General features: G+C 40.3%; 1 protein-coding gene across 1 annotated transcript; it reads right to left on the bottom strand.

Annotated features, from left to right (window-relative positions):
* Positions 1–33,836: 33,836 nt before the first annotated feature.
* Positions 33,837–70,183, bottom strand: bmf1 (BCL2 modifying factor 1). Its single transcript, XM_063008055.1, has 4 exons — positions 70,096–70,183; positions 52,395–52,588; positions 48,522–48,688; positions 33,837–33,947 (listed from the first exon to the last, which is right to left on the bottom strand). The coding sequence occupies exons 2-4, from the start codon at positions 52,561–52,563 to the stop codon at positions 33,837–33,839; spliced, it is 447 nt and encodes a 148-aa protein (XP_062864125.1). The 5' UTR covers positions 52,564–52,588; positions 70,096–70,183.
* Positions 70,184–72,089: the final 1,906 nt, after the last annotated feature.

Here is a 72,089-nt window from a genome sequence, read left to right as displayed (position 1 = left end):
AGTTAGGTAATGGTGAAACAAGTAGACACTAAATAACACTCTTGTGCCTATTACAATTTGCCTCAAATCCTTCTTCATCATGAGACATATAAAGCTGGGATTTATAGGTAATTTAATATCTCAGTTTGCCCATTCATTAACTCTTGGCACTTAAGGAACTGGATTATGTGTGTGAGAAATAATCTTTCTTATTAAAATGCCTTTGCTTAGGACAGATGCTAAACAAGTGGCTGGAGGGCCAGTCAGAGCGAGGTTTATTATTGTTGTTCACCACATGCTGGGTGAACCTGGTGAGCACCTGACTTTCACTCTCAACACAACAATTAAATAAGGAAAATAATTCAAAAGGGAATAAAGAAACATGAGAGCAGTGGGACTGTTCATTGTTCAAGTCAGAGATTGAAATCCCTCACTATACATCATACTGACACTTAAAAGATAGATAGATAGATTAGGTGGTGGATCATTCTCAGCACTGCAGTGACACTGACATGGTGGTGGTGTGTTAGTGTGTGTTGTGCTGGTATGAGTGGATAAGACACAGCAGCGCTACTGGAGTTTTTAAATACCGTGTCCACTCACTGTCCACTCTATTAGAAACTCCTACCTAGTTGGTCCACCTTGTAGATGTAAAGTCAGAGACGATCGCTCATCTATTGCTGCTGTTTGGTCATCTTCTAGACCTTCATCAGTGGTCACAGGACACTGCTCACGGGGAGCTGTTGGCTGGATGTTTTTGGTTGGTGGACTATTCTCAGTCCAGCATGGACTGTGAGGTGTTTAAAAACTCCATCAGCGCTGCTGTGTCTCATATCTGCACAACACACACTGACACACCACCACCATGTCAGTGTCACTGCAGTGCTGAGAATGATCCACCACCCAAATAATATGTTCTCTGTAGTGGTCCTGGGAGAGTCCTGACCATTAAAGAACAGCATAAAAGGGGGCTAACAAAGCATGCAGAGAAACAGATGGACTACAGTCAGTAATTGTAGAACTATAAAGTGCTCCTCTATGGTAAGTGGAGCTGATAAAATGGACAGTGTGTGTAGAAACAAGGAGGTGGTTTTAATGTTATGGCTGATCGGTGTATATTACTACACCAAAGATTTTATGATGATGTACACTAAAGTGCCAGTCTAGTGCTTGGTAGGTCCCCCACAGGAGTGTAGGACTGCGGAAATATGATGTAGCATGGACTCAATGAGCTTGCGGAAATGTACTGTAAGCAACAAACACCACATTTCCTGCAGAACAGTCCTTCTTCTGTTTTATTCCAAGGTGTAGAAGTCCTGTAATCTGCATTGCCTTGCATGGCATCCCAGACGTGTTTGCTACCATTGTGATCTGGTGACTTGGTTGGGAATAGCAAAACACCAAACTCAGATGAGTGTTCCCCTCACCATAATTTGGTATCTGTAGATGTGTGTGGTGGCACATTGTTCATTTGGAAGAGAATTAACCCATCAGAATGAATCCAGGACATGAACGGGTGTAACTTGTCAGAAAGGAGGAACATACAGCGTTCACCTGTCGGAGACATTTGTAGACGTACCGGGGGCCCATGGAATAATAGCTAAACAAATGCATAGGTAGAGTTACTATGCATTTTGCATAGGCTCGACTGTACCAGTTTTCTGGCACTTAATTTTGTGGTGTGCTACCAAGGGTCACAACGTGACTTACTGCAATCAACTACACAACAATTTGGCAAATTCAGTAAAATCAGCAGCATAATTTACCAGTGGTTGTGTAATGGGGTATTTAAAATAGACGAATTCCACTCTCGGTCAAACAATTCTTGTGAAACAAAGGGTCTGTATAGTGTAAGGTCAAGTGTGCCTAAGCTGCATCTGAAGCTTGAGTTATGAGTTATAAAGTAGGACAATGATTCAAAATACAAAAGCACATCCATATCTAAATGGCTAAAAACATTTGGACTGGCCCAGTCAAAGTTCTGACCTAAACTTAAGTCAGTGTGTGTCCTATATCTTTATGTGTTTGCTACGACTACTCTGGTTTCCTCCCACCTTCCAAAAACAGGCATAGTCAACTGCCTGCTCATAATTATTTTTAAATGAGTAACTGGGTGAGAGTGTAATGATGGACTAGCATCCTGTTTACCATACGAACATTTCAGGTTACGAACGATCTTTTGCAATTTCACGTACGAAAAAATTTCGGATTACGAACAGAAATTCGCGAAACACGTGACGTCATAAACAAGTTGACTCCAACCGTCTCTCTCTCTCTCTCTCTCTCTCTCTCTATCTATCTATCTATCTATCTATCTATCTATCTATATATATATCTATATATCTATATATATATATATATATATATATATATATATATATATATATATATATATATATATATATATATATATATATATATATATATACAGTGAGCAAACATTCAGACAGCGGAGGGTGTTTTTCCGGTGTTTTCTTTATATTTTGTAAAATTCAATAATGAAATATCCCCAAATAATGTGCAGAGGAAGCATAGTGGTGAGAAAATGAAAAAATGACTATTTGTTGTTGTATAATTACTCCTGCCAGTAGCTGTCACTGTGTATCAGACAGAGGGGACAGTGAGTGAGAGAGAAGAAGGAGATCATTGAGTAAAGTATTCTTTCTTTTGTGCAATTACACCTACAATATACAAAATTATTGAAATACAGAAGGAAATAATAGAACCATATGAGAGTTATTGTTGTTTCTGGTAGATACATTTTATAAAAAAAAGAAGGAAATGTATTATGGTGTATGGTACAGCACACGTACTGTACTGAAATGTGATGCGTGTTTTATGTACAGTACTACTGTGTATTGTTTATTATTGTTTATTACAGTAATGTATATTCTATAATTTTAAATTTAAGGGAAAATATACTTGTATTTATAACAAAAAAGACCATTTAAGGCATTAGAAAGGTTAGGTAAGGGGGTGGTTTGGGAGGTCTGGCACGGATTAATTCTATTTACATTATTTCTTATGAAAAAATAGGTTTAACGAATATTATGACTTAAGAACAGCCCTTTGGAACCAAGTAAATTCGTAAGTCAAGGGTCTACTGTATGTATATATATATATATATATATATATATATATATATATACAGTGTATCACAAAAGTGAGTACACCCCTCACATTTCTGCAAATATTTTATTATATCTTTTCATGGGACAACACTATAGACATGAAACTTGGATATAACTTAGAGTAGTCAGTGTACAGCTTGTATAGCAGTGTAGATTTACTGTCTTCTGAAAATAACTCAACACACAGCCATTAATGTCTAAATAGCTGGCAACATAAGTGAGTACACCCCACAGTGAACATGTCCAAATTGTGCCCAAATGTGTCGTTGTCCCTCCCTGGTGTCATGTGTCAAGGTCCCAGGTGTAAATGGGGAGCAGGGCTGTTAAATTTGGTGTTTTGGGTACAATTCTCTCATACTGGCCACTGGATATTCAACATGGCACCTCATGGCAAAGAACTCTCTGAGGATGTGAGAAATAGAATTGTTGCTCTCCACAAAGATGGCCTGGGCTATAAGAAGATTGCTAACACCCTGAAACTGAGCTACAGCATGGTGGCCAAGGTCATACAGCGGTTTTCCAGGACAGGTTCCACTCGGAACAGGCTTCGCCAGGGTCGACCAAAGAAGTTGAGTCCACGTGTTCGGCGTCATATCCAGAGGTTGGCTTTAAAAAATAGACACATGAGTGCTGCCAGCATTGCTGCAGAGGTTGAAGACGTGGGAGGTCAGCCTGTCAGTGCTCAGACCATACGCCGCACACTGCATCAACTCGGTCTGCATGGTCGTCATCCCAGATGGAAGCTGACGCACAAGAAAGCCCGCAAACAGTTTGCTGAAGACAAGCAGTCCAAGAACATGGATTACTGGAATGCCCTGTGGTCTGACGAGACCAAGATAAACTTGTTTGGCTCAGATGGCGTCCAGCATGTGTGGCGGCGCCCTGGTGAGAAGTACCAAGACAACTGTATCTTGCCTACAGTCAAGCATGGTGGTGGTAGCATCATGGTCTTGGGCTGCATGAGTGTTGCTGGCACTGGGGAGCTGCAGTTTATTGAGGGAAACATGAATTCCAACATGTACTGTGACATTCTGAAACAGAGCATGATCCCCTCCCTTCGAAAACTGGGCCTCATGGCAGTTTTCCAACAGGATAACGACCCCAAACACAACCTCCAAGATGACAACTGCCTTGCTGAGGAAGCTGAAGGTAAAGGTGATGGACTAAACCCAATTGAGCACCTGTGGCGCATCCTCAAGTGGAAGGTGGAGGAGTTCAAGGTGTCTAACATCCACCAGCTCCGTGATGTCATCATGGAGGAGTGGAAGAGGATTCCAGTAGCAACCTGTGCAGCTCTGGTGAATTCCATGCCCAGGAGGGTTAAGGCAGTGCTGGATAATAATGGTGGTCACACAAAATATTGACACTTTGGGCACAATTTGGACATGTTCACTGTTGGGTGTACTCACTTATGTTGCCAGCCATTTAGACATTAATGGCTATGTGTTGAGTTATTTTCAGAAGACAGTAAATCTACACTGCTATACAAGTTGTACACTGACTACTCTAACTTATATCCAAGTTTTATTTCTATAGTGTTGTCCCATGAAAAGATATAATAAAATATTTGCAGAAATGTGAGGGGTGTACTCACTTTTGTGATACACTGTATATATATATATATATATATATATATATATATATATATATATATATATATATATATATATATATATATATATATTGTTATATATATTGTTTTCTTTTTTTAGCTGACATTTGTTGGCAAATATGATCTAGATGCAGTAGAGAAGCTTAAAAATATATAATACACAAAAACTGAGGAGTGTATTTGATTTCAAGCAGTTCTGCAATAAAAGTGGACTGATTGTTTCCACAATAAATTGAGCAAATTGAGCAAATTAAGCACTTAATTAGTCTTTGTGACTGAAGCTAATGTGATGGGGGCAAGTACATTATGTTGGCTAACTTTATTATTTTGACAAATATAAACTGGCAGAGCAGGTAATATAGGTGCTGCATAGCTTTTATGGACCTGGGTATTTGGGTTTGAATGCCACCTCTGTCTGGGAGTCACTCTCTTGGAGGTTGGCCCATTCTGTATGTCTTTTAGTTACCTATGTTTCCTCTAGCCTACCAAAAGCATACCCATAGGTGGATTGCCTAATGTAAAATACCCTGGTGTGGGTACCTTCATGGTTCATTCTATTTCTGCCTTGCAATGTGTTTCCAGGTTGGTTTAACAATCCTGAGCAGGTTGACATAGTTAATAATAAAGTTATTAATAATAAACTAAACAAGTACAGTGGTACCTTGAAACTCAGCGTCAATTGGTTCTGGGAGTGGCGTTAAGTTTTAAAGGCATTTTTTCCATAAGGATGTATAGGAAACATGTTAATGTGTTCCATGGTCCCGTAGAACTGCATATATTTTAGGCTAACTTAAAATAATGGGGTTGTTTTTGACACTTATACACTAAAAATAACACAAATATAATATAAGGACATCGAAATACAATTGAAAACAGTTAAAATACAATAAAACCTGCACTTTACCTTTACTTCTTAATTGTTTCCTTATGCTTCTTAATCGTGGAGATGCTTGATTTTGGAATACCGTGTTCCATTCAGTAAAGGCGCATTCACATGAGAAGTGACACAATCACTTTTACGCTGGCTGTGCCGAGTGCTGAAACAACAAGCAAGGAATTTTATTAGTGTAAAAAACTTAGGACAGTAATAATAAAGTAAAATTTAGTGTTCCTGTGTCATTCTTTTAATACATTGTCACATTAAGCGTTTTAGACTCTCGGAAAAGCTGATTCTGACAATTTCTCAGAACCCTGAGCTATAACAAGTTTAAAAGTGAAACAGGAGAAAAATCCAGATAAACACAGATACATGTGGACACTTTCAGAGTGAATCTTGACGGTTATTCCACACAAATGGGCAAGCCGTAGCCTAGTGGTTAAGGTACCGGACTAGTAACCAGAAGGTCGCTGATTCAAGCCCCACCACTGCCAGGTTGCTGCTGTTGGGCCCTTGAGCAAGGCCCTTAACCCTCAATTGCTCAGACTGTATACTGTAACTGTAATGTAAGTCGCTTTGGATAAAGGCATCTGCTAAATGCCGAAAATGTAAGTGTAAATACAGATTCGTCTTATAGTCACACTTTGATGACGTTTTACTGCACCGCTCAAGCCAAACGCTAAACAAAGCAACAGCTGCACACAAGATGAGTTTAAATGTACAAATTTCTCGACAAAGTCATTGAGTTTCAAAGATTTGTAGTTTAGGGGATGTCGAGTTACAAGGTACCACTGAATGTTCAGCCCTAAATGTTTAATATACACATTTACTATCTTTAAAAGGTTATAAATGGTCTGCATGATGATAAAATTACCTAGTTATGTGACAGGCTATTTTAACTCTACAAATTATATAACTAATGCAATTGCTTATTAGTAACCACGATCTAAAAATAGACTAAATATCTTAGTGGTTTTAATCTTTTAACACCTGGGGCACAACATTTCCAGATAATGAGCCATATACTAGGGCAGAAAGCAGTATGCTATTTCGAACACAGCCATCCTTTCCTTGACAGTTTGTCTTTTAACAAAGAGGCTGTTTGTTGGGCTGTTGTAACTTGCAACACTGTTTAGTTTTATCAAATGAAGTGGCAAATTCAGGGTTAAAAATCTGTGGTTTGCCATACAGAGCATACAATGCACTGATTTCGCTAATTCTGTTGAACGCAGTTATGTGGGCATACACGTATACACATACAGACATTTTAAAGGTTAGATCTCTTTAGAGCAGTTTCATGCTGTGAGGAGAGAAAACAGAGTTCACTAAGTTTGTGAGGCGTGATCTGTAGTATCCAGGTCCCTCCCTTTGACCGCAGAACTCTCTCTGTGTGTGTGTGTGTGTGTGTGTGTGACAGCTGTTAGACTGGGAGTGACTTCTTTTCCTAGCCCAACAAAAGAATTGTTCCCGGTCTAAACTTGGTAAACAAACTTCTATGGTAAGATCTGCAGTAATGCAAACAATATACACTGACCCCGCATAACATTATGACCACTGACAGGTGAAGTGAATAACACTGATTATCTCTTCATCACGGCACCTGTTAGTGGGTGGGATATATTAGACAGCAAGTGAACATTTTATCCTCAAAGTTGATGTGTTAGAAGCAGGAAAAATGGACAAACGTAAGGATCTGAGTGAGTTTGACAAGGGCCAGAGCATCTCCAAAACTGCAGCTCTTGTGGGGTGTTCCCTGTCTGCAGTGGTCACTATCTATCAAAAGTGGTCCAAGGAAGGAATAGTGGTAAACCAGCAACAGGGTCATGGGCGACCAAGATTCATTGATGTACGTGGGGAGCGAAGGCTGGTCCATGTGGTCCGATCCAACAGACTAGCTACTGTAGCTCAAATTGCTAAAGAGGTTAATGCTGGTTCTGATAGAAAGGTGTCAGAATACACAGTGCATCATCGTTTGTTGCGTATGGGGCTGCACAGCCGCAGACCAGTCAGGGTGCCCATACTGACCACTGTCCACCACCGAAAGCGCCAACAATTGGCATGTGAGCATCAGAACTGGACCACGTAACAATGGAAGAAAGTGGTCTGGTCTGATGAATCACGTTTTCTTTTACATCACGTGGATGGCCAGGTGCATGTGCGTCACTTACCTGGGGAACACATGGTACCAGGATGCACTATGGGAAGAAGGCAAGTCGGCGTAGGCAGTGTGATGCTTTGGGCAATGTTCTGCTGGGAAACCTTGGGGCCTGCCATTCATGTGGATGTTACTTTGACATGTACCGCCTACCTAAGCACTGTTGCAGACCATGCACACCCTTTCATGGAAACGGTATTCCCTGATGGCTGTGGCCTCTTTTAGCAGGATAATGCACCCTGCCACAAAGCAAAAATGGTTCAGGAATGGTTTCAGAAGCACAACTACGAGTTTGAGGTAATGACTTGGCCTCCAAATTCCTCAGGACTCAATCCAATCGAGCATCTGTGGGATGTGCTGGATAAACAAGTCCGATCCATGGAGGCCCCACCTCCTAACTTACAGGAGTTAAAGGATCTGCTGCTGACATCTTGGTGCCAGATACCACAGCACACCTTCAGGGGTCTAGTAAAGTCCATGTCTCGATGGGTCAGGGCTGTTTTGACAGCAAAAGGGGGACCAACACAATACTAGGAAGGTGGTCAAAATGTTATGCCTGATTGGTGTATATATGCAATTTCCCTATCCTATCAATGGTCAGATGCACAGATCTGTCAGCTTTCTCAAATGCCTTGTGGTTCATGTTGCTTGTAACAGACTTCAGCTAATGCAATCTACGCCTCTCCACAAACCATGTCATAACACTACCTTCAAAGTTGTCATGTGTGTGTGCATGTATGTGTGATCACGTGCCAAAGGGAACGTAACTTGCTTAATGTGGTTTGGTAGCTACTTTCCTAATCATGTAAACTTGCTCTGTGGTCATCATCTTATCATGCACTCTGTCTCAAAAGCCTGAATGCATCTTTCTTCCTCTTTCTGCAGTGTAGAGGTTTCCCATCTATATGTGGCTACTGGTCAAACCAAAGCTTTCATCAATTGTAACTTGGTGATGGTACTAATGACTTATTTTTCCAGATTCTTGACTATTACCACCATGCCCATTGCCCTTCCTGGCTACACTTAATCAGCACATCCTGTATTTGATATTTACCAAACATAAGAAGGAGCCAACTTGTTATAATTTATAGTGCATTTATCAGCATGTTATATTCCTTTACAGCCTCCTTGATAAGACACCAGCTCCTGTAGTTCTTCTGGTAATGTGACCAATTATATGATAACATAAGCACACCCAAGACTGCCAATGGTCTTTCCACTAATCCTGAATCCTCTGGCAAATCCTTGTAGCACATTTCTCATCACTTGTTCTCCATTGATGTTAACCAGACATTGAGAGGCATAACATCGTTATCAGACTCCCTTTTTTATCATACTGATGTGTTATTGGCTCCTCCACACAAGAACTGATGGCAAACTTTACAATCTGTCCAGATTGAGAGCAAAGACTAAGAGGCAGGAGGTTTTAATCAGAGAAATGCTCTTTGCAGATGATGCTGCCTTGCCTAGCCCATAAGGAAGACCAACTCCAGAACCTGATGAACTGTTTCTCCAAAGCTTGTGAAGATTTAGGACTGACAATCAGTCTAGAGAAAACTAAAATCATGGCTCAGGACACATAAATCCTGCCAAACATCATCATAAACAACTATCAACTGGACAAGGTGGGAGAGTTCACATAACTTGGCTCAACGGTGACAAATAAACCCTGAAATCAGCAGGCAGAGGAATCAAAGCGTGAGAGGAATAACAACAGGTTGACTATTCAAACCAACCTGTCTACTAAGCATGTGTCCTCAGCACCCTCCTGTATGGTAGTGAGGCATGGACTCTATACTCAAGGCAAGAAAAGCAGCTTAATGCCTTTCACTTGTGACACCAGAAGCAGATCCTTGGAGTGAGATGGTGGGGCCGAATCCCAAATACAAATATCCTCAGAAGCGTCGCCACACCCAGCATCTACACCCTTCTGCGTCAACGCCGTCTTTGATGGCTAGGACATGTTCGTAGGATGCAGAATGGCAGGATGGCATTTCCAAGGACTTTTTTTATGGTGAACTGTCAACTGGCAAGGGAACTCTAGGTCGCCCCCAACTTTGTTTTAAAGATGCTTTCAAATGAGACATGAAGGCCCGAGACATGGACATCAACAGTTGGGAAGAACTTGCCCTGGATCGCTCTTGTTGGCATGAGCTAAACCACAGACTAAAAAGTGGCGAAGAGAAGCTTCCGCTGATGGCAGAAGAGAAAAGGGAGAGAAGGTCAAGGGGGAAAAACAGGCAATCCATGTCTGTAGACACTTCCTTCAGGTGTCTACTTAGAAGACTTTATGCACCTAGTCATTTTTCCACCAAACCTAAACAGCTTGGTCAACTGTACCAGGTGACTTTTGCTTAGCCAGTTCTAGCCAGTGTCTTAACACACTTGACCTCTTCCTTCAGTAGTGGTGGTTCCATTTCTTGATAAATCTAAACCGATCAGCCATAATATAAAAACCACCTCTTTGTTTCTACACTTACTGTCCATTTTATCAGCTCCACTTACCATATAGAAGCACTATGTAGTTCTACATTTACTGGCTGTAGTCTATTTATTTCTCTACATACTTTTTTAACCTGCTTTCTCCCTGTTCTTCAATGGTCAGGACCTCCACAGGACCACCACAAAGTAGGTATTATTTGGATGGTGGATCATTCTCAGCACTGCAGTGACACTGACATGGTGGTGGTGTGTTAGTGAGTGTTGTGCTGGTATGAGTGGATCAGACACAGCAGCGCTGCTGGAGTTTTTAAATACCGTGTCCACTCACTGTCCACTCTATTAGACACTGCTACCTAATTGGTCCACCTTGTAGATGGAAAGTCAGAGACGATCGCTTATCTATTGCTGCTGTTTGAGTTGGTCATCTTCTAGACCTTCATCAGTGGTCACAGGACGCTGCCCACGGGGCGCTGTTGGCTGAATATATTTTTGGTTGGTGGACTCTTCTCAGTCCAGCAGGGACAGTGAAGTGTTTAAAAACTCCATCAGCATTGCTGTGTCTGATCCACTCATACCAGCACAACACACACCAACACACCACCACCATGTCAGTGTCACTGCAGTGCTGAGAATGATCCACCACCCAAATAATACCTGCTCTGTAGTGGTCCTGGGAGAGTCCTGACCATTGAAGAACAGCATGAAAAAGGGCTAACAAAGCATGCAGAGAAACAGATGGACTACAATCAGTAATTGTAGCACTACAAAGTGCTCTAATATGGTAAGTGGAGCTGATAAAATGGACAGTGAGTGTAGAAACAAGGAGGTGGTTTTAATTTTATGGCTGATCAGCGTATACTGTAGCTCCAACAACAGAATGGACAAATAATGCAGATGTTGACTACTGTTATTCACAGGCTGACTAACCTACAACCAGATTCCCCTGTAAAGGCAAGGTACTTTTCCCCTAAATCAGAGCATTTCACCACAGAAACTGCTGTAATGTAGCTTTTATTATGTCATGGTTCACTGGTGGAGCATGTCATTTCAGTGTGTGGGAAATCACACACTCAACACAACAAAGAGAGGAGACTGTATCTTATTAGGAGTTAAAATCATTAAAACTTGTTTGACCATTTATTAGATTTGCGAGGCCGACTGGTAAGTATGTTTCCTCCCTCCGTTTAGATCACTCAAATGAAGTTAAAATAAGTTAAAATAAAATAACGTAAGCATGCTTGTTTTAGGTATCATTTACTCCGGAGCCGCTGGCAGCTTCATTGAGTGGAGCTCCACCACTATTGAGAGTCCTGACAGCACGAATCAAGCCACAACTCCAAGGCATATTATTATCTCCTAGAAGTATTTAGCAAGCACAGAGCTATCCAGCTCCCACCACACAGAACCTGAAACCTCTTATATCCTCTTATTTAAGGACACCACTACCATGGGAGAGTACATTTAGGAGGCCAGGCAGGGGTTTGTCTGACCCTCCAATACATCACAACAAACAGTGTGAATAGATGTATAGGATGGATGTATAAATTACTGTAGTCTTAATCAGATCACGCCCTTGGTGCCGACCACAATGAAACAATTGCATGGAGATCATATCTTCTAATTTAGCACACTTGATTGGTTGCTCCAATACTCTGGGATACTGAGAAGTGAATCTTAGAGGCAGGAGCAATTGACCTAGTCTCACTGAGAAGGTGTATGTCCCTCAGCTTGTTAGAGGTAGCCATGGACCATTAATGAGTAAAAAACATGCCTACTATTATCAGGACTTTATTGGTGGTCTAACATGAACTGTGATGTGAAATAAGATTGTTTTCTTTAGCTCTGTCTGTTTTTCCCAAGTCAGTTCCCCCAGGTAACTCCCTGCAGGGTTAATGGAGCCTGTACCTATTTCACAAAGACTCTGGACACACCTTTCTGTGAATTTTGTAACATACCTCACAGAATCTGAAGCTAACATTATCATACTGGTAGTAAGACTGTTTTGTGATCTCTCTCCCAGGGCTTCCTTCTGTCCACAAATGGCTGAAGCTACCTTTTCAGATGTCTTCCACCACTATGGCCTGCACAAGAACACAGTCTCTGAACACAATGGTCTTAAGTTCTCTTCCTACATGTGAAAAGCTTTCATAAGACAGTCCAATCTTAAGCCAACACCCAGAATCTAATTCAAAAGTGGAAAGACTGTAACCTACCTTTAGATTTACATTTTCAGCATTTAGCAGATGCTTTTATCCAAAGCGACTTACAATTATGACTGAACACGATTTTTAGGCAATTGAGAGTTAAGGGCCTTGCTCAGGGACCCAACAGTGGCAACTTGGTGGTGGTGGGACTTGAACCGGCAATCTTCTGATTACTAGTCCAGTAGCTTAACCACTGAGCTATCACTGCTCTACCTTTATTAAAGGGGTACTTAGACAATAAATCCTCCTTATGCTGTGACCAGCTTTCTTAATTAAACACTCCTTTCCCAAGATGTCCAATATAGTATATCACAACAATACAGTCACAATCACAACAATATTTACAAATGTAAGTTGACAGTCTGTGGTTCTGTAGAGAGTGCAATGATAAATCAGACTTACCAGAAGGAGTCCGGTATCAAAATAGTCTCAGAATTACTCATGATATGGTCCTCATCAAAACAGTTTAGTCCTTGTGTGAAAACAGAAGTTCCAGTTTCAGAATCCAACCAGCAGTCAAACACGGTTCATGAGTATCAAAAAAGAACTCATTGTCTACACAGTTAACAAGGTGTGTTAGCATGGAAGATTAGCATATTGCATTAGCATCATTGCTTAATCCATATTCTTTCCTAAATGTAATAAGGAAACATGTCACTTAAACGAGTATTTATCAGTACTTTCATCTGAGTATGAAACATAAAGGTTACTCAGAAAAGGAGTTTTAAGGTACTATAGTCAATCACCAAGCAACAGAGTAGCAAACACTTCTTAGCCTAACACAGGAAGTGCCAGGGCTACTTCCTCTTAGAAGACAAAAGTTACTCATTTTCTTTCTGGTGCCCCCTAATGGAGATAAAAAAACTGATAAACAGTAACAATATGGTGCTTCAATACAAATATACACCGATCAACCATAACATTAAAACCACCTCCTTGTTTCTACACTCACTGTCCATTTTATCAGCTCCATTTACCATGTAGAAGCACTTTGTAGTTCTACAATTACTGACTGTAGTTTATCTGTTTCTCTACATACTTTGTTAGCCCCCTTTTATGCTTTTATGCTTCTTCAATGGTCAGGACTCTCCCAGGACCACTACAGAGTAAGTATTATTTGGGTGGTGGGTCATCCTCAGCACTGCAGTGACGCTGACATGGTGGTGGTGGATAAGACACATCAATGCTGATGGAGTTTTTAAACACCTCTTTGTCACTGCTGGACTGAGAAGAGTCCACCAACCAAAAACATCCAAACAACAGTGCCCCGTGGGCAGCGTCCTGTGACCACTGCTGAAGATCTCAAAGACGACCAACTCAAACAGCAGCAATAGATAAGCGATCATCTCTAACTTTACATCTACAAGGTGGACCAACTAGGTAGAAGTGTCTAATAGAGTGGACAGTGAGTGGACACGGTATTTAAAAACTCCAGCAACGCTGCTGTGTCTGATCCACTCATACCAGCACAACACACACTAACACACCACCACTATGTCAGTGTCACTGCAGTGCTAAGAATGATCCACCACCTAAATAATACCTAATAGAACAGGGTGAAAGCAGGTTAAAAAAGTATGCAGAGAAACAGATGGACTACAGTCAGTAATTGTAGGACTACAAAGTGCTTCTATATGGTAAGTGGAGCTGATAAAATGGACAATGAGTGTAAAAACAAGGAGGTGGTTTTAATGTAATGGTTGATCGGTGTATAATGTACAACTACCGTCACACCCCTTTCCATGTCTTTTTGTAGGCCCCTAAATAATAAAAAGGCTGCATCAATGATCAATGACTGTTATTCACAAAAATATTCAGACCAATTGCTTTGGCATCACCAGTTGTGTACAGGTGCCTCCTGTTTGCTTTAACTATCCTTTAAATGTTTCTAGAACTCATATGGTATTCAAGTGTTTGCACTTTGAAGGGCTTAAAATTGACATTGCATTGTCAGGACAAAAAAGTTAGTCTAAGGAACTGTGGATATCCATGATCCATCTGGCCAAACCTGGCATCTTGGGAAGAAAGACCTTGGTCAGGGAGCAAAAAAATACAAGTCAATGGTCCCTCTAAAGTTCTGTGTTGAATTTGGAGAACCTGTTTGACCATCCATAAATCAGGCCTTTATGGCATAGTGGCATAATAAAAGCTATTGTTGAGTAAAAGATCTACAAAAATGCCCTGTGTGTGTGTTTGTACTGTGATGTCTGGGGTGTTTCCTAACTTGCACAGTAAAACGCTTTCAGATGTCCTGTGGAGTTCATGTCTCAGTGAGTCAGAGCTATCCTAGTGCTGATCCCCATTTCTAGACAATGTTGACATATAATCATTATTTTCACTCTACATTATTGTCACTCTACTTTTTAATGTAAGGCCATCTGCAGGTAAGTTGGATAATAAGAGAAAACCTCAAATGCACAGATCATACACATACAATATTATGGAGCTTTTTTAAATCATTTATGATCAATAATGATCAATAACCAAAATGATAAGTACCTCAATTAGTCATTCACTTGCCAAATATAATACAACCCCAAATCAGAAAAAGTTGGGACAGTATGGAAAATGCAAATAATAAAAAAACACAGAGTTTCTTACATTTACTTTGACTTTTATTTGATTGCAGACAGGATGAACCTGAGATATTTCATGTTTTATCTGCTCAACTTCATTTCATTTATTAATTAACATCCATTCCTGCATTTCAGGCCTGCAACACATTCCAAAAAAAGTTGGGACAGTAAAGCATTTACCACTTTGTAACGTTGTCATTCCTTTTCACTACACTTAAAAGACGTTTTGGCGCTGAGGATACCAAGTGATTTAGTGTTTCAGCTTTTATTTTGTCCCATTCTTCCTGCAAACACGTCTTAAGATGTGCAACAGTACGGGGTCGTCAATGTCGCATTTTTCATTTCAAAATTCTCCACACATTCTCTATTGGGGACTGGTCAGTGCTGCAGGCAGGCCAGTCCAGTACCTGTACCAACTTCTTCTACAGCCATGCCTTTGTAATGTGTGCAGCATGTGGTTTTGCATTGTCTTGTTGAAAAATGCATGGACGTCCCTGGAAAAGATGACGTCTTGAGGGCAGCATATGTTGCTCTAAGATCTCAATGTACTTTTCTACATTAATGCTGCCATCACAAGGGCATTGACACAGCCTCATACCATGACAGACCCTGGCTTTTGGACTTGTTGCTGATAACAGTCTGGATGGTCCTTTTCGTCTTTGGTCCGAAGCACACAATGTCCATTTTTTTCCAAGAAAGACCTGGAATGCTGATTCATCTGACCACAATACACATTTCCATTGTGTGATGGTCCATCCTAGATGCCTCCAAGTCCAGAGAAGTCGACGCCACTTCCAGATATGGTTAATATAAGGCTTCTTTTTTGCACAGTAAAGTTTTAAGTAGCATTTGTGCATGTAACTCTGTATTGTAGAGCTTGACAAAGGTTTGCCAAAGTAATTCCTTGCCCATGTGGTTATATCAGCTATTGTTGAGTGGCGGTTTTTGATGCAGTGCCATCTGAGGGATTAAAGATCACAAGCGTTCAGCTTAAGCTTGCGCCCTTGGCCGTTATGCACTGAAATTCCTCCTGATTCCTTGAATCGTTTAATGATATTATGCACTGTAGAGGGAGAACTATGCAAATCCCTTCCAATCTTTCTCTGAGGTTCATTGTTTTTAAACATTTTAATCATTTTCTCACACATTTGTTGACAAACTGGAGATCCTCTGATCATCTTTGCTCATCAAAGACTCAGCCTTTCCTGGATGCTGCTTTTGCACCAAACCATGATTACAATCACCTGTTGACATCACCTGTTTGGAATCACATCATTATTTAGTTTTTTCACCTCATTTTTAGCCTCAAATCGCCCCCGTCCCAACTTTTCTTGGAGTGTGTTGCAGGCCTGAAATGCAGGAATGGATGTTTATTAATAAATGAAATGAAGTTGAGCAGATAAAACATGAAATATCTCAGGTTCCTGTCTGCAATCAAATAAAAGTCAAAGTACATGTAAGAAACTCTGTGTTTTTATTTTATTTGCGTTTTTGTTGTAAATAAAGGCACATCCTACAATTCTACAATGGAAAGCCTTCACAGAAGAGTGGAGGCTGTTATAACTACAAAAGGGAAAGCCAGTGCAATAAAAAATGTCCATGGTTTTTGAATAGGGTGTCCAACAAGCTTATGCAAACCATACAGTGTAATTTATTATTATAGGAATATTTAAAACTATTAAGAACCTTTCCTTTCCACTACACCTTCTAATGTAATTAACTTGTTTTTCTTTCTATAGGTAAAAAAAGCATGGGTTGTAGAATAGCATTTCCTTCACACGCTACCCACTATATGACGAATAAGGGCTCATTATGCTCCTCAGAATCCAGCAGCTTCTTACTTTAGGAGTACAAAAGGACTCTGGGGTTAATGACGTGCAGTCACTTTAAAGTCATAATTAGGCAGCTACCTCACAGGCTGGGTGAAACAGCTTTAGCTGATACCGCTTTCAGCCCACTTTGAGGTTTTGTTAGCGTGGGAGGTACTGAACCACTTTTAAGTGCCAATTTGCAGTTTAGGCGGTCTTAATGATAGACTCTGAGTTTATCTACTAGCAACTTGGTGTCAAAAGCAATGATTAAACAGACCATTTCAGTCAACAGACCAGGGTACCAAAGCTGTATGCTGTATAATTGGACAAAAACATGGCAAATAGAAAACTTAAAACTGAACAACAATTCAAAATTCTTGTAATACACAATATATACAGAATTATTTATAATATAAAAGTAAGAAACTTGAGGTTTAACCCTGCTTGTTAAAATGTTAGTGCTAGCAACTCACATCAGAATATTTCTGACTAAGGACATACTGTTCACTAATGTAGTATGTGATTTAGTATACAGCACACATATTTTAGCCAGGATATTATAACACTCGGCCGCTCAGGTGGCGCAGTGGTAAAAACACACGCTGGAACCAGAGCTGGGATCTCGAATACATCGTATCGAATCTAAGCTCTGCCTGTCAGCTAAGGATGAGCGGCCACATGAACAACGATTGGCCTGTTGTTCAGATGGGCGGGACTAAGCCGATTGGGGTCTCTCTCTCTCATGACTGGTGCAATTACGACATCTGCTGGCTGATTGGTGGCGGCTGCACAGAGATGAGAAAAGAGTGCTCTCAGGGTGTGTCTCTCCGTACACAACGCTAAGCTGCACTGCACTCGTCAAAGTGTAAGTGAGAAGATGCATACGGCATGCTGCCCACGTGTCGGAGGGGGCGTGGGTTAGCTTCGTTCTCCTCAATCAGAGCAGAGATCGGCATTGGTGGAGAGGAAGCATGATGCAATCAGGCAATTGGACACGCTAAAAAGGGAGAAAAAGGGGAGGAAATGCATAAACAAATAGTTAATATGAGTCATTTAGCTGTTCAGATGTTCAAATGCATTTTCTAAATCACTCACAGTTTCTGAATGTATAAAACTAGCTCTGTAGCTCCAAAGTACAGTACACAAGAGCTGATAATGAAAAATGGACAAATTCCTATTGAAATAAACTGCATTCACTCTGCTCAAATTTTTTATTGTTGTTTGTGCATCCAAGCAAAGCAATATCTGAGTTTTCTAGGGTGTGTCTTAGGGATATTTAAAGTAACAATATTATTTAATATGAATTACAACCCCAAATCAGAAAAAGTTGGGACAGTTTTTCCTTTCAAAATTCTCCATACATTCTCTAATGGGGACAGATCAGGACTACAGGTCAGTCCAGTACCCGTACCCTCTTCTTCGACAGCCATGTCTTTGTAATGTGTGCAGCATGTGGTTTTACATTGTCTTGTTGAAAAATGCATGGACGTCCCTGGAAAAGATGACGTCTTGAAGGCAGCATATGTTGCTCTAAGATCTCAATGTACTTTTCTGCATTAATGCTGCCAGCACAGAAGTGGAAATGACCTTTACCAAGGGCACTGACACAGCCCCATACCATGACAGACCCTGGCTTTTGGACTTGTTGCTGATAACAGTCTGGATGGTCCTTTACGTCTTTGGTCCAGAGCACACGGCGTCCATTTTTTCAAAAAAAAGAAAAAGACCTGGAATGCTGATTCATCTGACCACAATACATTTTCCAGTGTGTGATGGTCCATCCTAGATGCCTCAGAGCCCAGAGAAGTCGATGCTGCTTCTGGACATGGTTAACATAAGGCTTCTTTTTTGCACAGTAAAGTTTTAAGTGGTATTTGTGCATGTAACTCTGTATTGTAGTGCTTGACAAAGGTTTGCCAAAGTAATCCCGCACCCATGTGGTTATATCAGCTATTGTTGAGTGGCGGTTCTTGATGCAGTGCCGTCTGAGGGATCGAAGATTGCACCCTTGGCCTTTACACACTGAAATTCCTCCCGATTCCTTGAATGGTTTAATGATATTATGCACTGTAGAGGGAGAAATATGCAAATCCCTTCCAATCTTTTTTTGAGGTTCATTGTTTTTAAACATTTCAATCATTTTCCTGGATGCTGCTTTTGTACCAAACCATGATTACAATCACCTGTTGACATCACCTGTTTGGAATCACATCATTACTTAGTTTTTTCACCTCATTATTAGCCCTAAATTGCCCCCGTCCCAACTTTTTTGGAAAACATGAAATATCTTGGGTTCAAACTGTCTGCAATCAAATAAAAGTCAAAGTAAATGTAAGAAACTCTGCATTTTTATTTTATTTGCATGTTCCATACTGTCCCAACTTTTTCTGATTCGGGGTTGTAGAAAGTGCTAGTGTAGTGTGGTCAGTTTCTGGACAGTCTGAGTGCAGTCATTGTAGATTTTCATTACATCTAGCAGTCCAGCAGAAATAGTATTGCCAAAATAAGTAGATTCACAGTGATCACAGTGAGGGACGTTGGGTTATTGTCGTCCTGCATCAAACCAATGTGCTTCAGTCTTGAAAAGGTTTATAGATACACGTCAGAACAACCTCAAGATAAAAAAAGAAGTTCAAATTTGACACAAACAAAGTGATTAATATGTAGAAGTAAATTGTGTAGAGTGTAGCACGGGACTTTATCATTATTAAACGTAAGACTGTCATGAAGGCTCTTGGGACATCAGCACTAACCTCAAGTGCTGTCAACAAACCTGAGCTATTGCATGTGAGAAGCAAAATGACAGCAATTTAACATCCCTATGTCTCCAGGGGGCAAACTCAGCACAGCCAGCTGGATGTCAGACAGTCAGCATTGAGATCTGTGCTTTTTATGTTAAAAGCTAAATCCTGATTAAAATGTTTCATGAACAGCGTATCTTTAAATATAAGAGCACAATTGCTGGGAAACATCTTTTCTAAAAGGATTGACATTGACCTATAATTAGCCAGCACATGTGGATCAACAATAGGTTTCTTAATTATGGGTTTAATGACGGCACATTTAAAAGAATTAGGTACTTTTTCAGGCTAGGTCAGTTGCAACTAGCTGACTAACTAGAGCCGAGACCAGGCATCAGACACACAGTCCGTGAGTCACCTTGTGATGTTAGCTACATCATTTCAGACAGAATTGCCAATGGTGTTTGTATTTGGTTTTCTCTAGGCCACCCAAAGAGGATAGGTTCATCTCAGGTTTGGGTTCTTGAAGTATTCAGAATTTTTATTGGTCCTAGTTTGTTTGTTTGTTTGTTTATTAGGATATTATCATCATGTTTTACACTTTGGCTACATTCATGACAGGAACGGTAGTTACTCATTACACAAGGTTCATCAGTACACAAGGTTATATCGAACACAGTCGTGGACAATTTAGTATCTCCAATTCACCTCACTTGCATGTCTTTGGACTGTTGGAGGAAACCGGAGCACCCGGAGGAAACCCACGCAGACACGAGGAGAACATGCAAACTCTACACAGGAAGGACCTGGACCGCCCCACCTAGGGGATCGAACCCAGGACCTTCTTGCTGTGAGGGGACAGTGCTACCCACTTAGCCACCGTGCCGCTCTTGGTCCTAGTCAAGTCAAGTCAAATTTATTTGTATAGAGCTTTTTACAATGGACATTGTCTCAAGCAACTTTACAGAATCCAGGACCAACAGACCAAAAACCACTGTTGAGCAAGCCGAGGGCGACAGTGGCAAGGAAAAACTCCCTAAATTCTGTCCATTGGATGTCTATTGTAAAAATCGCTACACAAATAAATCTGACATTTGGGATGCAGCCTATAGGATGTTTACCTGTAAATGAACTGAGGTGTCAGTTTAGTAGAAGTGACTTGTTGCAGTTTTGCTAATAAAAGCCTGTTAATCTATTTACAGCTTACATAAATGCAGTGGTCATATACAGTGTATCACAAAAGTGAGTACACCCCTCACATTTCTGCAAATATTTCATTATATCTTTTCATGGGACAACACTATAGACATGAAACTTGGATATAACTTAGAGTAGTCAGTGTACAGCTTGTGTAGCAGTGTAGATTTACTGTCTTCTGAAAATAACTCAACACACAGCCATTAATGTCTAAATAGCTGGCAACATACTGTAAGTGAGTACACCCCACAGTGAACATGTCCAAATTGTGCCCAAATGTGTCGTTGTCCCTCCCTGGTGTCATGTGTCAAGGTCCCAGGTGTAAATGGGGAACAGGGCTGTTAAATTTGGTGTTTTGGGTACAATTCTCTCATACTGGCCACTGGATATTCAACATGGCACCTCATGGCAAAGAAAACTCTGAGGATGTGAGAAATAGAATTGTTGCTCTCCACAAAGATGGCCTGGGCTATAAGAAGATTACTAACACCCTGAAACTGAGCTACAGCATGGTGGCCAAGGTCATGGCAGTTTTCCAACAGGATAACTACCCCAAGCACAACCTCCAAGATGACAACTGCCTTGCTGAGGAAGCTGAAGGTAAAGGTGATGGACTAAACCCAATTGAGCACCTGTGGCGCATCCTCAAGTGGAAGGTGGAGGAGTTCAAGGTGTCTAACATCCACCAGCTCCGTGATGTCATCATGGAGGAGTGGAAGAGGATTCCAGTAGCAACCTGTGCAGCTCTGGTGAATTCCATGCCCAGGAGGGTTGAGGCAGTGCTGGATAATAATGGTGGTCACACAAAATATTGACACTTTGGGCACAATTTGGACATGTTCACTGTGGGGTGTACTCACTTATGTTGCCAGCCATTTAGACATTAATGGCTGTGTTGAGTTATTTTCAGAAGACAGTAAATCTACACTGCTATACAAGCTGTACACTGACTACTCTAAGTTATATCCAAGTTTTATTTCTATAGTGTTGTCCCATGAAAAGATATAATAAAATATTTGCAGAAATGTGAGGGGTGTACTCACTTTTGTGATACACTGTATATATATTGTTTATCCATTTTCTCCCCTTTTTCTCCCTTTTTAGCGCGTCCAATTGCGCAATTGCGTCATGCTTCCTCTCCGCCAATGCCGATCCCCGCTCTGATTGAGGAGAATGAAGCTAACCCATGCCCCCTCCGACACATGGGCAGCAGCTGTATGCATTTTGTCACCTACACTTTGTCGAATGCAATGCGGATCAGCATTGTGTACGGAGAGACACACCCTGACAGCACTCGTTTCCCTATCTCTGTGCAGGCGCCATCAATCAGCCAGCAGAGGTCATTATTGCATTAGTTATGAGAGAGACCCTATCCGTCTTTTAATATCCCACACCTATCTGAACAACAGGCCAATTGTTGTTCATGTGGCTGCTCAGCCCAGCCGGCAGGCAGAGCTGAGACTCGATACGATGTATTCGAGATCCCAGCTCTGGTGTTCCAGCGTGTGTTTTTACCGCTGCGCCACCTGAGCGGCCCAGTGGTAATATTACAGTAAGTTCAATTTTGGGGCTGGATGTGGTTTAAATGCCCTGAATTGTATCCTGCATGTGTATGGTCAATCCTCTGCGCAGACAGAGCAAAGAACACCGATCAGCCATAACATTAAAACTAGCTCCTTGTTTCTACACTCACTGTCCATTTTATCAGCTCCATTTACCATATACGTAGAATCACTTTGTAGTTCTACAATTACTGACTGTAGTCCATCTGTTTCTCTGCATGCTTTGTTAGCCCCCTTTCATGCTGTTCTTCAATGGTCAGGACCCTCCCAGGACCACTACAGAGTAGGTAATATTTGGGTGGTGGATCATTCTCAGCATTCTCAGCAATCCAGATCATTCTCAGCAATCCAACACACACCACCACCATTGTTGTGCTGGAGTTTTTAAACACCTCACTGTCCCTGCTACACTGAGAATAGTCCACCAACCAAAAATATCCAGCCAACAGCGCCCCATGGGCAGCGCCATGTGACCACTGATGAAGGTCTAGAAGATGACCAACTCAAACAGCAGCAATAAATAAGCGATCGTCTCTGACTTTATATCTACAAGGTGGACCAACTAGGTAGGAGTGTCTAATAGAATGGACAGTGAGTGGACACGGTGTTTAAAAACTCCAGCAGTGCTGCTGTGTCCGATCCACTCATACCAGCACAACACACACTAACACACCACCACCATGTCAGTGTCACTCCAGTGCTGAGAATGATCCACCACCTGCTCTGTGGTAGTCCTGTGGGGGTCCTGACCATTGAAGAACAAGGTGAAAGCAGGCTAACAAAGCATGCAGAGTAACAGATGGACTACAGTCAGTAATTGTAGAACTACAAAGTGCTTCTATATGGTAAGTGGTGCTGATAAAATGGACAGTGAGTGTAGAAACAAGGAGGTGGTTTTAATGTTATGGTTGATCGGTGTACTTTGCTCTTTCTGCACAGAGTGGCAGGAAAGAGTTAACTACAGCAGCTGAGTGTTTTGATTGGCTTTGCAGACATAAACAAGAGCAGCACTTGCTAGTGACCCACAGTCCTGACCCTAAAGATAGACAGCAGGGCTAATGGGTGTCTCTTTCAAACAGCCAGCAGCTCAGGAACAGAGGGGCCATTGTTCAGGGCTGCCAGAACCTCGCTCCTCCGTGAAAAGTGCTGAGCCAAGCAAGGTTTAAAAGCTGGAGATTGGCCCTGAGCTCCTGCGCTCCCCCCGCCCCCTTCTCCCCCCTCGCTTCAATTCAGCTGGAGCACCACAACAGCATTGCCCCAGGGAACCAGCTGTGATCATCTGCTCCACTTTATAGCTTTACTCGGGTGGGAGTTTGCTCTCAGGTGGTGTGCTTTAGTTCCAACGCTTAAATTTATTTTTATCTTTTGTTACTCCTCTCTGCTACAAAAAAAATTAAACATGCCTGTACATGTCAAACACAAGTCTTCCACAAACGTATTTACTTAGTAGAACTCTTAATCAAAAGTACACAAAATGAACAAAAGTTTGTGGACACCTGACACTTAAAATGATTAGCTTTTATTATTGTGTTAATACAAATCAAACATATAATACTTGAAGTCAGAAGATACACCGATCAGCCATAAGATTAAAACCACCTCCTCGTTTCTACACTCACTGTATTCAATCAGCTCCACTTATACAGTATATATAGAAGCACTTTGTAGTTCTACAATTACTGACTGTAGTCAATCTATTTCTCTACATACTATTTTAGCCTGCTTTCATGCTGTCCTTCAATGGTCAGGACCCCCACAGGACTACCACAGAGCAGGTATTATTAGGATGGTGGATCATTCTCAGCACTGCAGTGAGACTGACATGGTGGTGGTGTGTTAGTATGTGTTGTGCTGGTATGAGTGGATTAGACACAGCAGCGCTGCTGGAGTTTTTAAATACTGTGTCCACTCACTGTCCACTCTATTAGACACTCCTACCTAGTTGGTCCACCTTCTAGATGTAAAATCAGAGACGATCGCTCATCTATTGCTGCTGTTTGAGTTGGTCATCTTCTAGACCTTCATCAGTGGTCACAGGACGCTGCCCACAGGGCGCTGTTGGCTGGATGTTTTTGGTTGGTGGACTATTCTCAGTGCAGCAGAGACAGTGAGGTGTTTAAAAACTCCATCAGCACTGCTGTGTCTGATCCACTCATACCAGCACAACACACACTAACACACCACCACCATGTCAGTGTCACTGCAGTGCTGAGAATCATCCACCATAACAAAGCATGCAGAGAAACAGATGAACTACAGTCAGTAATTGTAGAACTACAAAGTGCTTCTATATGGTAAGAGGAGCTGATAAAATGGACAGTGAGTGTAGATGGAGGTGGTTTTACTGTTATGGCTGACTGGTGTATATACACTATGGAAATCCATGTAAACTGTGGATTAAATAGTTATGACTAACTAGAGAGAGTGTTCACACCCTGTAATGTAGTTTTTACTAAAGCAAAAGTAGACAGTTAATTCTGTCCTATTATAAAACCCCAAAAAAGTTGGGACAGTATGGAAAATGCAAATAAAAAAAGAACAGTGTTCCTTACATTTACTTTGACTTTTATTTGATTGCAGACAGTTTGAACCCAAGATATTTCATGTTTTATCTGCTCAACATTTATTAATATACCTCCATTCCTGCATTTCAGGCCTGCAACACATTCCAAGAAAAGTTAGGACGGGGGCGATTTAGGGCTATTAATGAGGTGAAAAAACTAAATAATGATGTGATTTCAAACAGGTGATTGTAATCATGGTTTGGTACAAAAGCAGCATCCAGGAAAGGCTGAGTCTTTGATGAGCAAAGATGATCAGAGGATCTCCAGTTTATCAACAAATGTGTGAGAAAATGATTGAAATGTTTAAAAACAATGTACCTCAAAGAAAGACTGGAAGGGATTTGCATATTTCTCCCTCTACAGTGCATATTATCATTAAATGAGTCAAGGAATCGGGAGGAATTTCAGTGTGTAAAGGAATGGCAACATTACAAAGTGGTAAATGCTTTACTGTCCCAACTTATTTTGGAATGTGTTGCAGGCCTGAAGTGCAGGAATTAATACATTAAATTAAGTTGAGCAGATAAAACATGAAATATCTCAGGTTCATCCTGTCTGCAATCAAATAAAAGTCAAGTAAATGTAAGAAACTCTTAACTCTCTTAAACTGTCTTTAGTTTTTCTGATTTGGGGTTGTACATGCTTTACAGTTTTACTTTACAGTAGAAGCACAGATATTTAATAAAAACCTAATTCGAAATTACATACCAAATTACACTATATGACCAAAAGTATGTGGCCACCCTCATATGCACATGTTGTAATCACACCGCTTAATAACACGTAATTTTATTGGAGCAGTTTGGGTAAGGCTCTTTACTGTTCCAATAAGTCCCATGAAGCAAGACCTATAAAGATAAGGTGAGATGAGTTTGGTTTAAAATTCTAGTGGTCTGTATAGAGCCCACAAACACACTCCAAAATGTTGTGAACAGTTTCAGTGAGGACTGGAGTCTGTTATTGACCAACTACATATTAAGGCATATGGTTGTTAAATGGGACGTCTAATAGGCTTATGATCTAGTGTACAGTATATTGTGCAAGTTTCACAGTTTATACCCCCTTTTGGTTGCAATCTCATGCAAACCACTGAAATACATTTAAAAAGAGCACCATATTTATAAAACATTTAGGTTGCTTATTAAAACAGCATTGATAAAACATAGTATTCATTCTTCTGTACAATAATATTAGCTGGGCTGTTATGGAGGGTTGATTCCACTGTTTTAATGAACCTGTTCTGTTCTTGGCCTGCTAAAAACCAAGTGTGTAAATACATGTAAACTACACAAATACTGTTACGAATTAGAGGTTAGGTTTAAAAAGTCTGCATGAAAACAACAGACCAGACTATTATTTGGTAATATTTTGCTTAATGGTAACCAATGAACCGATGAAGTGTTACAGATTCAAAAGATATTCTAATAGAATGTCAAAATGTACAACCCCAAATCAGAAAAAAGTTGGGACCGTATGGAAAATGCAAATAAAATAAAAACACAGTGTTCCTTACATTTACTTTGACTTATTTGATTGCAGACAGTTTGAAACCAAGATATTTTATGTTTTATCTGCTCAGTTTCATTTCATTTGTCAATAAACCTCCATCCCTGCATTTCAGGTCTGCAAAACATTCCAAAAAAAGTTGGGACAGGGGAAATTTAGGTCTAGTAATGAGGTGAAAAAACTAAATAATGATGTGATTTCAAAGATGATCAGAGGATCTCCAGTTTGTCAACAAATGTGTGAGAAAATGATTGAAATGTTTAAAAACAATGTACCTCAAAGAAAGACTGGAAGGGATTTGCCTATTTCTCCATCTACAGTGCATAATATCATTAAACCATTCAATGAATCGGGAGGAATTTTAGTGTGTAAAGGCCAAGGGTGCAAGCTTAAGCTGAACACCCATGATCTTCGATCCCTCAGACGGCACTGCATCAAGAACCGCCACTCAACAATAGCTGATATAACCACATGGGTGAAGGATTACTTTGGCAAACCTTTGTCAGGCACTACAATATTACATGTAATTAGTACAGGTACATGCACAAATGCCACTTAAAACTTTACTGTGCAAAAAAGAAGCCTTATGTTAACCATGTCCAGAAGCGGCATCCACTTGTCAGGGCTCGGAGGCGTCTAGGATGGACCATCACACAGTGGAAACATGTATTGTGGTCAGATGAATCAGCATTTCAGGTCTTTTTTGGAAAAAATGAATGCCGTGTGCTCCGGACCAAAGATTAAAAGGACCATCTAGACTGTTATCAGCAACAAGTCCAAAAGCCAGGGTCTGTCATGGTATGGGGCTGTGTCAGTGCGCTTGGCAAAGGTCATTTACACTTCAGCATTAATGCAGAAAAGTACATTGAGATCTTAGAGCAACATATGCTGCGGAAGAAGAGGGTACGGGTACTGGACTGACCAGTCCCCAATAGAGAATGTGTGAAGAATTTTGAAACGAAAAAAGCGACAACGACGACCCCGTACTGTTGCACATCTTAAGACGTGTTTGCAGGAAGAATGGAACAAAATAAAAGCTGAAACACTAAATCACTTGGCATCTTGGTATTACTTGCAGGCCTGAAATGCAGGAATGGATGTTTATCAATAAATGAAATGAAGTTGAGCAGATAAAACATTAAATATATATGAAAAGGTTCATCCTGTCTGCAATCAAATAAAAGTCAAAGTAAATGTAAGAAACTGTTTTTTCTGATTTGGGGTTGTAAAATGCATGCCCCACTGCGATGATGGGCAACTGTTTACTTTGTGAATACTATTATTCTGAATGATTGTTAATGACATGGTTATTTTTACTTAATCTGATTAATTCTTTGCTAATTGACATGGATTAGACCCTGATTCTCCCTGATAAAAATCATAATAGCAACTCTAACCTTTCAACAATGAATGCACTTCACTTTGGTTTGAGACGGACCTTTTCCGACCTGCTCAGACATTTTCAGCTGTGTGTATGTGAACAGGCAGTCATTAGTGTGGGCAGGAAGCATGGCATGGCCCAGTGAATTAATGACCTCGCAGTGGGAGAGGGAAGCAGCTGGAAATAAAAAAGAAATGGAACAATACGCTCTGGCTCAGCACAGCTTGTTTCCTTTAAATGCCCTCAAGTTGTTTTACTAAAGTTTTACAAGTGTGGGTTTAATAATGAATGAAAATCACAAATCCCTACAGGCTTTAATACAATTTTATTGAAAAAAAGGTACCAATTGAAAATCAGAAATCGTTTCTGTAAAGGAAAGCTCTTATATACAGCATATTGCACTATATAACATTGTCTACATCTTCCATAATGTATTAAACATAAAACGTAACAAAAAGAAACACAAAACAAGTTACAGAGTGCACAGTACAGTCTCAAAGACACACAGTTCTATGTTTACAACAAATGCTACATTTTCGCTGGGTCTCATTTCTTAGTATACAGAGAATTGTGTGAACCTCAAGACCTCAAGAATTAAAAAGTATTTAAGGATCTCCAAAATGTAACTTAGAATAATAATAAAAATTCAGTGTTTAGTTCAATACAAATGTGTTGTTCTAGGGGTTAATAAAAATGTAAAATCTTTACATTAACAAAGCCCTTGATCTCACTTGACTCGTAATTCAAAATGCATCCACAGGTTTAAAATTTCTCCTGCTTGTTTAAAAAATCCATTCACAAACCAAACTCATCATTGGTCAACTAGATTTCAAGACACTGTTGGTTTATCACCTCTTAATCCTAAAATGATGCTTTGAATGATGCTGAAATATGGGAAAGAACCTTATGCCAAGTTCACACTACACAACTGGATCTCTTGTAAGCGGGAGTCTTTCAAGTCGGTGTGGCTTTCACACTACACGACTGATCGGCGATAGGGGGTTTCACACTACACCATCTATCACCAACTGGAATCGCAGGCGAGCTTTTCTGGTCTTCCAAACTACGTTTTGACACAAAAACAAACGCAAGAAGTGGCGTTTAATGATACCACGTCCAAAAATACATGTCAACAAGTAGCGAGCAATCAAAGTTTTCTCACCCCATATCTGGCACTCATTGGCTGTTTGACATGGCACTCATTGCCAGTCGGGCAACTCAGATCCAGATATTTGACAAGCTAGATATACTGTATTTCTTCCGCCGCTCGGATCGAGTTGTTGAGTAGTTTACACATAGCAATTAAACGCCGAGTTGCTCCCGAGCCGGCAAATCTAGCACCCGACCAGTCGGCGAGCGAAAACCAGGGCAAAAATCGTGTAGTGTGAACTAGGCATTAAGTACTAATCCTTTCCACAGACTAATACTGGGCACCATGCTATCTGTGCTTGCAATCCTTTGATTTAGAAAATAGAAAAAAGATCTACGGGCACTTGTGCTTGTTACCTGTATAATATTAAGAGAACTGTGCCAGTAGATGCCATGTACTATACTATAACACTGGAATATTGAAGGACCAATGAGATTAGACAGTTACAAACTTTCCAGTGCATGAAAATAAAAAATAAAGGAAACAGTGGATACAGTAAAGAAAGAGTTAACTCATTAACATGGCCCAGTGTCTTCATTAATCTTCCCACCCTGATTACATAAGAGATATAACAGTTTAAAGGGATAAAACAGATCAAATGATTTTGCCAAATGACAATTTCACAAGACATACTGTACATGTGGATATTAAACATATAGTTGAAATGATTAGAGGGATTGGGTAATGTGGATCTCAACTGGCATTACTATAGTGTGAGTTGGAATTGGCTAACTATGGTCACCAAGGCAATAGCATCCTTCATAGATGAAAGATTCACACAGTTTCCTGGTAAATACATTTAAAACGTCTCAGTATATTAAGGCTGGTAATCACAGAGCATCTGCAGTGCTAGTTTCCACTTCAGAACATATGCCGTAAGTAATATTCCCAGATGACACTTGTACGTACTGGTACCAAGTGAGATCAGATAACATGATTCTGTATAGATTCTGCATAGATGGATATATGCTCCATATTTGTTTGCCATTACTGATATAATACTTTGTTTTGATTCAGCTAATACAGGATATGTAGTACCTAAGGCTATGTCTGTAGGTTCTTCAGCTTGTTTCTACACTCACTGTCCATTTTATGAGCTCCACTTACCGTATAGGAGAACTTTGTAGTTCTACAATTACTGACTGTAGTCCATCTGTATATCTGCATGCTTTGTTAGCCCCCCTTCATGCTGTTCTTCAATGGTCAGGACTCTCCCAGGACCACTACAGAGCAGGTATTATTTGGGTGGTAGATCATTCTCAGCACTGCAGTGACACTGACATGGTGGAGGTGTTGAAGAACAGGGTGAAAACAAGCTATAAAAGTATGTAGAGAAACAGATGGACTCCAGTCAGTAATTGTAGAACTACAAAGTGCTTCTATATGGTAAGTGGAGCTGATAAAATGGACAGTGACTGTAGAAACAAGGAGGTGGTTTTAATGTTATGGCTGATCAGTGTATATCTGTGTTACTTACATTACCTCAAGTCCGGAATGTACAACTAATCCAGCCTGAGTAGGACTTTAGATTAGGGCCAGCGTCTTATCAATGCTCTGTGATTATCATCTATTGTCTTTACAGGAACTAACAAGACTGTCCAATACCTAGATTTCACTAAAACGTCTTTCCTTCCCAATTATTCCTTCAGTCTGAGCAATACAGATGTATACAAGTACAGAAATAGAACATCCATAATCCACTGTTGGTTACTTTTGGTGACCTAAAACTAATACTACAAAGAAATTAAAAAAAGAAGATCACTATGAAAGTCACAGGAAATAATAATAGTAATAAAAAAAACAACAAACATTTATACAACCAAGATTGAAATAAAAGTGGCAAGAAACACAGATAAAAAAAATTGCACGCATGAATCTATACAGTAGCAATGAACCAATATACAAAAAATAAATAAGAAAAGTATAAATTACAGATTTTAAATCCAATTTAAGAAACAAATCAGCATCCAGAATGGTAAGGAGTGGATGTATATGGATGGAGACTGGGTGAAGTAAGGAAGGTAGCTATGAGCTGTGTGGGGACAGACACTGGCTCAGCGTTCACTATCTGCAGGAAACTTTCAGCACTTCTCATGACATTTAACATTCATGCTTGAAAACATAGCCTGTGCCACGCATGCTCATAGCAGGTAACACTGCTCATAGAGGACTTGAGATGTTCTGTACCATACTGGTGTACCTATTTAATACTAATGTTAATGTTTCCTTTGGCTTCTATTATTTGTCTGGATAATAATAATAGCCAACTTCAACACAGATCAGGCATAAAATTATGACCACCTTCCTAATATTGTGTTGGTTCCCCTTTGGCTGCCAAAACAGCCCTGATCCAACTAAGTATGGACTCCACTACTGGAGTTCCGCTCCACTACCAGTTCCAATGCTCACGTGCCCATCGTTGGCGCTTTCGGTGGTGGACAGGGGTCAGCATGGACACCCTGACTGGTCTGCGGCTATGCAGCCCCATACGCAACAAACGGCAGTGCACTGTGTACTGATACCTTTCTATCAGAACCAGCATAAACTTCTTCAGCAATTTAAGCTACAGTAGATCGTCTCTTGGATCGGACCACCCAGTCGTCAAACTCGCTCAAATCCTTACGCTTGTCCATTTTTCCTGCTACACACAACTTTGAGGATAAAATGTTCACTTGACGCCTAATATATCCCACCCACTAACAGGTGCCATGATGAAGAGATAATCAGTGTTATTCACTTCACCTGTCAGTGGTCATAATGTTATGACTGTTCGGTGTATACTAACTGCTTCTTTAAATGCTGTGCTAATGTTTTAAACATTAAGGCCATATGGGTGAGTTTGGTAAACATTCAAAACATGGAATTCCTTCATATTACACCCACCATCCAATATACTGCACTGTCATGAAACAATTGGAAATGTATACATGCACTAAAAACCAAGTCTCACAAAATATACATCACTCCTTCAAAGTGGACCAAAAAAAAGAAAAAAAGGATTTACAGGTAAAACCATCCATCAGTGTATTTAAACCTCAATCACACTTTTGGTTAGTTTTAGTAGCAATTTAAAGAACGTTTGTATCTAGGCAAGTATCAGTGGTATTGCAAAAAAAATGACACCACTTGAACCTGATTTTACAGGTCACCTGAAAGATAAAAAAAAAAAAACAATGATTATAACACATGAAATTCTAAAGTATCCTGAGAGGAGAAATGCAGTCACTTCACAGACACAGTATTTAATGGGGCCAGGAAGACGAGTGGCCACAATTTTCATTAACAGCCAATGAACAGAACCACGGACTGTGGTACAAAAAGGATGTTCAGTAGAAAATCAGTGGTGCGTGAAAGGTCAGCCGGACCACCTGTGGTTAGAATAATTGCTAATAGGGTTTTTTTGTGCTGAACTTGCAGTCTAATACTCAAGTTGATCATTGACTTTGCTAGGGCTGAATTAAATACTGAATTATATTCTGGTAAAATACATACAGAGTAATATTCTGGCTGTATGTACATTTAGGTGCATTTTGGATTAGTCAGTCCGCATACTGATCCACTTACTGATGTATTTCAGGATGTGTGTGTGTGTGTGTGTGGGGGGGACAATCATGGACAATTTTGTATCTCCAATTGAACTCACTTGCACGTCTTTGGACTGTGGGAGGAAACCCATGCAAACTCCACACAGAAAGGGATCGAACCCGCTCCACCTGGGGATCGAACCCAGGACCTTCTTGCTGTGAGGCAACAGTGCTACCCACTTAGCCACCGTGCCACCCAGAAAAGTCATACTATGTAATTTAAAGGTAGTAATGTTATTTTTGTATTTCAAACATAATGTAAATACGTGTGTTCTATTATTGCCCATCCCTGCAAATAGAATGATTAAAATTTAATTCATTTTGTTTGTTTGTTTGTTTTTGTAACGCCATGTTGTCATATCTACGACATTCACGGCAGGAATCGGTGTTTCATGCTAGTTCTATTTGTTTTGCGTTATATATATATATATATGTGTTCAGTTTTATATTATTAAGGTACTTTAGGATTATTTCTGAATTATCTTGAGTAATGATTTCTTTTAATGTATTGGGCACATGTAGTTTATGTCTTTCACTGTTGTATTTTGGGCATTCTGTCAGGATGTGTTTTATGATGATTGGTGTATGGCCCGTTCATTTTGGGTAAAGTAATTCGTTAGTAGTAAGTTTTTAAAGCTGTATGAATTTGTCGGTCCTGTGTTTGCCTTCAGTTCTGCTATGCTGCTTGTGCTGCTAATAACACAGTAGAAAATGTAGGTTAGTTTAGGTCTATCATAATATGCACAGTGCTGTTCTAAATGACAATTTCATTACTGAGACTCAAATAATGTAAGACTGAGCCTGTCTGAGCCCCTATTACTATAAATTTTGTCTTGCTGGGGGGAAAACAACAGTAAAAACAAGGACAAGAAAACACTGATACACTTAACTGGACATACCAAGGTGCAAAACTCTTTGTTCAGAGAAACTGCCACAGAAAACCTTTGGAGATCATCAAACTAATTGTCCAATAGATTGACATCCTGGGAGATAGCAGAAAATAGACCTTCCAAACCACCACCTGTCCTTCTTCAGCCCTGGATAAGTTTTTAAATAGTCGTTCTGCCTCGGCCGGGGGTATTAAGGCATGTCCCAGGACGCATAGAGGTTGTTCAAAATGTTCATAAATGGAAGTGCAAGCAATATTTGAAGACTGTAAATATACAAAATACCACAAGTTTCTTACAAAAATATCCCCAGTAAAGAATCTCAGAACACCATGGCATCTTCTTGAGAGGGAAAAAGAGGTCAAAAAAAAGCCCCCGTCCTGCGGAGATTTGTCTTCCATATTGTTTTTTTTTCTCCCCCCTCTGAAAACCCGTGTTAAAAACTGAACAGTGCCTATAAGCGAAGGTGGTGGATCTTCACCTCTGATCCACTCGTCTTCCAGGAGGCTGGCCTTCAAACAGGAGCGCGTACACCGCTGCGGCTAAGCGCAACCAAAACGGCCGCTGGTTCCTTTGGTTTCTTTGTTGCTGTAAAAAAAAAAAAAAAGGAGAAACACAAAATAAATAAATGTAAAACAGAACTGAAACAACAAGTCACAATATAATACTGGTGTTGGCGTGCAGACAGAATGTAATGTGGGCAGCAGTCGATAGCGCGTCTGAAAACCAGTCACCGTAACGGTGCTAATATTTCCACAATAAACGCTGTCTGTAGGCGCTGTAGTCTGAGAGATGTTCCCCTTTGTTTCACTACTTTAACCACAAATCAAAATCAAAATAGTTTTTTTAGACAGTAACTACCTGTAACATACATAAAGATTTAATAGGTCCAACTCAACTTATTTTAGCCTAAAGCTGGCAAGAGTGACAGATAAATTATAAACCCTATTTAAAAAAAAGTTGGGGCCTTAAACCATAATTTAAAAGACACAAGATTTCCAGTGTTTTCAACTTCATTGTATTTTGTAAATATAAACAAATGTAAAATGTAATAAATGCAACACACTTCTCCAACCATTCCCCCCCCCCCCCCAATTTTCTCCCCTAATCTAGTCGTGTCCAATTACCCTGATCGCATCCTCCACTGATTCAACCCTCCACCACTGACTGAGGACGCTTCTCAACTGACACACGCCCCCTCCGACACGTGCTCAGTAGAGGCTGCATTTTTTACCTGCATGAGTCGAGTTCATATATACAGATCAGCACTGTGCACAGAGAGCCACACCCTGATCAGCATTATTCCTCAGCCCTGTGCAGGCACCATCAATCAGCCAGCAGGGGTTGTAATTGCACTAGTTATGAGGACCCATGATCCGGCTTGCCCCTAACCCTATGGACAACAGCAAATTATTGTTCGTGCAGCCGCCCAGCCCATCTGATTCGGGTTTTAATGACCTGTTTCTCACACATATTTTTTATGGCTGAGAGATTAAAACTCGTTGCTTCTCCTCTCCTTGGTGTATTTGAAGCATTCTACCAAGATTTCACAGGTTGGGTTTCCTGCTTATATCAGGTGTTGCTGGGTTATTCTGGTGTGGCTGATTCTGCATCATGTGTGTATGACCTGGTCTATGTGTCATCCTTAATGCTTCTTTGGTTTAATTTTGATGTCTGGGTTGATCTCATGGAGTTTGTGGTCCATTCAGTTTGCCATTTTTCCTTGGCGTGTTTTTATCTACTTGTACCACAGTTAGGAACCACTGAAGAAAACCCAGATCCCAGAAATACTTTAACTGCTGTCATTAAAGCTCATTCCACATAATTAGTGAACATTAACATTGAACATGTGACACTGTCATGACCTGAAGCTGTTTCACACTGAAATAACAGTTAAGCTGTAAATGAGGAATGGCTTAATCTCACACTCGTGTCTCTCTAGAGAACTAAGTATCTGGACTTATATCATATCCTCTGTTGAGGGATGAGATAATAGCAGTGAATGGGATCAATGCCCAAACCAAGTTCAACAATTCAGGTGAGATAAAGAGACTCTACACTACACAAACACTATATACACACACACACACACACACACACACACACACACACACACATAATTAAGCACTATTTAAAGCCGTCACTGTTCACAGTCACACAAACCTTAAATTGCCATGGACTGTAATGCATTAAGTGCTACTTAAACAAATCTGTTACTGTCCACAGCCACACAAGCTTTACACTGCCATGGGCTTCATAGCAGGACTTTCTTCTTGAACAACAGCCTATAAGCTCATGTCACTGTTAAGCTGGCTTGACTGTGAATTGAGACATCAACTTTTGTAATGAATTAAGTGCTACTTAAACAAAGCTGTCGCTGTCCACAGTCACACAAGCTTTAATTTGCCATGGGCTTAATAGCCCGGCCTTTTTTCTTAACCAGTAGCCTATAAGCCCATGTCACTGTTAAGCTTGCTTGACATTCTTTTATCAGCTTCTAATTCATGACATATGTATATTATGGTGATTTTTAAATAAGATCTGGCCACCCAGACAGATTTCACCCCAGCTTAAGGTAACAGTTTAGGGTTTTCTCTTGAACTGGCAAATGACCAGTGTTTCTTGTACTTTTTAACAGGTGCACTTAGCTGTGGTCAATCAAAATCACTGAAAAGGAAGTGAGATGCTCTAAAGTTAATGCTTTACAAAACGTCTACATTAGATTTATGTGGATACAATTACTAATTGTAACTCAAAACCTGTTGCTCTGTGCATCGTGTATACTAACCCCCCATATATCAATTGAAATGGACCCCATAGGACCCCCAGTGAGCAGATAATGTTTGTAATGATGCCAACATGGTCAGAACAAGATAGACTGTTTTGTTCTGGTATGATTGTTTGGATTATTTAAATACTGTTTAAATCATACTGGTTTCTTAATTAGAAATGCATACCCTGTTGGCACTGGGTGTTGATGTGCAGTTAAAGATACAGTGTGTTAATCTTTTGCTAGTCTTTAATCAGTGGACACTCTCTATCACAAATTATATTTTTGGGTGGAGGATGATTATCACCTTTCTCTCAGCACTGACACTGAAGTGTTTAAAACACCAACAACACTGCTGCACCTGATACACTCTTACACAAGACCATGTTATCATGTAATGTAATTGCATTGCTGATTATGGCCCACCACCCAAACAACATCTGGTCATTTACATTTCATTTACATTTTCAGCACTTAGCAGAAAGCGATTTACAGGACTGTGACAGTATATTGAGGGTTCCTTAAGGGCCAAATAGTGGTCAAAAACATCTGGCAGTGGTGGGCTTGACCCAGTGACCTTTCGATTACTAGTCCAGTACCCTAACTGCTAGGCTACAATTGCCCTACTGGTCAAAAGTGGTCTTATAAGATTCTTTTTAAATTGATAAATGGAGAATGGGAGGTAATAATGTGTGCAGAGCAACAAATTACTGACTGTAGTCCATCTGTTTCTCTGCATGCTTTGTTAGCCCCCTTTCATGCTGTTCTTCAATGGTATTATTTAAGTGATGGATCATTCTCAGCACTGCAGTGACACTGACATGGTGGTGGTGTGTTAGTGTGTGTTGTGCTGGTATGAGTGGATCAGACACAGCAGCGCTGCTGAAGTTTTTAAACACCTCAGTGTCACTGCTAGACTGAGAATAGTCCACCAACCAAAAACATATCCAGCCAACAGCGCATCGTGGGCAGCGTCCTGTGACCACTGATGAAGGTCTAGAAGATGACCAACTCAAACAGCAGCAATAGATGAGCGATCGTCTCTGACTTTACATCTAGAAGGTGGACCAACTAGGTAGGAGTGTCTAATAGAGTGGACAGTGAGTGGACATGGTATTTAAAAACTCCAGCAGCGCTGCTGTGTGTGATCCACTCATACCAGCACAACACACACTAACACACCACCACCATGTCAGTGTCACTGCAGTGCTGAGAATGATCCACCATCTAAATAATACCTGCTCTGTGGTGGTCCTGTGGGGGTCCTGACCATTGAAGAACAGAGTGAAAGCAGGCTAAAAAAGTATGTAAAGAAACAAATGGACTACAGTCAGTAATTGTGGAACTACAAAGTGCTTCTATATGGTAAGTGGAGCTGATAAAATGGACAGTGAGTGTAGAAACAAAGTTAATGTTATGGCTGATCAGTGTATGTAGACGTTTGACTACTTACATCTGTGTAAATGTTACACTATTACTACTGTACAAAATAGAATAGAAACATTTGTGCATTAACTTGACCATCAATTTTCAGCTGCAATTAGGAATAAAACCACAACAAAGTATCTACAACCCCAAATCAGAAAAAGTTGGGACAGCATGGACAATGAAAATTGATGCAAAACTGTAGTGTTCCTTACATTTACTTTGATTTTTATTTGATTGCAGACAGTATAAACCAAAAAATTTTCATGTTTTATCTGGTCAACTTAATTTCATTTGTTAATAAACATCCATTCCTGCATTTCAGGCCTGCAACACATTTAAAAAAAATTGGGACAAGGCAATTTAGGCCTAGTAATGAGGTCCAAACTGGTCCAAACTGTCCTAACTTTTTCTGATTTGGGGTTGTAGTTCATAACTTGGCTCAATGACGATGCAAAATCTAAAATGCTTGCTCCAATATTAAGCAAAATTCTTATTTATCATAATATTATAGACATAAACAGCACAATTTACGAAAAGTGACCTTATCTATAGTGACTTATCTGTCCTGTTATTAACAGATAAGGATTGCCACTGGCACACTGAGATCACAGTAGGCATTGAAGTGTATTGCGTAAGCCCTGCCACTCTTCCTTTTTCCCCTCTTAGACCAATTTACACTTCCAAACAGTAAACACCAGCGGCCCTGGTTCAGCTGCTTATGTGCTTTATTTTAAACCTCACGCCTACTAAGTGTAGTTATTATGGTACATCCTTGTTGCATTTTAGGCTCACAGCAAATCCTACTCAAAAAGGAAATAAATAAATACAAAAACAAGCATTAACATGATTTTATTTGTAATTCTAAAGAAATGTTCATCTTATATCACAGCCAAAGCTGCACCGGAGATGGTGAGAGGCCACAAAGTAACGGAGTGACCTTTAAACACACACTTGGTTTCACACAGAAAACCCAAAACAGAACTGCACGCAACGCCCGTCTGTCTGTGTGTATATGTGCCACATGACCAACGTCAAAAATGAGTCAGAGGCTTAATTTAGCACCAAGATAAGCAGTGGAGTTCAGGCAGACACTCTTGTGTCGTCACTAACGTGAGTGTCCTATCAGTCCTGCGTGCAGACTTACCATCAGCTGCACGGCTCCCAAGAGCCTCCTCTTATCAGTGCAGCAGCAATAAACACAAGCTCACACACACACACACACACAAAATGTCACCAGACCCACCGGAGACAAATGTCAGCAATTTATAAATCACAGTGGGTGCTCTTAACCACAGCTGAAAGTTACGGTCTTCATCTAAACTTCCCTGTTGCAACGTGACCGTGCAGCTGTGCACAACACAAGCGCCATCATTTATTTTTATTTCATTTTACTAGGATTTTAATGTCGTGTTTAACACTTTGGTTACATTCATGACAGGACTGGTTACACAAGAGTCATTAGTTCATTTTGTATCTCCAGTTCACCTCACTTGCATGTCTTTGGACTGTAGGAGGAAACCGGAGCTCCTGGAAGAAACCCACGCAGACAGAAAATGCTAACACAGAAAGGACCCGGCTCAACCCACCTGGGAATCACACCCAGGACATTCTGCAAGGTCCATAAAGACATGGTATATTAACTATGATTCCAACATCTAGTCCAACATCAAACACTCTTTGCTTTGACGAGACTTTGCTGAAGGCACAAAGGCTTCATGGTTTGGTGTGAAATAACTTCAGTAGCCCAAAGAACTTCGACATGAACAAAGAGGCAACATCATAGTAAAACAGGGCCTTCCATAAACTGTTACCAATGTTTAGAGAGTCATCATTTAGTTATAGTTATTGATTTCTACACATAGCAATGGGTGTGGCTGCAACAGCTGAACTGAATAATCAGAATGAAAATCCACATACTTTTGGCTATACAGTGCACTATAAGATATTAAAATGTGAATATTTAATATTACATAATACATTAATAAATCAACTATATTATGTAATAAATTTACCACAATAACAGCACAACTGGTTGAGGGAGGCACACAGCTCAGAGATCCAAACCTCACCTCTGGTTACTGTTTGTAAGTACAGTGGTACATTGTAACTAAACATCCCCTAAACATCCACTTTGTAGTTCTACAATTACTGACTGTAGTCCATCCGTTTTTCTGCATACCTTTTAAGTCTGCTTTCACCCTGTTCTTTAATGGTCAGGACCCCCATAGGACCACTACAGAGCAGGTATTATTTAGCTGGTGGATGATTCTCAGCACTGCAGTGACACTGACATGGTGGTGGTGTGTTAGTGTGTGTTGTGCTGGTATGAGTGGATCACACACAGCAGTGTTGCTGGAGTTTTTAAATACTGTGTCCACTCACTGTTCACTCTATTAGACACTCCTACCTAGTTGGTCCACCTTGTAGATGTAAAGTCAGAGACGATCGCTCATCTATTGCTGCTGTTTGAGTTGGCCATCTCTGAGATCTTCATCGGTGGTCACAGAATGCTGTTATCACAGGATGCTACTATTGGCTGGATACTTTTGGTTGGTGGACTATTCTCATTCCAGCAGTGACAGTGAGGTGTTTAAAAACTCCACCAGCATTGCTGTGTCATATCCACTCATACCAGCACAACACACACTAACAAACCACCACCATGTCAGTGTCACTGCAGTGCTGAGAATGATCCACCACCTAAATAATACCTGCTCTGTGGTGGTCCTGGGAGAGTCCTGACCATTAAAGAACAGCATTCAAAAGGGGGCTAACAAAGCATGTAGAGAAACAGATGGACTACAGTCAGATATTGTACTCAGATATTGTAGAACTACAAAGTGCTTCTATATGGTAAGTGGAGCTGATAACATGGATAGAGGTGGTTTTAAATGTTATGGCTAATCAGTGTATTTTTTTTTTTTTGGGGGGGTGGGCTTACACTTTAGAGCTTAAGTCAGCTTCCAGTGTTTGCCAACTGGCTCACAGAGAACTGGGATTTCCCTCCCGACCACAATGTGAAGACAACTTTAGTTAAGATGTGCATTAGAAATCCAGCACAACATCCATGTAACACACTGCTTACCTAGTGGTTGACAGTTTCACAACACAGTGGGGTAAAACTGGTTGCGGCAACAAGTGGCAGCACTTTTTTACACTGTTTTTCCTGCAGGCTTTCAAGTAATACGTCTTTGTAAACACACCGCCTTGTCTAGGAAGTGCTGGTAAACATGAGCACTAAGCCCCTATTCCCCATACATGTGTGTGTGTGTGTGTGTGTGTGTGTGTGTGTGTGCGCACATAAACAAACACACACACACACACACACAGCCAAAACAAAAGATTGTTTTTTTCCACCAGTATACACACTTACCCACATGTACACAGATAAGAAGGAAGTGGCATTGTTACAACACATGCACAATATTCTGTTTTGTATTATTCTTCTACGCTTCCAAGTCCGGTTCAGAACAAAATACAAAACCCTGACCCCATCCTAACAACCCCCCCTCCGCGAAAACACAGCTCATCTCAGATCATTTCCCCCATGGCCTCAGGGCCCCGTCGCAAACCTGTCAAGAGTTAGCAGCAATTTATCTGTCAGCAGGCGCAGTTCCTATCTCGCTTTCTATAGCTGCTTCATCTCAGGCACAGCAGCCCGCCGGCGCTACGTTAACTGCTAGTCAGAGGACTCGCGGGGAATAACAGACTGCTCATTGTCATGTGTGACTCATATGAAGCATGAGTGTCACTGCCGGTGTCAAATCTTGAGACGAGGCGCTGATAAGCCTCCAGGTGATAAAGAAGCGGTTTTGCTACTTGAAAATGGCAAAGGCTTTAGGGAAGCTAAAAAAATCATAATTAAAACATCTTTGTTTCTACACTCACTGTCCATTTTATCAGCTCCACTTACCACTTCAGAGCACTTTGTAGCTCTACAATTACTGACTGTAGTCCATCTGTTTCTCTGCATGCTTTGTTAGCCCCCTTTTCATGCTGTTCTTCAATGGTCAGGACTCTCCCAGGACCACTACAGAGCAGGTATTATTTGGGTGGTGGATCATTCTCAGCACTGCAGTGTGTGTGTTGTGCTGGTATGAGTGGATCAGACACAGCAATGCTAATGGAGTTTTTAAACACCTCACTGTCACTCCTTGACTGAGAATAGTCCACCAACCAACCAAAAATATCCAGCCAACAGTGACCACTAATGAAGATCTGGAAGATGACCAACTCAAACAGCAGCAATAGATCTCTGACTTTACTTAAAGTCTCTGACTTTACATCTACAAGGTGGACAGACTAGGTAGGAGTATCTAATAGTGTGGACAGTGAGTGGACATGGTATTTAAACTCCAGCAGTGCTGCTGTGTCTGATCCACTCATACCAGCACAACACACACTAACACACCACCACCATGTCAGTGTCACTGCAGGGCTGAGAATGACCCACCACCCAAATAATGCCTGCTCTGTGGTGGTCCTCTGGGGATCCTGACCATTAAAGTACAGGGTGAAAGCAGACTAAAAAGTATGTAGAGAAACAGATGGACTACAGTCAGTAATTGGAGAACTACAATGTGCTCCTATATGGTAAGTGGAGCTGATAAAATGGACAGTGTGTGTAGAAACAAGAAGGTGGTTTTAATGTTATGCCTGATTGGGGTATTCTATAATACAATGAGCATAAAAAATGCAGGACGCATTTATTCATTGACAGCTAGATGACTGGACAAAGCCACTTGGATGATCACCAAACCTTTGGGCATCATGTCCCATGGGCAGATTACTTTTATCCATCTCTAAGCTAAAGATGGGACATTTTTGGGGTTTTGCATTAGGACTGGGATCCAAAACACAAAAGTGTGTCCACCATATGAATGCCATAGAGCAAACGTGCAAACAAAGTGGCCTTACCCAGTTTGTAGCTAAACCTGGTAAAGATGCAAAGCAACTCAAGCATGGAAACCTAGCAGAAAACCTCAATTTTAAAGCAGTTTTAAAAGTAGTTTTTTATTTAAAATAAGTGGACTTGTACTAAGTAATTGGGAACGTACTAATTGTTGTACTAATAGCTCCCAAATGTGGAGCAATCAGTTATTGACAATTGACAATGAGCCAAAAACATATTAAATGCTGGGCTGATGATACTCATACAACGTGTTGAATCCAGCAGATATGAAAAGTGCTGAATCATTACAGCCAGACGACTGGGTTGAAGTATCCTCCGAAACAGCAAGAAGTGCTCACGTTGAGTCATGATGAGTGCCCACCAACAGTGGTCCAAGGAGGGACAATCCACAAAGCACTGCCAGGTTTTTAAGGAGACAAAACTCAATAATGCCAGAGGACAAGAAGGCCCAATCCTATTATCTCCCAGATCATGTGTGTGACTGGGCATGGGTGCATCATTTAACAGGTGTCCTAAATTTTTACTTGACTGTGTAAACACTATATAAAAATGTACACATAATAAAAAGCTATACCCAGAACAGAGACAGTTTGTTTGTTTATTAGGATTTTAACGTCATGTTTTAAACTTTGGTTACATTCATGACAGGAACGGTAGTTAGTCAGTACACAAGGTTCATCAGTTTAATATCAAACACAGTCATGGACAATTTTGTATCTCCAATTCACCTCACTTGCATGTTTTTGGACTGTGCAAGGAAACCGGAGCACCCAGAGGAAACCCACACGGATACGGGGGGGAACATGCATATTCCACACAGAAAGGACCCGGAGCGCCCAACGTGGGAATCAAACCCAGGACCTTCTTGCCGTAAGGCGACAGTGCTACCCGCCGAGCCACCGTGCTGCACTATAAACTGATTAACCAAAACATATTAACTGTTGGGCTGATGGTGGTTACTCATAGTACATGAGTTGAATGCAATGTGCCAAATCATTATTAAGTATCCCCAAAAAAACAAGAAGTCCTCATGTTGATGAGTGCCCACCAACAGTGGTCCAAGGAGGGACAATCCACAAAGTACTGACAGCTTTTTAAGGAGACAAAACTCAATCATACCAGAGGACAAGAAGGCTATGGGAAAGGGCTACCGTGGCTTAATCCTGTTATTTACCAGATCATGTGACTGGCTGAACATGTGTGCATCATTTAACAGGTGTCCTAATTTTTTACATGGCTGTATGAACACTATATAAAAATGTACACATCATAAAAAGCTATACCCAGAAAAGAGACAGAAACACAAAATATCAGAGCTGAAAAGATAGCAGCCCGAGGCAGCATACGAATTACACAATCACAACACACTGCCAAGAGTAGCATAGAGAAATAAAGGAGGAGGAGGAGAGTACACACACAAAACCCTTACTAATAGATTCGGGTTTAGGTTTCTTAGGCATCTGTCAACGACTCCGCACCGTTAAGCGCCATAAAGTGCCTCGAGTGGCGGCGAGTCGTATTCCTCGCGCTCCCTCATGGGCTATCATGTCAATTAGGTGAGCCGAGGCTATCATTTAACACACTGCCCTCCAGGTGCTGCTCTCATATGGACCCGTGCTCTTCTGCTACTGAATCCAGGGCGCCGCCATTTGTTTACGGACGTTTATGCCAGCTAACAAAAAGGTTTTTACAACTCAACCCTAGCAAAACAGAACAATCTGAGACATCTTTTTAGTTGTGTCATTATTCTGGCTGCATGCCAAACCACATATGAAACAAACCCTAAGTTATTTGACAGTAAATGAATACACCGCCACTGGTTACGTTACAATTCTGAACAGTATTTGTTTAGTGGCTCTGTTATTACAACAAATAGAGTTAAACAGCCAAATTACACAAGTGCTGCCGGTACAGGCATCTAAAATCACATTCAGCAGCAGAAGTATCCACACCCCAATTAATCAAGTAATAGACGTAATTAGGTGGCAGCACAGTGACTCAGTGAGTAGCACTTTTGCCTGACACCAAAGACATGCAGTCAAGTTAAATGGAAGCACAGTGACCCTGAATAGGACAAAGAAAGTACAATATACACCGATCAGCCATAACATTAAAACCACCTTCTTGTTTCTACACTCACTGTCCATATTATCAGCTCCACTTACCATACAGAAGCACTTCGTAGGTCTACAATTACTGACTGTAGTCCATCTGTTTCTCCGCATGCTTTGTTAGCCCCCTTTCATGCTGTTCTTCAATGGTCAGGACCCCCACAGGACCACTACAAAGTAGGTATTATTTGGGTGGTGAATCATTCTCAGCACTGTAGTGACACTGACATGGTGTTGGTGTGTTAGTGTGTGTTGTGCTGGTATGAGTGGATCAGACACAGCAATGCTGATGGAGTTTTTAAACACCTGACTGTCACTGCTGGACTGAGAATAGTCCACCAACCACAAATATCCAGCCAACAGCGCCCCATGGGCAGCATCCTGTGACCACTGATTAAGATCTAGAAGATGATCAACTCAAACAGCAGCAATAGATGAGCGATCGTCTCTGACTTTACATCTACAAGGTGGACCAACTAGGTAGGAGTGTCTAATAGAGTGGACAGTGAGTGGACACGATATTTAGAAACTCCAGCAGCGCTGCTGTGTCTGATCCAATCAAAACAGCACAACACAAACTAACACACCACCACTATGTCCATGTCACTGCAGTGCTGAGAATCATCCACCACCTAAATAATACCTGCTTGAAAGGGGGCTAACAAAGCATGCAGAAAAACAGATGGACTACAGTTAGTAATATGGTAAGTGGAGCTGAAAAAATGGACAGTGAGTGTAGAAACAAGGAGGTGGTTTTAATGTTATGGCTGGTCAGAACATGTTTATGGGCTGCAAGTTTTTATTAATGTGAAAATAAATCATTTTTACCCAAAAATATACCCATAGGAAATCAGTAGTGATAGGGATGCAAATTGTGCCTAATAAATTTAATTGTTAACCTGTCAGTTTTAAAAATAATGAAAAGCTTCCTAATTCAGTTAAGATATTCTTGCTAGGGATGGGACCTAGAGAGGTGGTGAATATAAAGGAAACGTTCTGCACTACATGACAGTGAGCAGAGCTTCCTCAAAAACAAAGACGCTAGAAACCCTTTACAGTGGAAACTTGGTAATCTGAAGCTAAAACAAAATCTCACTATCATGAGGAACTCACACTTGGCCCCGAGCTGACTGTAGTATTACTGAGTAATGGCTCCTCCTTCACTGTGTGTGTGTGTGTGTGTGTGCATGTAAAAAAGGGAGCTAGAAGGCCTCTTATTTGGCCGTCTCTTGCGGGTGCACTTAACGCCGGTCGACACTTTGTTGGAGTTTCAGTAACCGCTGCTAATCATGTCAAGCTTCGGCTTACCAACGTATTTAGCTCATCCAGCCACTTCTCACTTTCTAAGTCTGGTTAAAGAGAAATAATGACAGATGACTATGGGTTTATAAAGAAACTATTACAACAGATTAAACGCTGGATTAATAGTTATGGTTTAAAGAAAACATTGAATTCTAGCAGTAGATTGTAGTTTAGATATCATACCCAAATTTAATTCAAATTAAATTAATAGTCTGAATTACAGTGGTACCTTGAAACTTAACGTCAATTGGTTCTGGAAGTGGTGTTGAGTTTAAAAGACTTGAGTTTTAAGGTATTTTTTCCCATAAGGTTTTATGGAAAACCTGTTAATGCCTTCCATGGTCCCGTGGAACTGCATATATTTTAGGCTGATGTAAAATAATGGGGTTGTTTTTGACATTTATACACTGAAAATAACACATATAATATATAATATATAAAAAACACTGAAATAAAAAGCTGATTTCTACAATTTCTCAGAACCCCAAGCTGTAACACAAGTTTAAAAGTGAAACAGGAGAAAAATCCAGATAAACACAGATACATGTGGAGCTTTTAGAGTGAATCTGATGGTTATTCCACACAAATGCAGATTCGTCTCATATGCACACTTTGATGATGTTTTACCGCACCGTTCAAGTCGCTGAACAAAGCGACTAAACAAAGCGACTGTTCATTGTTAATTTGAAATTAAATCAGAATTAGAATAAATACATTTCTGAAAAACAAACTGAATGTTGAGTTTAGGGGAAACGTTGAGTTTAAGGGCACAAATTTCTCGACAGAGGGCGTTAAGTTTCAAAGATTTTCAGTTTAGGGGATTTTGAGTTTGAGTTACAAAGTACCACTGTATTGCATTCATTCATTCATTATCTGTTTACCACCACTTTTATCCTGGTCAGGGTTGCAGTGGGTGCAATTCACAGTGCGAAAAGTAGGAAACACCCTGGACAGATCATCAGTCCATCACAGAGCACAAACACTCATACCTGGGACAATTTAGTATCTCCAGTTAACCTAACTTCATGTCTTTGGACTGTGGGAGGAAACCCACACATACACATGGAGAACATGCAAACTCCACACAAAGGACTCAAATCGCTCCACCTGGGAATCAAACCCAGGATGTTCTTGCTGTGAGGCGAACATGCTACCCACCATGCCAGCCTGCTCTTAGTTTTAGTTTTGATTTTTTTGTCGACTCTGTTCTGTCTTGGCTTCATGGTGCAGCCTTAATTATGCTTGAGGCGGCACGGTGGCTCACAGCAAGAAGGTCCTGGGTTCGATCTGTGTGGAGTTTGCATGTTCTCCATGACTGTGTTTGACATTAAACTGGTAAACTGATGAACCTTGTGTAATGAGTAACTACCGTTTCTGTCTTGAATGTAACAAAAGTGTAAACCATGACATTAAAATGTGTATCCTCATATCCATCACTCATCTTAAAGGCTGTACTACCGTGTGATCATAAAAAAATAAGCAATTGAGAGTAAAGTGTGGAGCAGGTCTTCATTATTAGTGTTGTTTACACAGCACCTCCTCTCCAGCATGACACCAGGCAACCGGCAGCCAACAATGTAGCATTAACGCTGTCAGAACAAAGAAGCATTATTCTTAACCAGAGAGAACAAGCTGTTACACACACCGGCACACAAACAAAGTCTGGTCTGATGAGCGCTGAGCATGTGTTTCACCGCCCTCGCACCACTGTGGTGCGTGTACACGGTGTTATAGGTATACACACACAAACACAGACATAAACATGACATACATAAGAGAAAAAAGAGCGATCGACAGGACGGAGTACAGATGAGATAAGCCTGAGATAAGCACTTGTGTTATCAGGTGTCACATGATTAAAAAGAAACACAGGACCTGGAAAATTTCCCTGTGAAAACCTGCACTGCAAGATCAGGCTTACACTTGTAGCCAAGGTGGCTAGTACGGACGTTCTGTTCCAGGCCCATCGAGTTTAAATAAACTTTTTATTGCACACGATAAGAATCTTCCAAGCTCAGAGCTGTTATTATTGCTGGCATGAAGTGAAAGAGCACACAAAGAAATCCAGTTGCTTGTATTTCTAAAGGCAATTTTAAGCAGTCGAATCACCTGCTTTTTTAAAAAGTGAAAATAATAAAACAAACCCAAACACAAAGAGAAGTCAAATCTGTGGACCTGGGGAAAGGTTTAAACCCAGTCCGACAGGATCTGCAGGGCCACTGTGTCACCCACATACACTACATAATATGTGGCCCTTGTGGTAATAGGGAGAACAAGGAGAACAAGTCAAATCTGTGGACCTGGGGAAAGGTTTAAACCCAGTCCGACAGGATCTGCAGGGCCACTGTGTCACCCAAATACACTACACAATATGTGGCTTTTGTGGTAATAGGTGGAGGAGAAAAGGGCGGCACAGAAACATGGGTCCTGAAGGACTGGGTTTAATTCTCAAGTCTAGGTTCTCTTCGTCAAGTTCTTCAGGTAAGTGGTTTCCCTTTGACCCACCAAAACATGTGACAGGTGGTCAACCTGCTCCAGTGGCAAGTAAAATAGTGAATGTCTGGTGTCCTATCATAGCATCGGACCAGAACAGACACTGATGCTCCACCATCTAAATGTGTAAGCATGTACTGACTCACCAGCATGTGCTCCTGATAGAACTGGTCTCCGATCATCTGGAGTTTGCGGCCGATCCGAGCCTCCACGCTGTGGGCGGGCAGTCGATGAGGTGGATTTTCCTGAAACATGACGTCCTCGCCGAGATCAGGACGGGCAGGTGACGTCAGCAATAGCAATCCTGCACTACCTAATAAAAAGAACATAGGAGTTAAAATTTAAGCACTGGTATCATAACACACCACAACTTAATAGAATTACATAATAATGTTTAATATGGTGCTTTCATCACTACTACACCACTCAAACTTCAAAATGAATGTGTTAGTAGGATTTAGAACAGGTCACATCAAGAACAAAGACAGTAAATAGAAAAAAGATGGTAAGAAACTGATCAGATGTGATACATCAGGCTTGGTTTTGAAAATGAATCATTTCTTAACATGAGGGGAAAACCAAGCAAATGAAAACTACGCATCACAGGACGTCCCAAGTCATTACGGCTCTAAATTTGCTATTTAGAGAAGTTGAACAGGAAGTTCAACATGTAGGCTGATTTATCATGAGAAAATGTGCAGATAAACACAGATCACAAATATCCACCTGCTAAAAAGTCAATAATTAAAAGACTGCAGTAACATCTATCATACAGAGATTGTACTTAAAGATTTACCAATACACTGGTACCTTGAAACTCAACGCCAATTGGTTCTGATACTGGCATTGAGTTTCAAGGTATTTTTTCCCATAAGGATGTAACAGTATGGATTATCTAGGGAAATATGACTGCATTTTCTACCGGAATAAACAAAAGAGGTTATAGAGGTGCAATATACACCGATCATCCATAACAGTAAAACCACCTCCTTGTTTCTACACTCACTGTCCATTTTATCAGCTCCACTTACCATATAGAAGAACTTTGTAGTTCTACAATTACTGATTGTAGTCCATCTGTTTCTCTGAATGCTTTGTTGGCTCCCTTTCATGCTGTTCCTCAATGGTCAGGACTCTCCTAGGACCACTACAGAGTAGGTATTATTTAGGTGGTGGATCATTCCCAGCACTGCAGTGACACTGACATGGTGGTGGTGTGTTAGTGTGTGTTGTGCTAGTATGAGTGGATAAGACACAGCAATGCTGATGGACTTTTTAAAAACCTCACTGTCACTGCTGGACTGAGAATAGTCCACCAACCAAAAATATCCAGCCAACAGCTCCCCGTTGTCAGCATCCTGTGACCACTGATGAAAGTCTAGAAGATGACCAACTCAAACAGCAGCGATATTCTACAATTACTGACTGTCACTGCAGTGCTGAAAATGATCCACCATCCAAATAATACCTGCTCTGTGGTGGTCCTGTGGGGGTCCTGACCACTGAAGAACAGGGTGAAAGCTAAAAAAAAAAGCATGTAGAGAAATAGATGAACTACAGTCAGTAATTGTAGAACTACAAAGTGCTTCTATATGGTAAGTGGAGCTGATAAAATGGACAGTGAGTGTAGAAACAAGGAGGTGGTTTTAATGTTATGGTTGATCAGTGTATGTGTAAAGTACATTTAAACTCTTTTTCTACGTTTCTCAGCTTAATCGGAAGCAGGGGTAAGAGCACAGGGTCAGCCGTTGTATGGCACCCCTACAGCCGAGAGGGTTAAGGGTCTTATTCAATGGCCCAACAGTGGCCAGGGTTCGAACTCTCAGCCTTTTAATTAATAACCCAAAGCTCTACCCACTAGACTACTACTGTCCCTAGTGTTTCAAAGTGTTTACATCGGTACACTTTGGAACAAAATATCAGCATCATATTGGAAAACCCGAGCTGAGGTAAAACTGCAGCAACATGGTAGCCACCCAACATGAACCTCAATGTTAATTAAATCATTTATTTAAATAATTGTAATATAATTAACATTCAGCTAAAAGCAGGTTTATCCCATAAATTCCTCATCTGAGTGTTTGGGGCTTCATACTCTTTCATTTTATTCGTAACTGTGTATAAAGTTCTTCATAAAAGCTGATTGTGACGAAGGCACATAAATGTTAATGCACTGTCAGGTTATCCATGGCTAGCAGACAGGGTTATGAAGGCAGGATAGTTGATTGTTAATGCTACCGCAAGGAATCCTGGGGGAAAGAGTCAGAGAAAGCATGAAATGAAACCATGACGTCGTCGGCTCAGGTTTCTTTGTCTTCATTCTCATAAACGGAAAACAAAAAGACATTTAAAAACAAACCCTGGCATAATGCAACATTTTCCACTATTAGAAACAGTCAAGCGTTAGTGTTCTTATTTATGCTGTTTTCTGTAGGGGTTTAATTTAGAGCATTTAGCAATTGTTCAACAATTCTGAGAAGAAATGACCTTATTTGTGAGGTTATCGGAACAAATAGATAAAGAAGGAAAGTTTGGGTTTATTCTGTAAGCAGTGTGTCCAGGGCTGGGCACCGGGCCAGCAGAACAACCCTTGCGTGCAGTCATTTGAATTGCAAAGCGACTGAGTACACACACATATAATAAAAGCTGAAGAGGACGGGACAATCAGACGCCACATGGGAGAGAAAGGAGAGGGAGAGTGAAGACAGAGTGATGAACAGATAGATTCCAGTATCTGTGAGGGCGATAATGCTAGATCTGTATTGCTTCGGCTATACGGAGTTATAAGAATATGTAAATATTAGAAAGAATAGGATAGGGTATTGAACATAATGGAACAGTTGACTCTTGCCTGTCTAGGGCTTTGTTTATATTCAGAACAATCAGATAGCTGTTTTGAAGCACTTTGATAATGTACAATCCTACAAGAGTGACTAAGTAATCTGATTTCTCATAGCATAACATAGCAGGACTATTCAACAGAAAACATGTCTCAGTGGTTCATGTGATATACACTGATCAGCCATAACAGTAAAACCACCTCCTTGTTTCTACACTCACTGTCCATTTTATCAGCTCCACTTACCATACAAAAGCACTTTGTAGTTCTACAATTACTGACTGTAGTCCATCTGTTTCTCTGCATTCTTTGTTAGCCCCCGTTCATGCTGTTCCTCAATGGTCAGGACTCTCACAGGACCACCACAGAGCAGGTATTATTTGGGTGGTGGGTCATTCTCAGCACTGCAGTGACACTGACATGGTGGTGGTGTGTTAGTGTGTGTTGTGCTGGTATAACTGTATGAGACACAGCAGCGCTGCTGGAGTTTTTAAACACCTCACTGTCCCTGCTGGACTGAGAATAGTCCACCAATCAAAAATATCCAGCCAACAGTGCCCCGTGGGCAGCGTCCTGTGACCACTGATGAAAGTCTAGAAGATGACCAACTCAAACAGCAGCGATATATATATATATATAATATAGCGATCGTCTCTGACTTTACATCTACAAGGTGGACCAACTAGGTAGGAGTGTCTAATAGAGTGGACAGTGAGTGGACACGGTATTTAAAAACTCCAGCAGCGCTGCTGTGTCTGATCCACTCATACCAGCACAACACACACTAACACACCACCACCATGTCATTGTCACTGCAGTGCTGAGAATGATCCACCACCTAAATAATACCTGCTCTGTGGGGGTCCTGACCATTGAAGAACAGGGTGAAAGCAGGCTAAAAAAACGTATGTAGAGAAATAGAAGGACTAGTCAGTAATTGTAGAACTAGAAAGTGCTTCTATATGGTAAGTGGCTGATAAAATGGACAGTGAGTGTAGAAACAAGGAGGTGATTTTAATGTTATGGCTGATCAGTGTATACTGGTACTGGATTTTCAATTCTGGGAAATGTACTGCTAGCCCTTCCCAAGCCTGTCTGTCTCTATTGCTATATCTGTATCTGTATCTGTCTCCCTCTCCCCCTCATCTCTTTATGGGATTTTTTAAAATAAGGGTCTTACCATAGAAGAGGTGCGTGGGCTCCCGAGCCACACCACAGGGCAGCATGCCATTTAGCTGTGCCGCAGGTTGCACTGGGGTCTGCGTGCCCCGATCCTGCTTTATCTGGCTGATGGAGGAAGGCCAGTTATGTGTGACCGTCTCGAACACATCATCCTCATCCTCACCCATGAGCAGAGTCTTGGAGAGTCTCCACCTGCAAACAAAACAATCAAAGAATTAAATAAATATATTATACATTAGTACCAACATCATATTGTGAACTGTATAGCAATGAACAATGGAAAACAAGTTGTACACTGTAATGTTTCGTTGGACCACCTTTAGCTTTGACTACAGCGCATGTTTGCCAAGATCTTGTATTGACGTCAGGATAGTCAAACCACTTCGTATCAAATCCTACCCAGCAGATCCCAAAGACTTTCGATGGGGTTAAGGTCAGGACTCATGCCATAAGTGAAGAAAATAAATCCATTGATGGAATAACCTGACAGGTCAGTACAACTTGATGGTCAACAGACTTTATTTTATTGCCACATTAAGTTGCTGAGCCTAGACCTGACCAGCTGAAGCATTCTCAGACTATAACACTGCCTTCAAAGGCGTGTACAGTGGGCACAACCCATAATGGGTGCATCAACTCATGTGCTTCCCTTTCTATCCTGGGATGCCATCAGACCACATGACCAATCTTTATGCTCATAATCAAGTGTTTTTAAGGCCACAGAGCTCTATAGTCCCAATTCTTTGAGTTCTCTTTAGTCCCAAACATTTTGTGCATGTGGAAATGCTCTTTCACTACTAAACACAGCTCTATAGAGTTCTACTGACGTTTTTTTTTACCCCCAATTTAACCTCACAACGTGTTTTAGTGATCTATGATCACAGTCATTTCTTTTTCGACCACATTTCTTCCAAGAAGTCGACCATTGTCCTTCCAGGTTTTATTAATGCATATACAGTGATACCTTGAAACTCAACGTCAATTGGTTCTGGGAGTGGCGTTGAGTTTAAAAGGTGTTGAGTTTTAAGGTATTTTTTCCCATAAGGATGTATGGAAAACCTGTTAATGTGTTCCACTGTCCCGTGGAACTGCATATATTTTAGGCTGATGTAAAATAATGGGGTTGTTTTTGACACTTATACACTGAAAATAACACAAATACAATATAAAAACACTGAAATACAAATAAAAAACAGTTAGAAATACAATAAAAACCTGCTCTTTACCTTTACTTCTTTATTGTTTTCTTATGCTTCTTAATTAGTGGAGAGAACAAATAAGCAGTAATAATTAAGAGAGGTTTAGTGTTCCTATGTCTTTTAATACATTAAGTTACATTATTATTTTTTTTAATAATAAATGTTTTAGACTATCTTGTAAAAGCTGATTCTGACAATTTCTCAGAACCCCGAGCTATAACACAAGTTTAAAAGTGAAACAGGAGAAACACAGCTGAACACGGATTCATGTGGAGCTTTCAGAGTGGATCTGACGGTTATTCCACACAAATGCAGATTCGTCTCATGTTCGCCTGACGTTTTTTTACACCGCTGAACAAAGCAGCAGTCGCACACACGTCGAGTTTAAGGGAAACGTTGTGTTTAAGGGTACATATTTCTTAACAAAGGGCGTTAAGTTTCAAAGATTTTGAGTTTAGGGGACGTTAAGTTACAAGATAGCACTTTAATTACAACCCTATTACACTATTTAACCCAATACTGAAATCTTAACGACTCCTTAGTTTTCTTTGCTTGATGCAGGCCACTAATTTGACTCTGACCTCTGAAACATCTTTTCCAAGATCATTGCATACGTCTCTTAATCATGGTACCTGTTAGTGGGTGGGATATGTCAGGCAGCAAGTGAACATTTTATTCTCATAGTTGATGTGTTAGAAGCAGGAAAGATGGACAAGTGTAAGGATTTGAGCGAGTTTGACAAGGGCCAAATTGTGATGGCTAGACGACTGGGTCAGAGCATCTCCAAAACTGCAGCTCTTGTGGGGTGTTCCCAGTCTGCAGTGGTCAGTATCTATCAAAAGTGGTCCAAGGAAGAAACAGTGGTAAACCGGCGACAGGGTCATGGCTCATTGATGCACATAAGAGTGAAGGCTGGCCCGTGTGGTCCGATCCAACAGACGAGCTACTGTAGCTCAACTTGCTGAAGAAGTTATTGCTGGTTCTGATAGAAAGATGTCAGAATACAAAGGGCATGACAGTTGCAGGGCTGTTTTGTTTCTGTTTAAGTGCATCAGTATTTCTGATCCTGATGTCTCAAACGGGCTTAAAGGCTGCCGTGCAAGTAAGAAGCCCCTCTGTGCTAAAATTGGCAACTTAAACTTGGCTGAGGTTTATTGATAAAAAAACATGAACAAAGAAAATGCAGAAGCATGAGTTCTTTGCACGACAGTTTACCCCTGTTGTCACGAAGATGAAAGCATATCATTTATTTCAAAAGAATTGAGTCCGTACACCTGCTAAGCAATGAATGTGGCTAAAACATCCAAGCCCAGTAATTAAAAATGAGGTCCAGAGTTTTTGGCCATTTAGGGTTGGTTTCGCAGACAGGGATTAAGCCTAGTCCTAGACTACACAGCATTTTGAATAGAGATTCTCCATTTAAAGCTAAATGTAGTCCTGGACTAGCCTTAATCTCTGTCTGGGAAACCAACCCATAGTGTATATATCCTTTATACTCACTCACTGTCACTCACTTTCTTAACCGCTTATCCAATTAGGGTCGGGGGGGGGCACACAGTAACACCCTGGACAGGGCTCCAGTCCATCGCAGGGCAGACACACACACACCCATTCACCAATAGGGCAATACAGTGTCTCCAATTAACCTGACTGCAAGTTTTTGGACTGTGGGAGGAAACTGGAGCTCCCGGAGGAAACCCACGCAGACATGGGGAGAACATGCAAACTCCGCACAGAAGGGACCCGGATCGCCCAGCCTGGGGATCAAACCCAGGACCTTCTTGCTGTGAGGTGACAGTGCTACCTATCCTTTATAAGTGTATGTAAACACTCACTCACTCACTTCTTTAACCACTTATCCAATTAGGGGTGCTGGAGCCTATCCCAGCTTTTCAATGGGCGCGAGGCACACAGTAACACCATGGACGAGGTGCCAGTCCATCGCAGGGCAGACACACACACCCATTCACCAATAGGGCAATACAGTGTCTCCAATTAACCTGACTGCATTTGGACTGTGGGAGGAAACATGAACAAGAGCATGCAAGAACATGCAAACTACGCACAGAAGGTACCCGGACCGCCCCGCCTGAGGATCGAATCCAGGACTTTCTTGCTGTGAGGTGACAATGCTACCCACCAAGCCACCGTGCCACTGTAAAGTCTGTTTAAAAACAGAGCCACCCAAGTGTGCCACTGATTAAAGGTCATAATAGCCGCAAACCTTATTTAAAGGTAGCAACACTACCAGTTCACTACTGGAAAGTGAACAGGCTTTACAACACTCTGTATTTTCTGGATATGCACACATACACATACACATACACAGACTGTCTAAGAAACTGAATGACTCATGAGGTTTAGAGATTTTCCATTACCAGCAACTACAGTGCATGCAACCGCTGTGACCATAGTCTTACCAAAACATGACTATCTGATTACTCTGTGAATGTTAACTGTTATCACATTCTGAGTAATCAAACAATTGGTCAGTGATCTATGAGTACTGACAATACAGTACATGTGATATTCCCTGAAAGTGCATTGTGACATAATTAATGATTAGTTCATCATTTATGTTTAATATTCTATTTGAATATTAAATATTATACAGTTGGCATCACAGATGGTGGAATCTATCTAGCTCTCCTTTCTATCTCCTGTGTCTCCCATGTGGCGTCTGATTGTCCTGGACTTAAGAACAAAATTCACTCATTAATCATAATCATCAGCATCATCACAGTCACTGTTGTGACACTACAGATATACACACCCCAGGTTACACACACTTCTGTAAACATAAAGCCAGTGTTTAACATTCGGTCTCACACCAAAACAAATCAATCATTAGCTGAGACCATGATCGCTGTTGGTACTGATTTGGATGAACAGCGGTGATGAAACCACACAGCAGAACTGTGGTTAAGACTACTGGTTTGCTATATTTAACCATACAGAGAGTTTGGCAAGGATCAGGCAGAAAACTCGTCCCCTACTGTCTCTGTGTGTTTAATTTTCACTGAGTAGTGAGTGGTTTGTTCCCGAAAACACCACCATGTCAATTCCACATAACAATTACTCTATACAAGATAGAGTGAGTAAAAACACAAGCTTTCCATTACTGGGTTTTGGTTAGGACTGGATATGCAGGCTGGATTTGATTACAAACGCAGGCAGTAGGTCTGTCATAAATCACAGAACTTATTAATACAATTATAAACGTATTTCTAAACCTATCTGGTTATTCAGGTTGTTGTTTAGACAGCATACGTAAGTAAAATCAGAGTATGGCTGATCTCTGACTTCAATAAATCTGACACATCCAGCTGTATTTTGGTTATTTAGTCACATTAATCAGTGCATTTACATTAATTCTACATTTTCTACTACTGCACATGTCTGAGAACTAGTGATGTGTAATTTTACAACATGATTGGCTCTTTTAAACCATGAACATGGACCGCCAAGTCGCAGTGAAGAGACAAATAGTTAAATTTTAAATATTAACCCATCAACTACAGTGGTACCTTGTAACTCAACGTCCCCTAAACTAAAAATCTTTGAAATTCAACACCCTTTGTCGAGAAATTTTTCCCTTAAACTCAACATGTTCAGTCTGTTTTTTTTTATTATTATTATTTATTTAATTTCAAATTAACCAGGAACAGTCGCTTTGTTTAGCACTCGGCTTGAGTGGTGTGGTAATACGTCATCAAAGTGTGAATATGAGACGAATCTGCATTTGTGTGGAATAACAGTCAGATTCACTCTAAAAGCTCCACATGTATCTGTGTTTAGCTGGATTTTCCTCACTGTTTCACTTTCAAACTTTTATTACAGCTTGGGGTTCTGAGAAATTGTAAGAGTCAGCTTTTTATTTGAGTGTTCTTATATTATATTTGTGTTATTTTCAAAAGTTTTAAAAAAGTGTCAAAAACAACCCCATTATTTTACATAGGCCTAAACTATATGCAGTTCCACAAGACCATGGAACGCATTAAAAGGTTTACCATACATCCTTATGGGAAAAAATTACCCTTTTAAACTCAACGCCACTCCCAGAACCGATTGACATTAACTTTCAAGGTACCACTGTATTTAAAAACCAAAAAGAGTCATGAATTTAATATGAATATAAGTACAATTAAACAAATTTGAAACTAAAATGCTAATTTGTTGTGTCAGTATAGCTGGCTACTCAATCATATAAAATACTTATATAAATAATAAATAATTATAAAATTATTGTTTTAATAGAAGTTATTATTTCAGAACACACATTAACATACTAAGGAAAAGTAGCTTTGCATCAATAACATTAAATTATAATCTATTTTATTTTAGATGTTGCTAAATGTGGGACAGTGGTAGCCTAGTAGGTAGAGCCTTGGGCCATCAACTGAAAGGCTGAGCGTTCGAATCCCAGCTCTGCCATGCAGCCATTGTTTGGCCCTTGAGCAAGGCCCTTAACCCTCTTTGCTCCAGGAGCGCCAAACAATGGTTAAGCCTCTGCTCTGACCCCAGCTTCCAAACAAGCTGGAATATGTGAAGAAATAATTTCATTGTACTGTACATCTGTGTATGTATATATGACAAATAAAGGCATTCTAGTCTATTCTATATACGTTCTAAATGTTGCTCTTTACTAGAATGCTAACAGCTTTACTACAGGTTGACATTATCAATATGATTAAAACAGGATTTTAAAATAATCTGCTATTTCAAGAGGTCATGTAGAGGTCATACTTTCATCCAGATATCAGCCTAATGCTTTGCAGTATCAGTAAACAGGCTGCATTTTGCTCAGTAATTAGCTTCAACTAGCATTGATTATTCTGATCTTTACAACTGTTCATGTGCCCAAACACCACTTTCTTGTACCAAGCTGCATTCTAATAAGACCTTACATCACGTGTCAAACTCAAGGCCCGCGAGCCAAATCCGGCCCGCCACGTCATTTTATGTGAGAGCTTAAAAGACGTATGATTGTTGTGATGGTTCGAGTAGTTACAGAGACGTACTTATAATTAGTATTAGTGGTATAATGACACACCGTTGACATCAACCGTTGACATCGTAGTTAGGGCAACTAACTTTGACCTTTGCTAAGAAGCTATGTCACTTTTACGGTTTAGCGGTAAAAGAACGTGGAGTAAAGTCAGTAGCGTAAACAATAATAAATAGAAGTTAAGTCTCTTGCAATCCAATACAGAAGCATCGTCTGTAAGTCGTAGACATTTATATTCTCAGTTCTTTGTAAATGTTTAGTATGTTACAGCGTTTCAGTTATGAATTTACCGTAATTCCATAATTAAATACGGTTGTTACCATTACTATTGCAATTAGTATTTTTCCACAAAATGCTAACTCGTTAGTGCTTTTTCACGTTTGGTTGAATTTTATATTGTACTAGATGTAAACTTAACTACAGCAATGTGCATGTACTGTATTAACTTTTTTATTGTTTTTATTGTCTATATTTTGTAGTTTTACTCCATTCTGATGCACACAGTGTACAGTTGGGAAGCAAATAAAACCAACCTAACTGTATTTTGGAGGAAGTTGTCTGTCTGTCTAGCTGAGAAAGGGGGAAAAACTCTTAGCGAGGGCAGAACAATTGTCTTAAAATTGTACATAAACTGCATCTCCCACAATGCATGGCGATTTTGTAACCTGCAAAGTGACCGCATCCCACCAATACATGATGTTAAGAAATATTTACAAATAATCCCAAAACGTACAAGAACAGAAAACTGAAGCAAGGTAATTTAATGACAGTGAATACAAGTTTGTGCTTCAAGAAGAGAAACCGGTACGTCTCGTATTATAAGGCCGTGTCTGAGGTAAAGACGTACAATATAAATGTAGATATATGTTATAAATATACAGGATAAATTTGGCATTTTGACACCAAAGACAGAATTTAGCCTCCAAGAAAAACAACAATTGTCCAAAACTAAAAAGGCAGACTGCAATCACAGCAGGATACGTTACAATCGGCCCACTTTGAGGGCCACCATAATGCAGATGTGGCCCTCGGTGAAAATTAGTTTGACACCCCTGCCTTACACAGTCTGCAGGGCACTAAACTCATCTGTGGTATTATTTCTTTGCCAATTTACTCTAGTAGTACACATTAGTACACTCAGTAGCTTGAAGCACAATGTCATTATTTACAGATTACAGATTTTCCACCATAAAAAAATTAAACATAAGTGACTTAAAATTGGACTTGGTGGAAACTTATACATATAGATAAATGTGCTTTTAACCATACAGCAAAAATATACCGGGTAGATTTAATTATTCACAATGTATACATAAAGTATGAAAACAGTTTAGCTTATTGCAAGCATGCTAATATAAATAGTAGTAATAAATATCATTGAAGAGTTCACTGCATAGAGATGCTGCTAAAAGTTGACCGAGCGAATCGTGTAGAAGCGGGTTTTCCCGTCAAGAGATTGCTGATTAAACATTAGGTCTATACAGCTGATACTTTGTGGTGACACAGTAATTAGAGAGCCAACACCAACATTTTGTAATTTCGAGACAGTTTGACTAAACACTAACATCATTAACATCAATTAAATAGTATCAAATACACCAGTAATTTATCTATCTGAATGACAATGAATCATAACACTACCTATTAAGTAGTTTCATTCTAAGCAAGCGTTTACCACAGATGTAAACTCAGAGGTTTCCCAAAATCAATTTGCTAAAAAGCATACCTCTGCTGACCTTATTATTAGTGCATGTAAAGAGACTTAATGACTTATGTAAACCTTATTAAGCGCAAAGTTCGTGTTTGGCAAATATACAAAGCGCTGCATAGAGTGTGTAGATGTGGTAACCACCGGTGTGGTTACAATCACTTTGTTCTGATCCAACAAGTGAGTCTGTACTAAGCAAGCAATATACAGCTCCCTCTGCTGCTCTGCACCCTGAGCACAAACCAACCTGAAATGATCTTATACTGAACTTTATCATCACTGTAGCTACTCAAATGATGTCTAAAACAGGGTGGAATTTCTGTAAGTAACTAGTATCTTGATACTGCAGTGGACCTAATTTTATTAGGGCTGTCAAACTATTAAAAGTTTTAATCGCGATTAATCTCAGAATTTCATATAGTTAATCACGATTAATCGCATTTTTTTTTTTAAAAGAAGAAAACAAGGATTTTTAAGTGAAATGTTACCATTAAAATGGTGAACACATTTTATGCTAAATGTACTTATGTTAAAAACTGCTGGGACAAGAGAAAACTGTAAGGGAGTTTTATTCACTCACATACTAGGCAGTAATACTATCCAGCAGAGACCCTTGACTTCGTATAAATGTCAGATTGTAGGTTAAAATTTCTCCATCAGCAAACATTGTAGATCAGCGGTGCTTTAGGTGGGATAAGGCGTAGTTATTGTAACAGACTTTTCTGTGGTTGTATCGTGACAATGGTTTGATGGACGTTTCTACACTTAGTGAGTGTGTTTTGACCCTTTGGGGCTTCCATAGTTCATGGAATAGCATGCTTGACTCTAGCTGTCCGCTATTCGGTACCGTAACAGAAGGAGTTAATAAAGTGTTCTGCTCCCGACAACTTGTGAATATACCGTGTATTTATTTTTTTATTAAGCAAGTGCATCACTACGACACTCGGTTACATTATGTTAACAAACCGCAAATGAAAAACGGTGGCAAGCCTCAACATGAACTACAGATGACTCGCAGGGCCAAATAGAATTTGCGTTAACGGCACTATTTTTTTTAATCGCGTTAAATTGAGATCGCGTTAATGCGTTATTATCGCGTTAACTTCGACAGCCCTAAATTTTATACATTCAAAAATTCCAATAGAAAGTTAATAAACTACTACTACTAACTAATAAACTAAGTACACTGGTACCTTGTAACTCAACGTCCCCTAAACTCAAAAGCTTTGAAACTCAACGCCCTTCACTGAGAAATTTGTACCCTTAAACTCAATGTTTCCCTTAAGCTCAACGTGTTCAATTTGTTTTTAAAAAAACTGTATTTATTTAATTTCAAATTAACACTGATGATGTTGAACAAAGCGACTGTTCAAAGTGTGCATATGAGACAAATCTGCATTTGTGTGGAATAACCGTCAAATTCGCGAGGTTGCAAGGAAGTGCTGGAGCCTATCCCAGCTTTTCAGTGGGCACGAGGCACACAGTAACACCCTGGACCTAATTTTATACACTCAAAAATTCCACCAGAAAGCTCTTTCAAACACAAGTTTATTATTAATCACATAAACTAAGTACAGTGGTACCTTGTAACTCAATGTCCCCTAAACTTAAAATCTTTTAAACTTAATGCCTTTAGTCGAGAAATGTGTACCCTTGAACACAACGTTTCCCTTAAACTTAAATGTTCATGTTTTTTATTTAATTTCTAATTAACAACGAACAGTCGCTTTGTTCAGCATTCAACTTGAGCTGTGCAGTAAAACGTCATCAAAGTGTGCATATGAGACGAAACAGCATCTGTGTGGAATAACCGTCAGATTCACTCTGAAAGCTCCACATGTATCTGTGTTTATCTGGATTTTCCTCCTGTCTCACATTTAAACTTGTGTTATAGCTCAGGGTTCTAAGAAATTGTAAGAATCAGCTCAGTCCTCAGGACAATGAAATGCATTTACAAGTCTCCCATACATCCTTAAGGAAAAAAATACCTTGAAACTCAACACCAGTCCCAGAACCAAGTGACACTGAGTTTCAAGGTACCACTGTAAATGCATTAATGAGGGCTTATTTCTTGCGCACCAATCTCTAAGCCTATGATAATTTAAAGAGTGCTTTACTGAGGACAGTGTCACCTACGGTTCCAGCAGCTTCTTATTCACTGCAGAAGTGGTGGTTATTGGATCACCATTGGATCTGACCACTGGGACAAAGTTTTCAAGTAGATCCGTTTCATTTACAGCTCTAAATGTAAACTAATACACCAATCAGGCATAATATTAAAACCACCTCCTTATTTCTACACTCACTGTCCATTTCATCAGCTCCACTTACCATATAGAAGCACTTTGTAGTTCTACAATTACTGACTGTAGTCCATCTGTTTCTCTGCATGCTTTGTTAGCCCCCTTTTATGCTGTTCCTCAATGCTCAGGACCCCCACAGAGCAGGTATTATTTGGATGGTGGATCATTCTCAGCACTGCAGTGACACTGACATGGTGGTGGTGTGTTAGTGTGTGTTGTGCTGGTATGAGTGGATAAGACACAGCAGTGCTGATGGAGTCAACATCGCCCCATGGGCAGCATCCTGTGACCACTGATGAAGGTCTAGAAGATGACCAACTCAAACAGCAGCAATAGATGAGCGATCGTCTCTGACTTTACATCTACAAGGTGGACCAACTAGGTTGGAGTGTCTAATAGAGTGAAAAGTGAGTGGACACAGTATTTAAAAACTCCAGCAGCAAGGATGTGTCTGATCCACTCATACCAGCACAACACACACTAACACACCACCACCATGTCAGTGTCACTACAGTGCTGAGAATGATCCACCACTTAAATAATACCTGCTCTGTGGTGGTCCTGACCATTGAAGAACAGGGTGAAAGCAGGAAAGTATGCAAAGCAATAGATTAACCACAGTCAGTAATTATAGAACTACAAAGTGCTTCTATATGGTAAGTGGAGCTGATAAAATGGACAGTGAGTGTAGAAACAAGGAGGTGGTTTTAATGTTATGGCTGATCAGTGTATATACAGCAATGTACTTTGCTCCTTCATACAAAGCAAGTCTGACGAGTTTGAAGTGAAGGAGGATCTGTTTACGTCTGCTCAGAGCCCTGACCTCAACCACACTCAACACATTTGGAATGAACTGGAATATCCATTGTGAGTCAGGTCTTCTCATCCAACATCAGTGCCTGACCCCATGAAAGCTATTTTAACTCAAGCTCAAATCTGAAACAAAGCCTTCCTATTAATATATTAATATGGGAAGGGAACGAGGGTGGGGCAACAAGGATTAGCTTGCCTAAAAATAAAAATAAAAAAATGGATTATACTGACACGAGCACATTTGCAACTCAAATCTGCCGTGTGCACAGTGTGCCTCGTATTATCTGAGCGTGACTGGCATGAATTGATGGAAAGTACCTAGCTGGTGATGTGTCATTCATTTAATATTTGGAATACACCCTGGACACAGATCTAATCTAACTCAGAGCAACAAACACTCACTCGTTCACTCACACCTGAAGGCAATTTAGAGTAGCCTACTTCTTCTGCTTGTTTTCAGGATGAGAAATCTGTAGGGCAGTTGTAGCCTAGCAGTTAAGGTACCGGACTAGTTGAATTGTTGCTGTTAAGAGCAAAGCCCTTAACCCTCAATTGCTTAGACTGGACTGTATGTATACTGTCGCTGTACACCGATCAGCCATAACATTAAAACCACCTCCCTGTTCCTACACACATTGTCAATTTTATCAAGCATCTGGCATATGCTCGTTAGATGGCGCCCAGCCCACCGGTGAATTCAGACCGAGGAGTTCAGAATCTCGGCGCTGGTGTGCTGGTGGAATATCCCTTCATTCTTAATCCACATTCAACTTCATCTAACTTTACACATTAACAATAGACACCAAAACTCAGTAATTAGGAGGAATGTCCACATGTCTTTAGCCACATGGTGCACTTTGTAATAGATGCAGTCAACCTAGCTCTATTTATATGGGCATAAATAAAACACCAAGTTTAGTCAATCATGATGACTTGAAGGAAAAAGGCCACGCCACAGTGTTTTCACACTGCTAAATAGTTGTCCTATTTATAGTACACATTTGAACCAGCAGAGAAATGGAACACCCACAATAGATATATCAACTCAATTTTGTAAACACAATTTTACCGCAAATAAGTATGAGCTTTAATCAGTGAAATCCCAGAACTGGATTTACTTTACATCCCTGTGCTTTAACTGTATGTTGTAATACAGTATTAAATCAATTTGTTAATATCAGGACTAATATTTAAATAAGTAACACACAGAAATACACTGGGTGGGGAGGCTGTCCTTAAAACTGGGTCACCACAGAAACCGCTTTCTATTTAAAGCTCTAGCATTAATATGGTACAAAAATAATAATAGTGCACTGTGCATGATGTAACGTCATATTTAGGCAGTGACTGCCAAGTTCACATACTACCAGAATTATTGATGTGATTAATGTAAAACTATAACAAAAATGTTCCTATAGGTGTGAGCCTCAAAACTGATTTGATATAGGGCTGGGCGATATGACTAAAAACTTATATCTCAATATGCTTTTGACAAGTAGTGATATATACGATATGATAAAATATAATGTAAAATGGCCACTGCCATTTTACTTCAAACAAATGAGCATAAAAAATCCCGAAAAAGTTTAGAATTTGCACGGTATACAGCAGCACTGTGACCCAGATAAACCACACAGAAGCATAAAATCATAACCGCTGCTTACCTGAGCTTCTCTTCTTCAAATTGAGACCAAATCTATATCTGTGTTTTATTTGGTTGGGGATAAAATCCACTTTGTTGTAAATGTTTTCCTTCATGTTTCCAGAATATTTTCAGGATATATATTTATACCGGTCAGCCATAAAATTAAAATACAATCTCTAAGCCTATGATGATTTAAAGAGTGCTTTACTGAGGACCGTGTCACCTACGGTTCCAGCATTTTTGGTGGTTATTGGATCACCATTAGATCTGACCACTTGGATAAAGTTTTCAAGTAGATCTGTTTCATTTACAGCTCTTAATGTAAACTAATACACCAATCAGGCATAACATTAAAACCACCTCCTTGTTTCTACACTCACTGTCCATTTTATCAGCTCCACTTACCATATAGAAGCACTTTGTAGTTCTGCAATTACTGACTGTAGTCCATCTGCTTCTCTGCATGCTTTGTTAGCCCCCTTTCATGCTGTTCTTCAATGGTCAGGACTCTCCCAGGACCTCTACACAGGATCATTCTCAACACTGCAGTGAGACATGGTGGTGGTGTGTTAGTGTGTGTTGTGCTGGTATGAGTGGATAAGACTCAGCATCGCTGCTGGAGTTTTTAAACACCTCACTGTCACTGCTGGACTGAGAATAGTCCACCAACCAAAAATATCCAGCCAACAGCGCCCCATGGGCAGCGTCCTGTGACCACTGATGAAGGTCTAGAAGATGACCAACTCACACAGCAGCAATAGATGTGCGATCATCTCTGACTTTACATCTACAAGGTGGACCAACTAGGTAGGAGTGTCTAACAGAGTTGACAGTGAGTGGACACGATATTTAAAAACTCCAGCAGCGCTGCTGTGTCTGATCCACTCATACCAGCACAACACACACTAACACACCACCACCATGTCATTGTCACTGCAGTGCTGAGGACGATCCACCATCTAAATAATACCTGCTTTGTGGTGGTCCTGTGGTGGTCTTGACCATTGAAGAACAGGGTGAAAGCAGGTCAAAAAAGTATGTAGAGAAACAGATGGACTACAGTCAGTAATTGTAGAACTACAAAGTGCTTCTACATGGTAAGTGGAGCTGATAAAATGGACAGTGAGTGTAGAAAAAAGGTGGTTTAATGTTATGGCTGATCGGTGTTCATATTAACAAGATAATCTGCTGTGATACAACAGTGATTCAAATTACATTATTAAACTTCCTAGCAGGTATATTTTCCTGTAATCTTTTAATCTGGTACATGTTGTAAAAAAATGCTGTTCCAACTGATAATTTGTTTGATTTGCTGTAGTTTACTTGCCTAATTGAAAGTAGATTTAATCTCAACAGTTTAATCTCAGCAGTAAATGCAGTAGATCTGTACACGGCTACACTGAAAACCAAACACAGTTCAACAGGTTTTTTGATCAAACAACAACTGTTTCCAAACACAGATGTGATGATGGCTGTTTGGCAGTTATCAGTGATAGTAATGCTGAACATTTGGCAAGCAGCCAGAGCATGGCATCTAGTGTCAAACACTATAAATAACTAACTGAGTGGTAAATGGTATTTATATGTTACTGTATACTTGTATTCGTTACAGATTAAGATGGCACTTCATATCAAGCAACTGGCTACATTCCACCCATTTTAATGGTAGAATAATGACAAGCCAGAAAAAATTACCATTTCTTAATAAAAAGGGTTGCTTCTTCATGTTAGCAGTGAACATAAGCTTCCTAATCCCAATAGTGAAAAGTTGAAAAGTAATCTTCAAAGGCAGCACCCCCTGCTAACACCCAGAATGTAGGACACATCAACATCCTTTTAAGTGTGAGCACTGGAAACAATACTAATACCAAAATTCCCCAACTCACCACATGCGTGTACCATTATTAAACAGACTATTAGTTTTAAATAAAGTGTTCCATCAATTAATGTCTATTAATACCTCAGGTGTCCTTTTTGCACCACTATATGCCTGGGCATCAGTATCAAAGCCAACAGACTAAGATTATTAGAAAGGCCAGCTCAGTACTGGAGGTGAAACCAGACACAGTGCTGACAACTTTGTCAGCATCTTCAATCATGAAGAACCCCATCCCACCCAATAAAACACTACAGGTACAGAGGACTACACTATGTAGCAGATTGCACCTTCCCTGCTGCAAAAGGAAATAGCATGTCATTTCTCCCAGCAGCCACCAGACAGACTGTACAGTTCTAGACTCTAATTCATATATTCATCCATGCATAATCATCTGCACTGGACACCGATCAGCCATAACATTAAAACCACCTCCTTGTTTCTACACTCACTGCTCCACCTTTTTAACCTGCTTTCACCCTGTTCTTCAATGGTCAGGACCCCCACAGGACCACCGCAGAGCAGGTATTATTTGGGTGGTGGATCATTCTCAGCAATGCAGTGACAATGACATGGTGGTGGTGTGTTAGTGTGTGTTGTGCTGGTATGAGTGGATCAGACACAGCAGTGCTGCTGGAGTTTTTAAATACCGTGTCCACTCACTGTCCACTCTATAAGACACTCCTACCTGGTTGGTCCACCTTGTAGATGTAAAGTCAAAGATGATCGTTCATCTATTGCTGCTGTTTGAGTTGGTCATCTTCTAGACCTTCATCAGTGGTCACAAAACACTGCCCATGGGGCGCTGTTGGCTAGATATATTTTTTGGTTGGTGGACTATTCTCAGTCCAGCAGTTACAGTGAGGTGTTTAAAAACTCCATCAGCGCTGCTGTGTCTGATCCATTCATACCAGCACAACACACACTAACACACCACCACCATGTCAGTGTCACTGCAGTGCTGAGAATGATCCACCACCCAAATAATACCTGCTCTGTGGTGGTCCTGGGAGAGTCCTCACAATTAAAGAACAGGGTGAAAGAAGGCTTAAAAAGTATGTAGATAAAACAGATGGACTACAGTCAGTAATTGTAGAACTACAAAGTGCTTCTATATGGTAATAGGTGTATTTTATTCTATTTCATTTTACTGCTTACTGCCATATGTACTTGTGTTCATGTGTATGTAAGCTGCTGGAACATGCTAATTTCCCTTCAGGGAATAATAAAGTCTTATCTTATCTCATGCATTTTATACCTTGCTACAATAGTGAAACGTTAAGATGATAACAGTATATTTTCAATAAAGAGTGCACTTTCCAAAGAGCACTTAAAGGCAGCATGTTTATTTTAAACATCCTATACTATAGTCACATGAACATAAAGCTTGTTGTTGTGAAAGTTTAATTATGTCATATAAATAAAATATATACACAGACAAATGGAAGTGCTAGAAAATGAATTGTACTAGGCAATGAACACATGTCAGCAAGGTACATTATCACGACTTAATACGGTGTACATAGTTTTGTTATTCCATTTATACAATGTAGTGTAACACTACAGGACGTAGTGTACAGGACAATGTAGTGTAACACTTATCAAACTATGCTATGCAATCTAAGTGTATATATCTGCAGTCAATTGGTCAACATTGGGAACTTGAGTTACACCTGATACATCGGGTAGCTCATCTGAAAACCTGACAAGTGGTTTTTAAACAATTTCGTTTCTTGTTTAGAACTTCACATTCTACGGAAAAGCCAAGTTTCAGTGCTCATTGTTGCTCATCAGCCACAGAATAAACCACAAGCACTGCCTGGCATATCTAATCAGTGGTTGCATCATTCCAAGTACTCATCATTACAAGAAGACTGTCAGATAGATGACTTTTTTCTATAGATCAGTTTGCTGTGAAAAACTAAAATACTTCATAATCAAGACATGGTAAATTATAAATAGTACTTTTCAAAGAAGCAGCATGTTTCCTGAAGTATGACACAGGAGGCTAAAACAGCTACAAGCCATACGCAGGACGGTTTTATTATCAGAGCAAGCTAAATTCTGCATGGTATAAAATACAGTAGAACACATCTGTTCTGTATACAACCGCTGGCCAGCATAATTTACACCCGATGCTTTCTTCACGTGCGATCAGAATACGGGTAAAAACAAGTTTCCGACCTTAGTTGCACAAAAAGTCATTTTAAAGTGTGCGCATCAAAAACGGTTTCATTTTGATTTGATACTAATATAAGGCTTAAGCGAGGTCAAATTAATGATATTTTAGTGCCTGACGATGCTAATGTATTTTCCTAAATACAGTATTTACAGCACATAGACTACCATGCATATTAAAACACTGGTTGCAATACTACATGTTTACAAAGAGAAAAGTACAATTACAAAAAAAGTCAACTGTGCACTCAAACGCGAAAGTTTCGCAATCACGACTCAGTAAAATGTAAATACTGTAGTAAACTACTAAGAGCACTTGAAGGCAACACGCATTCGAACGCCCGGCATGTGCATAAACATGGAGCTCAGCGCTTTTCGTGTTATTAAATTAAGTTGGATTGTGTAGAGATGTAAATAAATATAACACAAATAATCAAGTGCTGAACATTATAAGGATGCGTTACATTCCACCATGTGAATAGCCAAGCGTGCTTTTCTGAAAGCTGAAACTGATGTTACTTTCTCGTAAAATGTCAATGTTAAAGCGAGTTTCCGATCTAACGCTGCATATAAACATATAAACGCCCTTCAAGTGTGAGCATAGTAAATAATTCCAATAGCAAGTTATTTAATTTATTACTAGTTTAGTGGCATGCTTTATAGCAAAGATTAAAGCTCAATTGTCACAACTTAAATGGAAACAGAAACCATGAGTCTGCATTTTTAAGGCAATCGGATTAAAATCAGGCAGAATTTGTAGTTAAATGCTATTAAGCTTTGTGTGTTAATGTTACAATAGATAGACTGCACAGGCAGCTCTAAAGGGAGCTTAAACTACCGTGTGACGGCTGATGGCATGCCGCACTTTCAGCCGGTTGGCGATGTAAACAAAGTTCTGTCCGATAATATGACGGCGTGGGTGTACGCGGGTGTGGGTTTATGTGTGTGTGTGCAATACACAAAATTTACCTTCGATCTCGTTTTCTAATCCGTCAATCAGAATAAAAGAAATCAGATGAGATTCACCGGTAGATCAGTAGATCTGAGGTAATGCGGTGTCAACTCGATACGATCCACGTTCCTTCACTACAACTCTCATTCTACTCTGCAGCCTTCAGCTCACCCATTTAACTTCCACTTACGTCACAAGGCTGGCTCCTCCCCTAAACACGTCACGAACAGACATGCAAATTAACGCGCTGTCATATTGCTTGGGCGTCGATTTGTTTATTTGTTTATGGATGGTAGGGACGTGTCTCCTACAGGCTCAGAGAAGTAGTACACTGCACTGTCCTTACTAACATTTTAGCAACATGCAAACAACACACACAAACTGACATTTAATTTGTACCTAGTTCGTCACTAGACTAGTGGACCTTTCAACTTTGAGATTCCCAAGCCCGCCCCCTAAAAATCGGCTCTGATTTGATTGGTTTAGAGGAAAGCGCGCTACCTAGGCCCCGCCTTTTCCCCCGCCCACAAGAGAGGCAGTGGGGGAGAAAGAAGACATACTGGCGGATTAATGCTGGATAATGTTACATTCAAATTAGCTGAACATCAAGTGTAGCAGCTGATCTACATTGTCAGATCTTGTGATTTATTACATGTCAGGACACACTTACTTACAATTTAGACTAACTGATTCATATGCATGATTCTTGGAGGTTAAAAGAAACCAGACTACCTGGTGGAAAACCAGACAGACACGGAGAACTGGTCAGTCTCCTCAAAGACAGTAACCAAAGGCGAACATCAAATACCCTCGGCCACTCAATAAGAAATTATTTGACAATGTTAACCACTAATGACTAATAATAAACCAATGATGAGTCACCAAGACTGACTGTTGCTCAGTTGAGAAGTTGCTACTTGGTAACCTTTGCACTTTGCCACAGTTATTGACATAAACTGTTAGTAATTATGGTATTGTGACTCTGGGCTAGACACATGGGCATAACATTAAAACCACCACCTTGTTTCTACACACATTGTCCATTTTATTGGCTTCACTTTGTTGTTCTACAATTACTGACTCTAGTCCATCTGTTTTTCTGCATGGTTTGTTAGCCCCCTTTCATGCTGTTCGTCAATAGTCAGGACTGTCCCAGGACCACTACAGAGCAGGTATTATTTAGGTGGTGGATCATTCTCAGCACTGCAGTGACATGGTGGTGGTGTGTTAGTGTGTGTTGTGCTGGTATGAGTGGATATGATACAGCAATGCTGATGGAGTTTTTAAACACCTCACTGTCACTGCTGGACTGAGAATAGTCCACCAACCAAAAACATCCAGCCAACAGCACTTCATGGGCAGCATCCTGTGACAACTGATGAAGGTCTAGAAGATGACCAACTCAAACAGCAGCAATAGATGAGCGATCGTCTCTGACTTTACATCTACAAGGTGGACCAACTAGGTAGGAGTGTCTAATATAGTGGACAGTGAGTGGACATGGTATTTAAAAACTCTAGCAATGCTGCTGTGTCTATTTCACTCATACCAGCACAACACACACTAACACACCACCACCATGTCAGTGTCACTGCAGTGCTGAGAATGATCCACCACCTAAATAATACCTGCTCTGTAGTGGTCCTGGGTGTAAGCAGGTTAAAAAGATATGTAGAGAAACAGATGGACTACAGTCAGTAATTGTAGAACTACAAAGTGCTTCTATATGGTAAGTGGAGCTGATAAAATGGACAATAAGTGTAGAAACAAGGAGGTGGTTTTAATGTTATGGCTGATCGGTGTATCTAGTAATCTCTTTATTAAGGCAAAATCCATACTCAAATCCATTATCATGCAAGGGTTTAGACAGTGAGATCAATACAAAAGAACAAAGAAACAGGTGGTGGGAATAAGTCTAGGGAACAATGGACATAAGCTAGGAACACACACTAGAACAGTAGTAACAAAGCCAGAATGGGTTTTTTGCATGTTGCACAGCAATACTTTGTTA

This window comes from Trichomycterus rosablanca, chromosome 13, assembly GCF_030014385.1.
Source record: "Trichomycterus rosablanca isolate fTriRos1 chromosome 13, fTriRos1.hap1, whole genome shotgun sequence".
Taxonomy (NCBI): Eukaryota; Metazoa; Chordata; class Actinopteri; order Siluriformes; family Trichomycteridae; genus Trichomycterus; species Trichomycterus rosablanca.
This window is presented reverse-complemented; position numbering and strand designations above follow the sequence as displayed.

Coding starts and splice junctions, on each gene's coding strand:
- bmf1 (XM_063008055.1), bottom strand. CDS start 52,563: ATGGGTGAGGATGAGGATGATGTGTTCGAGACGGTCACACATAACTGG. Junction 48,689..52,394: donor GCCCACGCACCTCTTCTATG/GTAAGACCCTTA, acceptor TCTTTTTATTAG/GTAGTGCAGGATTGCTATTG. Junction 33,948..48,521: donor TCTATCAGGAGCACATGCTG/GTGAGTCAGTAC, acceptor TTTTTTTTACAG/CAACAAAGAAACCAAAGGAA.